This window comes from Sparus aurata, chromosome 3, assembly GCF_900880675.1.
Source record: "Sparus aurata chromosome 3, fSpaAur1.1, whole genome shotgun sequence".
In the NCBI taxonomy this organism is placed as follows: domain Eukaryota; kingdom Metazoa; phylum Chordata; class Actinopteri; order Spariformes; family Sparidae; genus Sparus; species Sparus aurata.
In genome coordinates, this window is record NC_044189.1 from 31,634,722 (window position 1) to 31,706,810 (window position 72,089).

Genomic DNA, 72,089 nt, shown 5'->3' on the forward strand with positions numbered 1-72,089 from the left:
TTCACCTTTTTAACCTCTTCCAGCCCTCTTAATCTACAGATTTTAATATTCTTGTCACCTTTTAACCTCTTCCAACCCTCTTACTCTACATCTTTTTACCTTTTCATCCTTTTCTCACCTATTTTAGCTCTTTCACCCTCAAACTTGTTCAACTTTTCATCCTTTTTTCACCTTTTTAACCTCTTCCAGCCCTCTTACTCTACAGCTTTTCATATGTTATCACCATTTTATCCTCTTCCAGCACTCTTACTCTACAACTGTTCATATTTTTTCACCTTTTAAACCTCTTACAGCCCTCTTACTCTGCAGCTTTTCATCCTTTATTCACCTTTTTAAACTCTTCCAGCCCTCTTACTTTACAGCTTTTCATATGTTTTTACCTTTTAACCTCTCCCCTTCCTCTTACTCTACAGCTTTTCATCCTTTTTCACATTTTTAAACTTTTTTGGTCCCCGTCAGCCTTTAACTTTTCACCTTTTTTGCCTTCTTTCACCTTTTTTCGCTCTTTTAGCCCCGTTACTCTACAGCTTTTTAGCCTTTTTAGATATTCATGTTTCTGCCTTTTCAACTCCTTCAAACATACAACTTCATGTTCAGCTAGAGAAACTGTTCAGCTATCAAAATGTTCAACTTTGTTAGCCCATAAAACCTATTGCTTTCAAGCCTTTCTGCCTCACCAGTTATTGGAAAATTCTGCTTTTTCTGCAAAATCCCGACCATTGGTTTTATGCATTTTTGGCAGTAAGTTCAGCAGATTTCGCTTCAGTCTTCAGCATTCACACTGTATTTTCGTAGGAAATGCAAATGTTTCTAGTTAATATTCTTCTTCCGTACGTTTTTTGGACCTTTTCAACTCCTTCAAACTTTGTCCGATTGAAACCATTCAAATATAAAAAATGTTCAGCTTTTTAAGGACATGACTGCTATTACTTTTGGCTTTTCTTACTATTATACTTTTGGAAATATTAAGCTTTTAATGCAAAATTTTTCCCATTCATCCTTATGGGGATTTTTTCAAATTTCATCCTTCTATAACTTCAGCATACCGTCAGCTATTTAAACCATTCAACTATTAAAATGTTCAGCTTTTTAAGCTCTTTCAGCCTTCTACTTTTCAGCTTTTCAACTTTTCAACTTTTTCAGCAATTCAGCTTTTTCAAAAAAATAATTAACATTGCAGCAGATGGGAAAAGCTTCAAATCCTCTTCAAAACTCATCGACTTTCAGCCTCATCGTCTCCCTCATACGTTGAGTGAGAGACACCATTCAAACTTTAAAACGGTCTCAAGACCTTGAACTATTGCCGATGTATTCAGTTTTTAAAACTTTAGTATGGTTTTGAAAATATCGCAGTTTTAGTTTTAGGAACTTTTAGCCCTTCTTCTGATTTTATAATGGGTGTGTATGGCGTCGGCTAGAGTGGGTGACATCATCGCCAGAGTGGAGAGCGGCTTGGAGGATAGAAAAAGAAAATTCTCTTCAGCTTGATTTTGGTCCCAAATCTTTTACTTGACATAAACAATATATGGATAGAAATGTAGGAAATCTTGTTAGGTGTCAGCTGGTTGTCTCATTTCAGATGTGGGACTTATGGTTTTGGATTTAGAAGCCCGAGAGCGACACGAACTAGAAAACCTGGCCCATAAGCCGCAATGTTAATTTTGAGCCCAGATTTCTGGCCGAGAGCAGACGGTACATGATTTGTCTCTCGCTGCTGTGCCCTCATTTCTCACTCGACCGAAATGAAAAGACATGAAAGCGTTCAGCCATGTCTTCTCTCACTCAACATACACAAATTTCGGCGATTACCATTACAGTTTTTTCAGAAATCGCAGGAGTTTGGGAGAGGTTCTCCCAGTCATTTCTTATGGGGACACTTTGATCTGTGTCTCTGTATTTCTCCGCGTGTGTATCTGAAGAGCCACAGTGTGTGACATCATTGCTACAGGGTAGAGCAGCTGGAAAATCTGGAGAAAGAATTCTCTTCAGCTGGATCTGGATTCCACATCTTTCACTTGACATAGGCAATATATACATAGAAATCTAGAAAATCTTGTTGGCCTGCTCCATGATTGTTCCTGATCCAGCGTATGTGCAGCCATTTTAAGCTCTTCCAGCACTCTTACTCTACATCTTTTTAACTTTTCATCCTTTTTTCACGTATTTGAGCTCTTTAGCCCTTTGACTTTTATACATTTTCATCCTTTTTTCACCTTTTTAACCTCTTCCAGCACAGTTGATCTACAACTGTTCATATTTGTTCTCCTTTTTAACCTGTTCCAGCCCTCTTACTCTACATCTTTTTACCTTTTCATCCTTATCTCACCTATTTGAGCTCTTTCACCCTTAAACTTTTTTACCTTTTCATCCCTTTTTCAACTCTTTAACCTCTTCCAGCCCTCTTACTCTACTGCTTATCATCCTTTTTTAGCCTTTTTTGACCATTTTACCCTCTTCCAGCCCTCTTTCTCTACAGCTTTTCACATGTTTTCACCTTTTTAACCTCTTCCAGACCTTCTTACTCTACAACTTTTCATGTTTTTTCACCTTCTTAACCTCTTCCACCCCTTCTTACTCTACAACTTTTCATATTGTTTCACCTTTTAACCTCTTCCAGCCCTCTTACTCTACAGCTGTTCATATGTTTTCACATTTTTAACCTCTTCCAGCCCTCTTACTCTACTGCTTGTTATCCTTTTTAGCCCCTTTTCACCATTTTAACCTCTTCCAGCCCTCTTACTCTACTGCTTGTCATCCTTTTTAGCCCCTTTTCACCATATTAACCTCTTCCAGCCCTCTTACTCTACTGCTTGTTATCCTTTTTAGCCTTTTCTAGCCCTCTTACTCTACAGCTTTTCATCCATCTTCACCTTTTTCATGCTTTTTCGGCCCTCTTACTTCATCCTTGTACACCTTCTTAAGCTTTTTTGGCCCTCTTACTCTACATCTTCTCATCCTTTTTTCACCATTTTAACCTCTTCCAGCCCTTCTTACTCTACAACTGTTCGTATGTTTTCACCATTTCAACATCTTCCAGCCCTTTTACTCTATAGCTTTTCATATGTTTTCACCTTTTTAAGCTCTTCCAGCCCTCTTACTCCACAGCTTTTCATATTTTTTCATGTTTTTAACCTCCTCCAGCCCTCTTGCCATACATATTTTCATCCCTTTCTTTGCTTTTTCACCTATTTAAGCTCTGTCATGCTACAACTTTTGACCTTTTTAGCCTTCTTTCACCATTTTAACATCTTCCTGCCCTCTTAATCTCCAGCTTTTCACCTTTCTTTCAACATTCTTAGAATTTCATGCATTTTCGGCAGCACTTTCAGCAGATTTCGGAAATCAATTCAGCTGTCAGCATTCACACTGTATTTTCGCAGGAAATACAAATTTTTCTAGTTATTTTATAATTATGTTTTTTATGGCTTTCAGCTGATACACTTTTGGCTGGATGACGGATGACGGAGCAAAACTGTACCAGGGACGGAATACAGCGGAAATGCACCAGTGGAATCAAGCTCTCCAGCAACCCCCCCATAAGCCACAATGTTAATTTTGAGCTTAAATTTCTGGAAGACAGCAGACAGCAGCAGTTTTCTAAATACTGTAATTTGCTCATTTTTGATAATACAACAACTACTTGTCACTACTCGTTCTTCTACTACTACTACACCTCTTTCTACCTTTGATGCTTTTAAATTTTAAATGTTTTTCAACCTCATTTGAGCTTCCAGCTTTTCACATTATTACACTTGACCTTCCAGCTATTCTACCAATACTTTTTCATCTCCTGCCTTGTAAAGCTAATGCAATTTGACTTCAGGGTTTTTCAGCAGTGACGTGCAATGCATTATAATTTTGTGATATTCTGGCCATTCATTTTACTTTTTTTGCATTTTCAGCAGTTTTTTTTTAATCACTTACGCTGTCAGCATTCACACTGTATGTTTGCAGGAAATACACATTTTTTTGGTTATCCTGTATTGTTTCTGCTGACAAATAAGCACTCTAAATCATAATATTTTGCCTATGAATTATATACACACAAACACACATACATATAAACACAAACACACCTATATAAATGTACACAAAAATATACATATATAAATATACTTAGACTTAGACAACTTTATTCATCCTTTTGGGAGGTTCCCTCAAGGAAATTGAATCTCCATGTCACACACAGCACTGTTACACACATAGAGAGGATCAAGAAAGAAGAGACACCAAAGTGCCCGACACCCATATAAAGATGGAAAAACAAATACAATATTTTATATATATATTTATATATATATATATATATATATATATATATATATATATATATATATATATATATATATATATATATATATATACACACTGCAATAAGTCTTTCAGTGGTATTGCCCATTTTACTTTATTTTTTAAAAGTATGTTTATTCCAATAAATCAATTTATTTTTCTTTTTTAGTTTTTTGAGTTATCTATAAGTAAAAAGTGGGAATATTTTCGTAACTCACTTTTTTATGTGACACTGTCCAATGTCCCAGGATGTGAAGACAAGTTTTCTCGCGGAGCCTAAGGAAAACGCTTTACCAAACTCATGTAAGTCACAATTTATATTTTTAAAAATCAGATTTTGCCAGAATTTAAATTTGTAAATTTGCAATTTGCAAAAGCATGGCTCTGTTTCCTAACGTTATATTTTGTTTGCTACTTGTCCTGTTGCCAGCCGCCATTTCGAATGTGCTCTTACCTCCAATAGCTCAATAACTCCAACCAAACACTGTTTATACCTGTGCAGTTTATAATTACCGTTTTCTTTGCGTGGTAGTTTAATATTTTAAAGATATAGTGACATGTACAAAAAAATATTGGTGCTTCGACGTCGTATTTGGCAGTGTATGCTGCCACACACACATACACGAAAGTACTGGCAGGCAAGGGATAATCGTTTGGTGGAGCTGAATGTGGTGTGTTTTTTATCATCTTCAGTCCTTTTCTGCCATTGTCTTTGTTAAGGGGGTTATTTACTGCAGCGCGTAGTCTTCTACTGCGCATGGAGGATAAGTAGAACATACTCGACTTTATCTTTAGCCTCTCGGCATATTTTTTTCACGGTGAAGTGCGGACCGATGTGCCGCCTTCTCAACAGCATGGCTAACACAGAATAGAGTCCTAAAGAGAGAGAGTGGCGCCACCTCCATTTACTGCAATGGTTCAGTTTTTTCACAGCAATGGCGGAGCATGGAGCCCTGCAAAAGTTCCCGGAAGTTAGCGAAAGCTAACTTCCGCCCAATGTAATTCTTATGGAGCACACGATCGGAGCAACACTTGATCAAGGTAAAATGTTCAAAGAATGACATTTTCATATCAGTAGTGCATCGGAATTAAATTGACATGAGTAATTAAGTATGTTGTCGGATTGTCCCCGTCTAGATTAGAAGATTCAGAGAATATTAACAGATAAAAGTTTAAGCTAGCACAATAGATAACGATAGCTACACATGCAAAAGGCTAAATCGTAAATTCGGTTCTCCAAATACAACTTAATCCAACGCTGTCAATTTATACTATCAGCGAGGTTAATGTGTAGGGAGTGTGATTGTAGTTAAACATCAATTTAATATCATTGAGGCTGCGCAATGACGGGTGAAGCTTATATAAGGACATTAATTATGAACTGAACTCATAATGTCTCTCACCATCGCATTGCACTGACTCAATACCATCGTCAGTATGTTTCTAGCTTCAGAGAGCTATTTTGTGAAATATTGCAGCCCATACACTTATCCAATAGCCTACTATATTAGGGCTGACAGTTTATATTTGATATTCGAATATAGGTGCAGTGATGCCATTTCACAACTTTATTTTGCATGCTGCAGGCCAGGAGTGCTGAGTAGACAATAGGGAGACTGAAAACATAATGAATGTGATGCTTTTCAAGCAGTCATACTAAACAAATGTCCCTAACAGGTGATATCATCTTGCGCATCTTTGGAGCACTTTGTTGTGGAGCGTCAGTGATGCTGCAGGCCAGGAGTACTGAGTGGACCACAGTGAGACTGGAAACATAGTAAGGTGGGTCAGGCATAATAAATCATACTAGACGGGTATCATCTTGCAATATTATCAAAGGAATAATACTAACCATAACCATTGCTATGAGTCATATTATTTGATACACCTGTGCAACGCCGTGCAGTACAACAGCTGTGCCATAAATTCTACTTATGTTCAGTTTTTGTTGACATTATCAGAAAGGTGTTCATTCTACTTTATGTTATTTGTTAAGGTCAGAGTGGGTGGTGGTGCTGGGCTGGCCTGCATTAGCTCAACAATTGTTGCTTCACTAACAAGACCACGCCAAGTTTAACGGTTGGAATAGTTTATTATGTATTGAGACGATTTGGAGAGGACGAAACGAAAAGGGGGGGGTCGAGGGGGTTGGATGAGGAAGAGGGGTCGGGGGGTTGGATGAGGAAGGGGGGGCAGGGGTGGGTGGATGAAAAGGGGTTGCCGAGCCATCATGTGGCCGAGGGGGGGGGAAACGATCGAGACTCAGAGTGGGGGTACGTCTCGATGAGCGCGCGTCCTTAACGGGCGTGGCTTCATCTTCCCCCCACCCGTGTGCTGGATGGCCCAGGTCCCTGCTCTGGTGTCTCCTTGCCGTGGAATGGTGGTGACGAGGGCTGGGCTGCCAGTGGTCCTGTGAGAAGGGTTGGTGGAGAGATAGAGGGTCTGGGGGGGAGGGTTATCAGAATGTGCGACGAACGGGAGAGAGATGGTTTGGCTTACCTTATGTAGGCTGGGATGGTGATGAGATCGAGCATGGAGGTGGTTGGGTTGATTTGGCGCGGGTGATTGGATTGGTGAGGCGCAGGTGGTTAGGTTGACGAGGTGGCTGGACCTGGGTGGCAGGTCAGCGAGTGGATTGGCGTGGTCCTGTTCCTGAACCTTAGTTATGATAACTCCATTTCACTAACAAGACCACGCCAAGTTTAACGGTTGGAATAGTTTATTATGTATTGAGACGATTTGGAGAGGACAGAACGAAAAGGGGGGGGGGGGTCGAGGGGGTTGGATGAGGAAGAGGGGTCGGGGGGTTGGATGAGGAAGGGGGGGCAGGGGTGGGTGGATGAAAAGGGGTTGCCGAGCCATCATGTGGCCGAGGGGGGGGGGAGACGATCGAGACTCAGAGTGGGGGTACGTCTCGATGAGCGCGCGTCCTTAACGGGCGTGGCTTCATCTTCCCCCAAAAGGTGCTGCTGAGATGCTGACGTGGGCTTGACGGATGTCGCTGAGGTGGCTGTGGATGTAGTTGTTGTAGGCTTGGGAGGACCAACGACCAAGGACTTTGATGGTGTGTTAGGTGATTCCTTGTCTCGAGGCGGTGGTGGCGGCTCCTATGCAGAAAGAGTGGCCAGAGTAGAGTTCGGGGGAGATTCCTGATTTGGCGATTATCTTGCGGAGATGATGGTGAAACCAGAAGCGTGTGGCGACTCTGACGTCTTCAGTGATGAAGAGTGGATCGAGCCGAGAAGAGTGGCGCGCTCCTCTCTGGTGTAGGTAAGCCAGGATTGGTTCGTAAGGGCTTAGGTAAGAGTTTAGTCGGAAGAGGAAGATGGGATGAGAGATGCCGAGCTGGTCGGTCTTGCTTCGTTTGAGGTTGAATCGGAGGGTGTCGTGGGAATGGAAGGAGATGTCGGAGAGGGTTGCGTGTTGAGAGGGGTCGTGGGTAGCAGAGGCGGAGGTGAATTCTGAGCATCTCAGGAAGCCGAAGAATGCCAGGAGGAACATGGACTCGAGGGTTGAGTCGATGAATGGCGATGAATATCCTGAGTGGAGGGTGAGGATGCAACAGGTAAGGAGGTCTACGGTTAGGGATAAGCGTTTGGGAGCGAGCTGGGGTTCTGCTTTGCGTAGGCCTTTGATCAGCATGGTGACCTGGGGATGAGAAATGGAGGGGGACGGAGACCCGGAAAGCAGTTTGGCAAAGAGGTTGATGCCGCTGAGGTATACGTGGATGGTGGATGTTCTGATTTTGAGAACCGTGTGGGTGTCGGTGATGAAGCTGGTTACCGTGACGAGGTCAAAGGAAGGAAAAGGAAGGTGGTGGAGGGCGTGGAATGACTTGAAGCGGCACCAACCCCTGTGGTACGATGACAGGGTGTTCGGTGACAGGCTGTTCAAGATAGCGTGCTGGGATGAGGCAACGAGGTGGAGGAGGTGCGGGTTTACGGGTAGATGGTTGCTGAAAATGGTGGGACTGGTGTCGGGTGGGGGTCCGAGCCTGGCGCCAAGGACTTGAACTTCTGAAAAGAGAACTGGGATAAGGAATCAGCAATGCAGTTCAAATGGCCGGGAATGTGAGCCGCGCGAATGATTAAGTGATGGTGGGCCGAAATTAGGGTGAGGCGTCGGATGAATTTTTTTTTTTTTTTTTTTTTTTTGATATACTATTATAATCCCAAATTGGGAAATTCCTTTTTCCACTAGCATTACTCACAGGTGCGAACACACAAACACACACATGCAGTGTAGAGGAGATGAGCGAAGGGGCAGCCACACATGCTACGGCGCCCAATGAGCAGTGTTAGGGGTCGGTGCCTTGCTCAGGGGCACCTCGACAATGCCCAGGATGTGAACAAGCACTCTCCAACTGCCAGTCCACATCATTCTTTCTTGGTACGGGTGGGACTTGAACCGGCAACCTTCAAGTCCCCAAGCCAGAATTGCATGATGTCTAGTGATTGTGAGCGACCTTTGTTGATGATGTCGACGGCTGTGAGGTTGTCTGAGTGGATGAGGATGACTTTTCTTGACCATTCTTGCCCCCAAAGGAGTGCTGCGATTATGACCGGGTAGAGTTCGAAGAGGGCGGAGGAAGGGGATAGTGAAGAGAGTTCTGGGGGCCAAGCGGAGGCGAACCATCGGCAGCAAATAGAGTAGCGGACGATTTGCTGCCGGGGGAGATGTATAGCGGAGCGCGGGCATGCCGGCTGCCTGGCTAGTCGTGCCGGCTGCCCGGCTGGACTTACCTGAGTGGAGACGGCCGCGGACTGGGGAGTCTCGGGGATGGCGGATCCGTCAGTAAAGAGCTCGTCGTCCGACGGGCTGAGAAAAAGCTCTTGCTCCATTGTGGTAAGAAGTACCTTTAAGTTTAGTTGTTTTCGTTTTCTCTTTCGAAGTTTTTTGGTTGTTTGTCTGGTTTGAACGGTGTCAGAACGTGCGACGAACGGGAGAGAGATGGTTTGGCTTACCTTATGTAGGCTGGGATGGTGATGAGATCGAGCGTGGAGGTGGTTGGGTTGATTGGGCGCGGGTGATTGGATTGGTGAGGCGCAGGTGGTTAGGTTGACGAGGTGGCTGGACCTGGGTGGCAGGTCAGCGAGTGGATTGGCGTGGTCCTGTTCCTGAACCTTAGTTATGATAACTCCATTTATATTTTGCCTTCAAGTATTTCAATGGAGAGGTCAAAATATCACTGATGAATATAATGCATCCAGTACAGCAGACACCTTATAGCCTGGTTCTGGTAGTTTGTGGAATCGTGATGTTTGCTGGATACAGGTAGGTGGAGGGGCAGTGATGCTGGCTTTACCCTGAAACACTTTCAGCTCTTCTGGGGTTGCCTGATGTTAAACCTAGGCCACTGTTCTTTTTCACCTTCTTGGTTTGGCTCTTGCTTCCAAGATGGTGATCTTTTAAGTGCTGTTTTTTCCTGTCTTTTTTTTTTTTTGCTTCAATCCACAACTTCAACCTAATAAATCTCCTGATGATCTTTTCTGTTACTCCACAGCATAATGGAAACCTGCTGGAGAGTGCCAGAGCTTCCTCCTCCAACACACCCTCTGCGTTTGGAAGCTCCATGAGGGAGGAACCAGTCTTTGTCCTTCGGTTCCCTTGGTTTTTGCATTGTTTTTCCTGTTCTGTGTTCTCTGTTTTTAATTTAAAAAAATCCTAAACTTCCCAGTGGTGTGGTATTTGAAAGTATGCGGAAGTGCAAATGCATTGTTTGAATATGATTAGCCCACACATTTTTTTGTTGTTTAAATCTTTGAAGGTGATTAAATTGCTACTTCTGACTTCAGCCACCCATGCTACATTCATTTCTTCGAGCATCCCCATGCAGCACAGTATACCATGGTGAAGACTGTATTTGAAGGACAACATACCAGAAAGGACACACACAGCTTGACGTGCTGATCTGTTTGACTTCTTTAGATACTGTTTTTAAGGAATTCATTGTGGTAAGTGCATTGGGAAAAACAAGACTGTGTGATTTTTATGCATCAATGAGTAGAGTAAGTTTGGATAAGTAAGAATAGTTAACAAATAGTGATAGAATTCCATTTATTTGCAATGAATTCAAATCAAAATGTATTTGCCATGGATTTCCTATTAGAACACAGTTATCTTCTGATATCATCATGTTATCATCATCACAATGCTGTTGTGAGTCCAGACTTCTTCTGCAGGCAACTGGCAAATCATTGTTAGTCACCTGTTAGTCTGCCTCACTCAAGTCTGAAAGTTTAAAAAAAAGAAAATATTATGATTTTATTGCTATCAAGGACTGTACAGGTTTAGTAAAGTTAACAGAGTTCTAAGCAATTAACACAAGTGCATATATATGCATATAATTGATAAGAATAGTTAATAAATAGTGGTAGAATTTCATTTATTTGCAATGAATTCAAATAAAAATGCAATTCATTTGCCATGGATTTCCGATTAGAACAGTTATTATCATAATGCTGCTGGGAGTCCAGACTTGTCTGTTAGACTGTTAGTCTGCCTCACTCAAGTCATAAAGTAAATAAAAAGCAGAAAATATTACGAATGTATTGCTTTACAGGTTAAGTAAACATAATGGAGTTCGAATCAATTAACACAAGCATATAAAAGTTGCAAAGCAAAGCATTTATTGACCATTATTTACCGATCGTCGTGGTTTACCTAGTGTTTTCAATTGCCCACCAAGCACTTCCGGGAACTTTTGGAGGCTACATGGACCACGTGATCCGCCAGCGTTTTGAACTTCCGTTGTCGCCACTCTCTCTCTTTAGGACTCTAACACAGAACAACTGGCGCTCACTAGGAGCGTGGTGACGTCATGTCATGTAACCCTTTCAGAATAAAGCAGTACAGCATATCAGTCTACTGTAATACAGGGAGTTACAACACAGTCCTTATGAAAAGGATCTCTAGTGTCATAAATAATTGTGTTTTTCAACTTCCACAATTAATATCTCATCGCCCATGGTGCCGAATCTCCGAGACCCTGACGTAATGTTGATGTGAAGTTGTGATTATCTATATGAACTCCGTATTGTGTTTTATGTTTTAAGGGGGCGGAAGTGTATTACGTTGATTCTGTGTCGGGTTTCCTGTCTGGTGCGATCTGCTCTGTTGAGCTTCACGCGATTTAGCAACGGCTCCATTAAAAATAGAACTGCAACTGTACAATTAGCGCGATATAGCGCATTTACTGTTTATTAGGGGTCCTGTCCATGCGCCAGTGTGTTTGTATGTAGGTGTGCATGTGTGTGTGTACGTGCGGTGCAACGCGAGAGAGTCGGCAGGTGGAGGGGCTGACTGGCAGAGATGAGAGATGGTGAAACGCTGTTTATTTATTTATTTTTTTCTGTCAGAGACTGTGGCAGGCCTAATGGGAAGCACTGAGGTTGCTGTATGATATTTTTGTAGGCCAACCCAGAAGTTGGCATTACCCTGGCTCCTTTTGACAGGAAGTCATTTGGGTTTTTACATGATGTTTTGGATATTGCCTTAGAAAACAAGCTCTGTGTGTCACATAAATCATTCTTTTATGTCTTGTTCAGCAGGATAGTCTTCACAAAAGAGTATATTAGGGTGTAAAAAACTGATCTTAAGGACTCTCATCAGGCTTATATCCAAGAAGTTAGAGATGAACCATAACTTGTCTTTTTTTTCTATCTCTCCAATGACAGATGGGATGGCCCTGTAAATTGTGCAGCACTGTTGTACCAACCAAGAATGACATTTTAAAGCATTACAGACTGCACCATGGGACCTTTGGACACAGCCATGCCTTGCCTTGCCTTGCATTCATATAAGTTGCCCATGCTCTTTTAAATGCTGGAGTTCCCTCCGCTCTCATCTGTCAAGATACCATCCAGAAGTCAAATTCCTCAACTCACCTCAAGTAAGCCCTTCATTCACCTGCCCTCTGTGTAAAAAACCTGGATTTCCTAATGAAAAGGATTTTTTTGAACACATAGGTAGGGCCCTATGATTTCCACGATCATGGAATCGCGGACGGAATCGTTGAATTGGCCGATAAAAACGGAATCTATTGTTAAACGTGGAAAATCGCGGAATTTGACATAATTTCACTGAAATGCTGTTTTCGTGTGGAAGAGGAACGTATGTCTGCGGAAAACTGCATGGGGAGAAGCAAATCTGGGTGGCACAACAAGTCCCCACCCCCGTCAAAACAATGTAAGCATGGCAAAGCGGCTGCCCACGGCTCCGTCTTCGTCGGCGAAAAAACTGAGAGACTCGACATTAACCCCTCAGTACAGAGCCGAGCAGTTCCCAAACGACTTGTATGTGTCAGGTGAACTGTTGTTTTGCAAAGAAGCAGACCTGAGAAATCATAATTAAAGGTGTAATGCGAGAGAGTTAGCCACCTGTCCGATTCATATTATCCGCATATCACCAGAGTGACTGTTAACTGCTGCTATCAGTAGCTGCTGTTAGCTAGCTAGCCCCGTTTGCCACAGCCCTCTTAGCTGACTCTGCCTGGGCTGGGAGGTCAGAGGACAGGGTTGCTGTTTTCACTGTATAATTCACAGTATAATTTCTCATTTTGTTGGTCATCTTTGCTAATTTTTTTAATATTTACAACTTAAATTTTCTGAACAATTTTGGTATGCAAACATTTACTGGATCTGCCTGAGAGCTGACCAGGTTTTTATCTTTCTATAAAAGCACGGAATCTCTGTCTGTCTGTGTGTGTATGTGTCTGTTAGTCAAATATCTCTGTGGATCAGGATCACACTGACCTGAGACTTTCAACATGGCTGCTGCGTGGTTCAGTGGTGTGCATCTAAGCATTTGCTTGGACTGCAATGATACCATGAATAAATTATTTCATAAATGCTTTACAAATTCCGCCAAGCATTGTCCACCGGAGCCACCACAGTCACGTGCGCACCAGAGCCAATCACTGCAGAGCTCAAGCCCACGACATACCTGAAGAAACAATCGGATTTATACCTGCAGCGGTGCGAGCTGGACCGGGATTTTGCCGTCGGTTCGGTCCCGTTCTGTTCTGTGCATCTAAACTGACTGTTGTGGATTAATGAGATTAAACGAGTCCGGACCGAGTCTGTTCGGGTCTGAGGAGATCTGGAGACGCGCGGACAACAAAGTGGAATTGGAATCTGTGGATGTTCGTGTGTAGCTAGCCGCTAGCTAGCGGCTAGCTACACGGCCCACATCCCGAGGCGACGGACCGGAAGCATCGGCACGTCCAAAACCGGACTTAGGGTAAATAATGTCCGCCACGCTTTTTCGCGAACATTGCCGTCACGTTTGCTTTGTGTCTGGTGCAGGAAGAAACGGTAAAAACAGGCTTTTGTCACGAAAGTGTCCAAGCAGCAAGTTTGGTTGTTGAGGAACAGGAAGTTGTGGGAGGGACCTAGGCGGATGATTGACAGGCCGAACGACGGTCGGTGTATAGACAGCGATATTGAGAGTTGAGAGATTTGTGACATTTAGCGTGTTTGGAGTGTATAGTTAGTGTGTTATGTAGTGTTTGGTGTAGTGTGTTTAGTGTGTAGTGGAGTCGGTTTTTTGTTTAATGAGTCGACACAATGAGGAGATGCTGAATGTGGAGCAGGCAGTGCAGCTCTTAATTCAGCTGGAAGGAGCTCAGGCAGACCTGAGCATTGCCTGCATTTAAATGTAAATAGTTACATATAACTTTGTAAAGTTTTTTAAATGTATGCACAAATTTAGCAAACAACAATTTATATTTGCATTGTTTGTTAAACATATTTGTGGTTTTCACAGTAAAAAAATCTAACTTTTTCTACTCGGATTTTATGTTTTTTTTTTTTGTGATTTTAGGTCTATTGTGTTAATACAGTATGTCAAAATAAGAAAATGAATGAATGAATCAAAAACGGCCAATTATACCCTGGAATATCGGATTTCACAACAAACCTAAATATCCCTTGACGTCCCACCTTCAAACACAGCCTCATTTGGCCATCCATGAAAAAGCTACTTAACCTCCCACTTTTTTATAGGAATACACTTTTCTTACGGGCACTGCACTAGTTCAATTAAACCCAAATTATACTACTGTATGAAGACATGATGAAATCAAATGTTTTTGATGCACTTTAGTGTACTCTATGGTACAGTATTGAGGAAATGTAAATTTAAGGTAATTTCTATTTAATTTGTCTACATCTTGTCATTTACATTAAAGAAACAATGTTTCAGTAGTAAAATAAGAGTAAAAGGTTAAAAAAAAATGGATTCCCAAAATTTAAATGGAAAAAACGTAATTCCCAAAAATTCAAACGGAATTTGGGAAAAATTCAAACGGAAATTGGGAAAAAATAAAACAGATTTTATAGGGCCCTACATAGGTCACACGGGTGCAAACTTGTCACCTTTTGGTGAAATTTACCATTTTGGATCCCAAATGGGTCATTTGTGTGATTTGTGTAAATCCGCAATAAAAAATGTTTTGAGGTGGGGGTGCGGCGAGGCGAGTCGAGGCAATGCACCTGTCTCTTTAAGGCGCGTGCACCTTATCTGGATGAAAACAAGTGGATGAGACAACGGCTTTGAGGCGCTCGTTTTTCCTCACCTACATCTCCTGGAAGAGACTCCACGTAAAGGTAAGAAGTGCTCATTGTAAAATGTTCTATTTGTTTATGTAAATGTAGATGGATAAATACTTTATTTACTATACTTTATCCTGAGGGAAATTCAGTTGGCAGCTGTGGTGGCAGCGCTGCTCTTCTGTCCAGCAATACACACCATGAAGCTTCACTTTTCATACAAACTAACTAACGCGACTGCCACAGTTGTTAGATTTAATCAATGAGACCAACATTAATCTGCTATAAAGAGTTTAACCAGCCAGCGGTAAACCTCTAAAAACTTGCGGATAAAGTTACTTGGCTCGTTATCGCCAGCGGGAAGACGACGGAGTCGCCCCGGGCTATCGGTTCAGTAGACCGGCTACTGCCTCTGAGACTTGCCGGTAGCATGGATGTAGCCTACTAGCCCCTGGTTGCTGCTCCCTCTCTATTTCTCCTAAAACAAACGTCGGAGCAAATTTCCTAACAGGTGATATCTGGATAAACTGACCACAGACTGGGGATTTAACAGTGACTTTCTCACATGAAAAAATATTAAACCTTTTATCAGCTAGCGGACTTTATGCCTAGTTGTGTTGTTGGCCGTGTGTGTTTTGAACGTTGTTTGAAACTATGTGCGTTTGCTTGAACATCTTTTAAATACATATTGCCGCTTAATATGTTTTATGTAGCCTATGGCATTTTTAAGCTTCATGTGTGTTATTGGACAGAAAGAGCAGCGCTGCCTCGGAGCATAGCCTACGTACAGAAAACACATTTACATCAATAAATAAATGTTTTACATTGAACCAATCAGTCTGTATTAAATTTTATTTGGTTTGAAGGCACGGCATTGAGCCTCCGTCATATTTCACCAGTTCAGGTAGCCTAATTAGCTAGCTGTCAGCAAGCTATAACTATTGTAAGCTCGCCACTCTCACTTTGTTTTCAGAATGACTGAGTTGTTGGAAGGCGTGGCTCAACTTGAGGCAGGAGTCCGATGTAAATGGAGCTGGGCCTGGCAGAAGTTGGAGGCTAAGGTGGACTTGAAAAGCAAAAGCCATGTGTTTCCATTGTCTCACTTCTTCAAAAAGTTTGATAAACCAGTGCCAGCCTACAGTCAGTGCAGCCCAGAGCAGGAGGACTTCGGTAGAGAAAGAAAGGCAAGCAAAAGTCCGGCACCTGGCTGCCCAGAAGCGCAAAAGAACTCTGGAATTACTGGTCCAGAAGAGAAGAGAAAAGCACAAGTAAGTCCAATATTTGAGCCCTTTACTCTATTCATGATTCACACCTTACATTGCTGTAATAAACATTTATGCACATTGACATATGGAACTGGCTAATGGCTGCTCATTTCTGTTTTGTTTGTTCTCCAACTCTCAGGTGCTGAGATCCTATCAATTTGGTTGTGCTTTTGTTTTGTTTTATTTTGTATTGTTTTGTGTTGCATGAAAAAAAAAAAAAGTTTGTTATATGAAAAAAATAGTTATGTTTTTGTTGCATGCACTTTATATCTTCATCTATCTCATTGTTATTGTTATTATTATCCTCTTTGAGAGTTTATTTTCAATTGCTCAATAAAATTTTTTTTAAAAGATCCTAGACCACTTTTCCTGCTTGAGTAAGACTGAGCCTGAGCTGGTACCATTGGGATGCCTCAACAATTGATTTCCAAAACCACTTTTTTGCAAGGTTCATCTGATGGACATCTAGGGACAGATTCACTTAGGTTTGCACCGCTTTTGCTCATGCTAAACCTGCATAGGCTGAGCAATCTGCCCCTCTGTTTGTCCTTGAAGACCCTCTTCACATGTTTCAAAACCAAACACAGGGAGACAGATTGTGCAGGTTTAACACGAGCAAAAGCTGTGCAAACCTGAGTAAATCTGGACCCTAGTCTCATGCTAAAATTGATTGTAAATTCACCTTTAAAATTGTTTTTCTTTTTTAATTTCCCAGGGGAGCATGCCCCCGGACCCCCCTAGGGGGTCGGTATCTTGTCACCTGTTTTACCCCTGATGAGTTTGCACCCCTTAGGTCATCATCTCCAGAATAATGACACTGTGAAATGTGTCTTTGAAGGTTGCGATCACCAAACTAATATGTATGGGACTGCAACGCACAAACACTGTAAGCATACTCCACATACGTCACAAAATTTCAAACCAGGGGTTATCTCCGAGTTACCAGAGGAAGTACTTGATTTTGAAGCCTCTGAAGAGGGTGGTGACCACAGTGGTGCTAATTATGAAGGTAGTAGCACTAATGCACACTACGAAGAGGAAGATGGAAGCAATGTCGTAGAGTATATAGCGTCCCTCTTGTTGAAATTAGAGTGTTCATAATGTTTCAGTTCGGTGCATTGATGAATTGGTTGATGATCTTCACTTCATAGCAAGTTCTGCCCCCATTTCTTTAGTTAAAAGTGTTATTGTTTCACACTTTGAGAAAAATAACCAAACCACTGATGACACTTTTGTTACATCTTTGGTGGAAGAATTGTGCAAATCCAATCCCCTAAGCGCAGCACTCAGTAGTGTTGGTCCTCTGTCCTCATCATTCATGAGACGACAGTATTATAAAGAAAAATTTGAAGTTGTTGAGCCTGTTGAGTATGTTCTTGAACTAAATGAGAAGAGAAGCTTCCAATATATCCCAATTCTTCAATCCTTGATTCAGATTTTGGGTAAAGAAAATCTTAGTGAAAAAGTAAAGAACAGAACAGGTCATCTACTAAATATGAATCATATCGAGATGGTACAATCTATAAAGAGAATTCTTTTTATTCTGAAGAACTAAGAATTACACTTGTATTGTACGTTGATGATTTCGAAATTTGCAATCCGCTCGGAACATCAAGAAAGAAGCACAAGATTACAGCCGTATACTGGGTGTTTGGCAACCTTCCACGCTCACCTCGGTCCACTCTCAGCTCTCTATATTTGGCTCTTTTATGTAAAGCAGTTGACATCAAAAGATTTGGCTATGATGAAGTGCTTGCCCCTTTGTTAAAAGACATTGCTGTCTTGGAGCGTGATGGCATCTACATTTCCTCTGTTGGACAAAATGTCAAAGGAAGTGTGCCGACAATCTTGGGGCACACTCAATTTGTGGTCTAGTGGAACATTTTTCTGGACCATTCATTTGCCGATTTTGTCTTGGACAACGATCAGAATTTCGAATAAAGGAGGTGAGGTCTGGTGTATTTTCTGCTTGCACCCAAGAAGCACATGCCGCTCATGTATTGACTGTCAAAGAAAAAAATTGATAAAATTGACTGAAAATCTGAGCTACTTCCACTGTGTCACTGGCTACCCACCTGACATATTACACAACATTTTTGAAGGGATTGTTCCCTTGGAACTGGGTCTGTGCTTCAGTGTTTTCATTTCTAAAAAATATTTCACATTTAGTGAACTTAACAGTGCTATCTCACAGTTTCCATATAAATGGGCTGACATGACTAATTGTCCTCAGCCAGTGCCTGCAACCTTCTCCTCACGAAAAAGGATTGGAGGACACGCACATGAAAATTGGGCCCTCATACGACTGTTGCCATTCATTATTGGACACAGAATACCTTTGTATGATCCAGCCTGGCTTCTGCTCATGTCTTTAAAAGACATTATTGAGCTTGTTGTTTTTTCCAGTCCATAATGAGGAAAGCATCGCATATCTTGACTCAAAAATTGCTGAACACCAACACAGATTCCAAGAAGTATTCCCTAATGAAGACTTGATCCCAAAGCACCACTTCTTAGAACACTACCCTGAATTGATAAAGGCATTTGGACCCATGATTGCTTTTTGGACAATGCGGTTTGAAGTAAAACATAGCCAGTTCAAAAGGATTGTAAGGCATACTGGCAACTTTAAGAACATACTCATGTCCCTGGCTACGAAGCACCAGCTTATGATAAGCCACGACCTGCATTCCACAACAGTTTTGCCTGCTCTCAGTGTTGTAAGAGTAACAGCAGTTCCAGTGGATTTCTTGCATGTAGAGATTCAGGAGTCAATTAGGCATCTATCTCCTTCTCAGTCTCAAGTTCAGCTGGCTGACACAGTCACCTATCAGGGAACGGGGTACTCAAAAGGCATGATTGTGGCCTATGGTTCTACTGCAGGTCTTCCTGATTTTGCAGAGATTGTTCAGATTGCACTTGTTGGGGAAGGGGGCATTTTATCGTGAGAACACAGAAAGCCTGGTACGATGAACACTATCGTGGATATTATCTGGAGAAGACGAACCAGATAACTCTTGTTGAGCAACAAAGCCTAAGTGATGTTTGTCCTCTGTCAGCCTAAATTGTTGCAGGAAAGCAAATGGTGACATTAAAGCGCCACATCTGTCTCCAGTGTTGAGTATCATTGTATTATACCTCTCCATCTTCTGTCTTCCTAGAAATGGAGCAAACTGTCAGATTCCGGGTCCTGATTGATCATGAAGTCAAGAAACTAACTCTCAGCACTGGAATACCTTCAACTGTGGACGAGTTGGTTACAGCTGTCAAAGAAAGTTTTTCCATCACCACAGATATAAGTCTTCAATACAAAGATGAAGAATTTGATGACTTCTTCACCCTGACCTCTACAAATGAACTGAAAGATAAAGACACACTTAAAGTTGTGTATGTACCCCTACACTTAACGCTGACACTTGTTCCCCAGGAAAGCACCCCTGATACTTCTGATGTCAGCTCTTTATGTGAATCTGCGAGTCTCTCTGGGGACTCACTAGATACTGTGATTCTGAGTCCCTCCACCTCTCAAAGGCAGAGCCCATGGCCTGCTGTTTTTCCCATTCAAACTTTCTCACACAACACTGAACTTGCGTTGAGACAAGGAAATTAGACTTTTTTAAGAAATGGCACCCCAATGACATCACCACGTGTCAAATCAGACATCCTAGAGCGCCTGGCTGAGGCCATGTTTTCCTACACAGCTTACCCAAATGATGCCCAGAGATCTGTGGTGGCACAGGCACTAGTAGAGAAGCATCCATGCTTGAAGGAGCCTGGATCTTTTAATGGAACTTACGGATGGCAGCAAAGCCTAAAATACAAATGTGGAAACTATCGGACAAAATAGAAAGAACTGGGAAGCCCTGAACTCCTGGTAAACTCACTGAGTCACAAGTCAGAGGGTGAGCTAAGAGCTACTAAAAATGTCAGGAAACCAAAGAGGGCAGAAGTGAATTACCTGCCCTCACACCCACATGATGAAACCGATGACACGCTTGAGAATCTGAGACTTGACCTAATTGCAGCCTGTCAGAGAAAGGACTGTGCCAGGAGCATAAATGATATGATGGCCAGAACATACAGTTGGAGAAGACAGGAAGTGGTTGCTAAGTCTCCTGGAGTGGCAGAATTTAAGGAAAGATGGCCAGCCCTCTTCGAACCATTCCAGGTAAATGATTTATCATTCTATTTTTCCTGACCAAGTTTCCGGTGTGACTTGGACATGACATACTAGACTCACTTTTTGCCTGAAAACGTATACTAAAGCCCTTAATATCTTAAGTAACAGTCAACATTTGCTGTCTTACAGATTAATGAAGAGTTCTGAAGGTGCACTGCTATTCCACTAGAATCAACATTTATGTCCCAGCTGGACAGGTACACTCCAAAGCTCCTGGAGCGCTTCAGTGCAAAAGGAGGAGTGACTGGTCAGTGCATCAAGAACTTGTTGATGGAACTGATACAGGTGGGTTAAAAGTGGTTTAAAAGGTTAAACCTGACTGTAATCATGCTCTAAAGGAATAATGGTATCACAGATTTGAAGTAAAATTCCCAACAAAATTCATTTATTTATTATTCTTCTATCAACTCTAGGACCCAAGTGCCTCTGCAGTGAAGAAGAGAGATGTGACTCTGAGATGCCTCATAGAGTACATGGGAGAGAGTGGACAGGAGCTAACCTCTGACTACTGTGTAAGTATTGTTTAAAAGCAGGTTTGGATCAGTCTGATGTACAAGCTTAAATTGGGTTGACTTTTATGTGAACTGACTGAACCAGCAGTTGTCAGGTCCTGACAACTGCTGATTCAGTTAGTTTAGCAGCTAGTTGGCAGGAGCCCTAGGATAGCCGGTTAGCACAGCACCACAGAGTGATGCCTTTCTGTCTTGTGTTTTTGTTTGCACTACAAAAACAAACAAACATTGCAAACAGAACATACCCTTAAACAAGCATTAAAACATTTTAGTGTTACTGTTTGTTTTTGTTTTAATTTCTAGTGGTTCTATTCAGGTTTTTATATGCAAATTGAAAATGCCAATAAAAAGCATGTGGCTGGAAATGCATCTATTGTATCAAGTTTAATGTACAAGATCTCAAATTGGAATTCAAAAGTTTTCAAAATGGTCTTCACAAAAGCAATCTATATTAAATATAAAATGAGATAGTTTTTTTTTTTTATTACTGTTTTTGTATCTCAAAGGGAACTGCAGAGACCACTGTTCATAAGGACCTGAAAATGAAGAATATGAGCATCTACATCTGTCGTGAGCCAGATGCAGTAGGAATCATCATTGAGGGAATACCAGTCCTTACTCATCTTGGAAACCTGGCCAAAGCATGCTGCCTACTCCTGGGGTTGACATATGCACTTAATCTTGAGTATCCATCCAAACTTTCCAAAACATGTGAGGTGTTTCAAAGACTTTTTGTGGGACTCGACACACTGCGCCCAAAACCAACCCCCAAATTCATGACTCTCAGAAACAAGCTTCTAGCCTAGGCAGTCAGCCATGACTGTCAGCTTGCACTTATTAACAGCTATTTTCTTGTGTCTGTTCAAGATCATTATACATTGTACATTGAGTGGAATTCTTCAGAATGTTGTAATGGTTTATCCTGTTCAGGTTTTATACAAAGCTGCAGGTCATCGTTTCTGGTGTGTAAATTGTTACGTTTTTTGTTTTATACACACTAAATTGCCCCACTGTGAAGCTGTAACTGGTCAAAAGGTGGGATCTGAGTTGTTTAAGTTAAGATGCTTTAATATGATGTACACAGTAAAAAACTGTACTAAAAAACTGAATGTTCTACTAAGCAGCACATAATAATCTGAGGTCATGCATTCTTGTATGCACTAAATACAGATGTTCTTGACTGTTTATATGGGGCAGCTCATTCCCACTGTTTGGATATGGCTTGTGAAGATGTTTTTATATTATGTACATGGTAAACAAACAAAAAAAACTGCTGTGAAGGCGTGCAAATGTTTTATTAATAATATGTACACAGTAAAAAATATATATATAATCTGCAGGTCTTTTTTTTTAAATGTTTTATACACACTAAATTGCCCCACTGTGAAGCTCCAGCTGGTCAGAAGGAGGGATCTGTGAGTTGTTTAAGTTAAAATGTTTCAAAATATTCCCACTAAGACACTACTGTGAAGGTGTTCTGCTTGTGAATTGTTATAGAAGTACAGATAATCTTGATGTTAAATTGTTTTAGTAGGAAACTGTACTGTGAATGTTCTAAGTAAAACTTGAAATGCTGAAGTCATGCATTCTTTTATGCACTGAATACTGATGTTCTTGACTGTTAATACTCTCCAGCTTATTGACACGGTTTGGATATGGCTTGTGAAAATGTTTTAATATTAAGTATACGGTTAAAAAAAGAACTGTACTGTGAAGGTGTTCTACACAGCACTTTAAAAAGTTGAGGTCATGCATTCTATGCACTAAATATAGATGTTGACTGTTCATACTGTCCAGCTGATTGCCACTGTTTTGATATGGTAATAATGTAATAAAGGTTGGAATTTGATATGTCTTGATTTTGTTATTATTATGCTAACTAATTATTTTAAGCCGTTTCCATTTTCAAAAGAAAGAAAGAGTGAATTGGTCAATATTAATAAAATAGAGTAAAAAATATTTTTTAATTTAAATGTTACTTATTTTAATTAAGTCTTGTGTGTTTAGTATGCTGACCTTTTTTTACATTGATTTTACTAAATTTCTTGGCTTTTTCTGTAAATGCAACTTAATCTTTTTGCATACATCAAAATGCATATTATTAAGTTCTCCTCACTCAAAAAACCAATTAGTTGACTAAACTTACAAAAATTGGTTGGGAAATGTTGCCTTATTTTTATTGAGTTAGATCTAGGCAACCGTTTTTACAGTGTATATATGCAAGAAATATACATTCATACATACATACATTTGAAATATACATGTAAATATACATATAAGTAAATAAATATAAAATAACACTGCAAGAATAGAAATATATATGTACATACACATATATACACACACGTAAAACTGTACACAAGTACACAGTATCTGTTATGATTCTGTTATTATTGCACATGGTTATTGCTCACAGACACACACACACACACAATGCATGAGTCTTCTGAAAATTGCTTTGGCAATGACATATTAGCCTTGCGAATAGGGGATATGTTCGAATGAATTGACAGAAAAGGTAAGCTTTTCCAGCCCCTGTCTGGGTGATCACTGTCTATGTCTGGATGATAACTGCGTCTGGATGATAACTGTGTCTGGGTGATCACTGTGTCTGGATGATCACCGTCTGTGTCTGGGCCAAGATCTGGGCCCTCCCCCCTCTGACCACCGTCTGCCACTGCTCCCCACCCCCAACCCGGGCAGGATGGAGAAGAGGCGGGCCCTAAAACAGAGTCAGAGATCCTGCAGATCACTCAGAAGTCTGATGCAAAGCTGGTTAAAATCGGGTCGGGTTGTAGGACAGGATGCTAAGATGATAAGGGTCCATGTTCCAAACGGGGCTCCAGGTTCGTGATGTAGGCTGTGTGCTCGGGGTGGGCGCTGACAGGCTGCTGGATCGCGTGCTCCTCTCCGCCCCTCGTCAGCCGGTTGGGGCTCCTTGACTCATGCGAAAGAGATCATTCCGGGAAGCTCCAGCAACAGAAGGTCCAATGGTTTTTGCTCCTGTAACTACACAAGACCCCAGAAACAGGGCATGGATATATGTAAGTCACTCAGCTGCATTTGCCGATTTATGTGGAGAGTTTACGGAGAGGTGAAGCCTTCGTGAAGGATGTCGGTTGTAAATGCTGCTCATGTTGCTAGTGAATAGCTGCTGGACTAACAATTGACACACTGTAGGAGCTGTAGATTTGAGTTGAGAACAGACTCTGACGCCTGTATCTGCGTGAGACCGGCCTCACTGTCTGGGATTGTGTTTGTCACTGTGATGGGTGTCTCTGTAAACTGATGTCTTCATGTGGGTTGACAAGAAATACATCCTGGCTGTTAGTGGTTAAGCTGCTGAGGGACTGACGGTATATTGCTGCAGGTTATTGGCCCTATAAGTCTGTCTGTCTGTTTGTGTGGACAGGTGGATGATGAGAAGTCCACCCTCCCCCACATCATCTCCTTCCCCCATCTGACTGCCAGACAGCACAGGCTGCAGCACAGCTGCTCATTGTAACGAGTGGGATGGCACCAGTCACAAATGGTAACATGCATGGGGAAATCTGAAGTTACAAGACATCTGAATTGTATGTTTTGCTATTCTATAAGTATAGTGAAATTTCAGAACAGATATCCATGAAAAACTTGGATGGAAGATGGGTTTTGACTCATTAACTTGGCGTGGGTCCTGATAAACATACTGATCCCACTTTCTTTAACATTGTGAGATATGGCTTGTTCCAAATTTGTGTTAGTTTCTCGAGGAATAATGTGTGGATCTTTATGCATGGGTCTGATATCTGTAACTGAGTACAATATGATGCAGAACCGAGTGAAAAATGTTTTATTTGATACTGGATTTGGCTTGACTGAATTAAAGGGGGTTGGCAGTTGGGCCTTAGTTAAAGTATGCACTGTACTTAGTGCCATTTTAGTTTATTTTGACTTTTTATTTCTCATCAGTGTAGGCAGGAGGGGGTGGGTGCTGTCTAATTGGCCCACCAGCCCTGCTACTTGTTATGTTGCATGTTAATCGTAAGGGACAGTCAGTTACCGTAAATTACCAAATAATAGCCGGGTTTCAATTAACTGCAGGGTTACTTTTAAACGCCGGGTGCAGGTGTATATTTTGATAAATAACCGCTGGTTCCAAATAAATGAAGAGTCTAATTTATTTATCTCTCCATAAAAGCAAGGAATCTCTGTCTGTCTGTCTGTGTATGTGTGCCTCAAATATCTCTGCGGATCAGGATCAGACTGACCTGAGACTTTTAACATGGCTGCTGCGTGGTTCAAGGGTGTGCGACTTCGCATTTGTTTGGACTGCAATGATACCTTTGATAAATTATTTCATGAATGCTTTACAAATTCCACGAGCATTATCCACCGGAGCCACCACAGTCACGTGTGCACCAGAGCCAATCACTGCACACCGTACCTACGTGCGCACCACGTCCAAAACCGGACTTAGGGTAAATAATGTCCGCCACGCTTTTTCGCAAACATTGACGTCATGTTTGCTTTGTATCTGGTGCAGGAAGAAACGGTAAAAACGGACTTTTGTCACGAAAGTGTCCAAGCAGCAAGTTTGGTTGTTGAGGAACAGGAAGATGTGGGTGGGACGGAGGTGGATGAATGACAGGCAACGACGGACGGTGTAGAGACAGCGTTATTGAGAGTTGAGAGATTTGGGAAATTTAGCGTGTTTGGAGTGTATAGTTAGTGTGTTATGTAGTGTTTGGTGTAGTGTGTTTAGTGTGTAGTGGAGTCGTTTTTTTTGTTTAATGAGTCAAAACAATGAGGAGACTGCTGAATGAGCATTGCCTGCATTTAAATGTAAATAGTTACATATAACTTCGTAAATTTTTGAAATGTATGCACATATTTAGCAAACAACAATTTATATTTGCATTGTAAGTAATAAAAAATGGTTTGTTAAACATATTTGTGGGTTTCGCAGTAAAAAAATCTAACTTTTTCTACTCGGACTTTATGTTTTTTTGTGATTTTAGGTCTATTGTGTTAATACAGTATGTGAAAATAAAAAAATAACTGCACAGTCACACATGTGAGGTTGTGCTGAAAATAATGACACCAAGTAAATAGTTTTTAAGGTGAAATATAATGGCAAAATCAAAAATAGTCAAAAACGGCCAATTATACCCTGGAATATTGGATTTCACGACAAACCTAAATATCCCTGACGTCCCACCTTCAAACACAGCCTCATTTGGCCATCCATGAAAAAGCTACTTAACCTCCCACTTTTCTATAGGAATACATTTTTCTTACGGGCACTGCACTAGTTTTTTTTAAATCAAGGAAGAAGATGTGACCACTGACAATGCACGTTTTTCTTCTTTGCCTTTTTCACGTACTGTGCTTGCTTTCTGTCAGTCAATATCACATTGATGATCGCCATGGCTCTGGTGCAGCAAAAAAATAAAAAGTATGACTTGAAATTTCTGTCGTAAAATATGCAGAGGCAAACTCTGGAGAAGCAGCCGCTAGACAGCCGCTCTGTCGACCCCAAAAGAGTGAGAGATTGGCAAAAAAATAAAACTGAGCTTCAGCGTCTGTCCAAGGAGGACAGCAAAAGGGCCAGGCTGCCTGGTGGAGGGAGAAAGAAGGTTAGCAAGGAGCTTGAGATAAACATGTGGTAATGGGTTATCAGCAAACCAGCACGCCATGAGAGAGTGTCCCGCAAAATGATCAGGGCGATGGCGAAACAAATGTATGCCACCGTGAGTGACAGCAGAGATAAGGAGTTTGCCACGAGTGCTGGTTGGCTGAATCGTTTCCTCCGCCGCAACAACTTCACTTGCAGAAGACGCACAACTATTGAATTAAATGCCTGTCCCAAATTGCCGCCTGGTCCCAAATAAACACCTGGTCTGTTAAGTGATTGAAACAAATAAACGCCCCGGCTATTATTTGGTATTTCACGGTAAATGGAGTGAATGCTGTGCAGGAGACAGTAGCCCTTTTTAGATAGAAAAGGCGGCACATTTGCTCCAAGGTGCCGCCTTTTCTTTCTAAAAGAGAGACGTAATATTCCATCTTTTTCAAAACTCGCCACCGGGGTAGGTGTAAACATGTGGCGTGACGTGAAGCACGAAGTTGGGCAGTGAACAGTAACAACGAATATGTCTTCAAAATAAGAACTTTACATTGCACCCCATTGGAGTTTAGAACTGGGTTCTTAGCGGCGGGCTTTTAATTTGAAAGTAGTGACCGTTTGTAGCTTGCCGCTACAACAACAAGCGGACAATGAAGACAGCTACAAAGACTGCGGAAACGCTAGCATCTCCTGAATTTCAGCGGCTGTCAAGTTGCTCATCTTGACGTCCGCGGATGAAGTCATGGAATCAGTAATCAGCTGTTTCCTGGTTTTAAAACTCCCCGGCTTTTGTAAGCACAACAGTGCAGGTCATCAACACCTCCACCCATCTCAAGCAATTGCAGGCACATTGACGCGTCGGATTTAGATAGCAGTTGAGGCGAAAATAAGTGTACCCTCCGAGGCGGCAAATTGCCAACCAAAACAGACTCCCAATTTACCGCCCTCTGTCTAAATTCGCGGACCTAGCTGCAAAAAAGACAGCCAAATTGGCGGCTTGCTGCCCAGTATAAAAACGGCTAGTGGTAGGCCTTTGTTCACAATATGGATATCAAACATGAACAAACTCTCCATGTTTTCCATGTGTTTTCTTTTCCATTTTTCATTGCCTTGCTCAAACCACAAATAAAACCAACTCAACTCAACTTTATTTATAAAGCGCTTTAAGCAGCCATAGCTGGGACAAAGTGCTGTACATTAAAAGAAATAGAACATGAAACATAAAACATAGGAAACAAAGAATAAAAATAAAAACAATAAAACAATAAAAATGTTAAAACAATAAAAACAAAAAACAATAAAACACTAAAACAAGAGCAGAGTCTCATGCTGGGTTGAAAGCTGAGGAATAAAAATGTGTTTTAAGATGCATTTTAAAAATGGACAGTGAGGGGGCTTGTCTTATATGGAGCGGGAGGGCGTTCCAAAGTGTGGGACCGGCAATGGAAAAAACTCTTTCCCCTCTGAGCTTCTGCTTAGATCTCTGTCCCTCCAGGAGCAGCTGGTCAGCTGACCTGAGGCACCAGGCAGGAGCGTAGGGATGGAGGAGCTCAGAGAGGTAAGGCGGGGCGAGACCATTTAAAGATTTAAAAAGAAATAAAAGAATCTTAAAATGAACTCTAAAATGCACAGGCAGCCAGTGGAGGGAGGCCAGAATGGGAGTAATGTGCTCCCTCTTACGTGCTTTAGTTAAGAGGCGAGCAGCAGCGTTCTGGACTAACTGGAGACGTGTGAGGGAGGACTGGCTGACTCCAAAATAAAGTGCATTGCAGTAATCCAGCCGAGATGTAATGAAGGCATGGATTACTGTTTCAAAGTGCTTTAAACCAGACTTGTAACTTTAATTTATAAATAGGTGTAATCAATATTAATGATAAAGACAAAAAGCTTTAATTCATCTCAGACTTTAGAAGCCATATTTACTTCAGGTTTTGTTGTGGTTGCACCTGTTCACATAAATAAATTGCAGACATATTTGTGCTTGTTATTTCCAGCGTTATCTCCAAATCTCGAAAATAATGTTGATAAATGAAAGAATACTTTCATATTTTTGAGTCTATATCAATACAACATTCACATTTTAAATGTATGTTGAAAAGTTATTGATCTCTGTTATCATTCCTGCACCATACTGTGTAAACATTTTATCCAGTTTGTTCTGACCTAACATTACAATGCACAAAACAAGGACTATGGATTTTACCCCGATATTTTACAGGACAAATTATTACACCACCAATTTTTTCTTGCATATGACAAGTGAATACGTTATGAAAGCTAGGGTTGGTAAATTATTTTAGAAGCTTCATGTCTTTTATTTGTAATCTCAAATCTCAAATGCTTTGAGAATATCCAATCCAATCCAATCCACTTTATTTATATAGCACGAGTTTAAACAAACACAAGGTTTCCAAAGTGCTGCACAAAAGGATAAAACAGATTAAATAAATAAATAAATAAGTACATTAAAAAAATAAAATATGCATGTGCACACATAAAACAAATAAAATCACATAAAAAAACACATAAAATCAACACTCTACGTGGTGTTAAAAGCCAAAGAAAAGAGGTGGGTTTTAAGAAGAGTTCTAAAATGAGACAGAGAGGAGGCCTGTCTTATGTGCAGCAGCAGACCATTCCAAAGCTTTGGAGCTGCTATGGCAAATGCTCGGTCCCCTCTGAGCTTAAGCCTAGCTTTAAGCACTGTCAGGAGCAGCTGGTCAGCTGACCTGAGCGATCGGCTGGGCATGTAGGGGTGCAGCAGCTCAGAGAGGTACAGTGGGGCAAGGCCATTCAAGGCTTTAAAAGCAAATAAAAGAATTTTAAAATTAATCCTAAAATGGACGGGCAGCCAGTGGAGTGAAGCTAAAGTAGGTGAGATGTGCTCATACTTGCTTGTGCCAGTTAAAAGACGTGCAGCAGCGTTTTGTACCAGTTGAAGACGCGCAATGGAGGACACGCTAACCCCGATATATAGTGCATTACAGTAATCCAGCCTAGTGGTCACAAAGGCGTGGATTACTGTCTCAAATTGCTGTCTCTGAAGGACTGGTTTGATTTTTGCCAGCTGCCTTAACTAGAAAAAGCTAGATTTCACCACAGCTTTAATCTGGCTGTCAAATTTAAGGTCTGAGTCCATTTTTACACCCAGATTGTTCACAATTGGCTTGTGATACTGTGCCAGAGAAAACAGATCAACTTGGGGGAGGGTCACAGAAGTGCCACCAAAGACCATGACTTCTGTCTTTTCTTCATTAAAATTCAGAAAATTTAAAGACATCCAAGCTTTAATGTCATGTAAACACTTTAGCAGTGGTTTAACGGAGTAGGAATCAGCCTTTTTGAGGGGGACATAAATATGGCTGTCATCCGCATAGCAATGAAAAGAAATGCCATGTTTCCTGAGAATGGAACCAAGTGGTAAAAGATAGAGAGAAAATAAAAGAGGGCCAAGCACAGAGCCCTGTGGGACCCCACATGAAAGAGGAGCAGTGGAGGACACAATATAGGTAAAAACATCAGATGACTGTGGCTGTTGCAGATGGTCATTTCATTTGGATCAAATGCACATTTCCTATTCTCAAGATGTAAAACGTGTGTTTGGTACAGACCCCAACAAACGTCACATCATTATGATTTTAATGTGTGTGTTTTTTCAGTAGAAATACAGTGAAGAAAATAAGTATTTGAACACCCTGCTATTTTGCAAGTTCTCCCACTTAGAAATCATGGAGGGGTCTGAAGTTTTCATGGTAGGTGCATGTCCACTGTGTGAGAGATAATCTAAAAAGAAAAATCCAGAAATCACAATCTATGATTTTCTAACAATTTATTCGTGTGATACAGCTGAAAATAAGTATTTGAACACCAACGTTAATATTTGGTAGAGTAGCCTTTGTTTGCAATTACAGAGGTCAAACGTTTCCTGTAGTTCTTCACCAGGTTTGCACAGACTGCAGGAGGGATTTTGGCCCACTCCTCCACACAGATCTTCTCTAGATCAGTCAGGTTTCTGGGCTGTCGCTGAGAAACACGGAGTTTCAGCTCCCTCCAAAGATTTTCAATTGGATTTAGGTCTGGAGACTGGCTAGGCCACTCCAGAACCTTGATATGCTTCTTACGAAGCAACTCCTTGGTTTTCCTGGCTGTGTGCTTTGGGTCATTTTCATGTTGGAAGATCCAGCCACGACTCATCTTCAATGATCTGACTGAGGGAAAGAGGTTGTTCCCCAAAATCTCACAATACATGGCTGCAGTCATCCTCTCCTTAATACAGTACAGTCGTCCTGTCCCATGAGCAGAAAAACACCCCCAAAGCATGATGCTACCACCCCCATGCTTCACAGTAGGGATGGTGTTCTTGGGATGGTACGCATCATTCTTCTTCCTCCAAACACGCTTAGTGGAATTATGACCAAAAAGGTCCATTTTGGTCTCATCTGACCACAAAACTTTCTCCCATGACTCCTCTGGATCATCCAAATGGTCATTGGCAAACTTAAGACGGGCCTTAACATGTGCTGGTTTAAGCAGGGGAACCTTCCGTGCCATGCATGATTTCAAACCATGACGTCTTAGTGTATTACCAACAGTGACCATGGAAACGGTGGTCCCAGCTCTTTTCAGGTCATTGACCAAGTCCTGCCGTGTAGTTCTGGGCTGATTCCTCACCTTTCTTAGCATCATTGAGACCCCACGAGGTGATATCTTGCATGGGGCTCCACTCCGATTGAGATTGACCGTCATGTTTAGCTTCTTCCATTTTCTAATGATTGCTCCAACAGTGGACCTTTCTTCACCAAGCTGCTTGGCAATTTCTCCGTAGCCCTTTCCAGCCTTGTGGAGTTGTACAATTTTGTCTCTGGTGTCTTTGGACAGCTCTTTGCTCTTAGCCATGCTGAATGTTTGGGTCTTACTGATTGTATGGGGTGGACAGGTGTCTTTATGCAGCTAACGACCTCACACAGGTGCATCTGATTCAGGATAATACAGTGGAGTGGAGGAGGACTTTTAAAGGCGGACTAACAGGTCTTTGAGGGTCAAAATTCTAGCTGATAGACAGGTGTTCAAATACTTATTTTCAGCTGTATCACACGAATAAATTGTTAAAAAATCATAGATTGTGATTTCTGGATTTTTCTTTTTAGATTATCTCTCACACAGTGGACATGCACCTACCATGAAAATTTCAGACCCCTCCATGATTTCTAAGTGGGAGAACTTGCAAAATAGCAGGGTGTTCAAATACTTGTTTTCTTCACTGTAACACTTTTTTTTTGCCAGAATGATCTATTCAACTACACATGAATCATCAAGCGGAATATCTGTCTGTGTATTTGCAATATGATTTTTTTTCTACAAAAACATACAGAATAGGCCAGTGGTAGCCATCAAAAGTTAAGAAAAAACAATTATACAAAAGAACGTTTTGTCACTGTTAGGCCTGATATTGGCATGTTGTTGGGTTATAGAGTAAGATATGTATGTGATAAAAACAAACATTGATTTTGACCTAATGGGGATTTAAAGATTTTAATATTTGTCTTGCGGGATGAGATCTCTCTGGAGCACTCTCACTATCACCTGCAGTTTAGATTTCATGTTTAGCAGCTGTGTGCATCATTTCCATTTCTGTTGTGTATTGTTTTGTTGAACAGTGGCATACCTCAAACAAAAAAAATCAAAGTTTTTGACAGTTTTTGTAGAACAATGATATTGTTTTTGGGGTCCTGGATACCCTGGGCACCATTTAACAACTCAGAACACATTTGATTTTGATACTTTTCCCTAGTTTTATAAGAAATGCTTATAAAAATGGCTTTAAGATATTTCAAGGTCCTTTAAAAGCTATATTTACTAGGGATTGGGATCGGGGCCGATATGGGCATTTTTTTCACTGATCGGGATCAGAAATTTTGAACGTGGACCCAAGCCCATTTTTTTTTTTTTTTTTTTTTTTAAGCCAGAGCACAATTTGCGACAGAACACAGATGTACGGGTAACGTTAAAGCAAACCCGTGGATAAAATGTCTGCAGTGTGGAAATGTTTTATATTTAGAAAGAGAAAGCAGTCCAACAGCGACATGTAACATCTGCAATACAACCGTTTCGCGAGGGGGTAACAAAAATGCCACATTTAACACTACGCATTTCGCATGATAAGACATTACAGAGAAGGTAATTAAATTAATCGCTCTGGATAACTAGCTCATCTGCGTGGTAAATCTGGGTTTTCTTGGTCACCTGGAGTTTTTGAATTTGTATTACATTGACTCCACTTTCGAGTTACAACATGCCCGTATGCACGCAAGTTTTGTGGGTCTCATACAGCAGAACACGTAAAACAGGCAATCTAGGAGATGCTGAACGCATGTGAAATAGACAAGCGATTGGGCGATGTCATTTTACGTGACAACTCATGGAATATGAAAAAAGCAATGGATGATATGGAGGTAACAAGCGTGGGCTGCGTTGCGCTGACACTTGAACAAGAAACTTGAAAGAGCCAGTGCCATAGAGAGAAAGAGTTGTTACACTCTATGATGTCGCCGCTGGGGCAGTCACGTGGTCGTAAGCCCCAATAGTTCCAAAACACAGGCTAGCTGTCATGTTCTTCTATGGGACAGACAGCAGCGATTGCATTATTGAACAGTAAATATAAAAAAAAAAAAACACACACAAGTACAAGTACTTTTTCGGCTGTTATTGCATTATTGCATTTTTGTTAATGTCAGTGTGGCATTTTGAGAGGCAGGGTGACAAAGAAAAGCTGTGTATACTTAGATAACTTTTACATTTTTGGAGGGAAAAGCTTAGTGTTCATGTTTAACTTTTCTTTTCCATATAATTCATCTGATGATGGATGTCTCATTTTAGTGCAGCTGGGCTGTAGTATTGATTCCCGTGATTTGGCTTATAAATTCCGATTCAGCCATCACCTTTGTGGTAGCAGAGGTCTGACGTCGTCCATTCAGCATCCACCTAGCAGCTAGCTCACTTCTTCTGATGAAAGTGGCCACCCCCAGGACCACAACGTGAAACATGGTCATGTTAATACTAAGAATATTTAAGATTAAGCCATACACATATTATCAAAACTATTACAGAATAAAAACTAATTTACGCTAGTATGCTTGGGTCTATAGGTAAGTGCAGAGCTATTAAGATTTTTCTCTGTGGTTCTGGGTTGGTGCACAGAGTAACAGTAAGGGTAGCTGTAACTCAACCCAACTAACTTAAGCATTTAACTATTATAACAAAACACTTGTAACTCCTGTTACAGTTATTGAGACATCAGTGTAAGGATGGCTGATACAAATGAAGGTTTTCAAAGAAAGTATTTTTGATTAAAAAATGACAGACAAGAATGTGTGCGTGTGTGTGTGAACAAGAAAAACAAAAACCAGGGGCAGGTGATCCATGACATCGCAACCATGAAGAACCAAAAAAAAAACTCAGGAGAAGGACCAAATTAGCAGCCAAGCAGCAGCCAGCGTGACCACCGGCAGCAGCCACGTAAAATAAAGCACAGTAGCCTACATGAAAGAGAGTAACCATGTTAAACTGAACACCGAACAGTACAAAAGATTAAGTGCAGCCAACAACACATCACATAATGAAAAGTTAGTAATGTCCTAAATTTCGATGAAAAATTAAATGAAATATTTATCACAAACGCCCCCTTATTTCTACTAGTGCTAGCATCTAGAACGAGTCTTATATCACACACATAACCAACTAACGATGGCTGACATGGTCAGGTTCAGCAAATAAAAGCCAAAATAAATTAAACCCGTTGATAATACATGTAAATCCTGCTTGTTAGTTACCAAACATCATTAATATAAAAGTTGCTAGCGCACAGCTGGCGAAGTCGCGCTAACTAACTAGCTAGCAGACAATGCTTGAAAATTGGTTGTAACAACCAAGATAAAATATAGATAATTACGCTGTGAATATACAAATGAAGACCAGTATAAGCATCACAAAGGGCCTCTGATACAATATAGACTGTTGACAATTCAAAAGAGGTCGATATTTAAGCAACTTACCTCTGGAAATATATTTGAAGTGAATGAGGTCCAGTGCCCAAATGACAGTGTTTGGAACTAATCCGAGCTCCATAACCCATAAAAAGCATCACCATTTTTTACAAGGTCTATGGTAGTGTCGCCACTCTGTTTACTCTAGCACTCTGGAAAGAGCCATATGAAAGTATACTTTGTTTCAACAAAATAAAAAAAATAGATTAAGGAAGCGATTGGATGCAGGTACTTTTTTTCTTAATGCAGCTGTACTATGCAGGAAAATATTAGTTAAGGCTAAGTACTGGATCAGGACTCGGTATTGGCAGATACTAAATATTAAAGGACTCGGATCGGGGTAAAAAAAACCTTATCGGGACATGCTCAGTATTTACTGTCATATAAGTATTTGTGCTATTCTTTCTGCAGCACAGTCACTGCCAAAACAGTAGAGAATTGCGACAGCACCGGCATCAGCAAGCATAACCTGTTGACCGACATTGACCTGCGTTTATGCTTATTGTACTGTATATTATCTAAACTAGTGTTGCACGGTAAACCGATATTAGAAAGGTACCGCGATACCCAGCCGTTAAAAACAATACTGTAACGTTCCACTGAAACGTCTGAGACAAGGAATAACTCTGAAGGAGATGCTTTATTTAGCCTCAGGAACATGAAATACACGATCACGTTCTCAGCTCTCAGCAACACACAACTTCCCTTACTCTTTCTCACAGACTCTCAGGCTGACAGCCAATAGATTTTAACCATGGACGCTACAATACTTTTTCGCGTTTTAGTAGTATCGGGACTTTATGAACTTTGTGTGAAAGCGGGGCAGCGTGTCTGTGTGCAGCTTCTCCTTGGTCCTTGGACCCAAATTTTTTTTTTCCCTAACTCTAGGAAGGTCCGGGTAGATTACCGGACCCTCCAGTGAGACCAGGGCGCATTCTAGCCCTCTCTAGAAGGTGTGGTCTCACTCTTAACTACTTCCCCCACTCAGGGGACCAACAAAGTCTCTGAACCGGTTGGGAGCTCTCTTCTGCCTTCTTGGCTGAGCTGCTTGGAGAGCTGGGTATACAGGAACTGGTGCCACTGCCACTGGGGAAGGGGGAAAAGGAGCCTGGTGTGAGCGAATGGAAACAGGCTGCTCAGGTGAGGAAGTGCCCCCTCTATAAAGAGCCAGTCTGTCTCTATGAAGTGCCACCTTTCTTCCCTTAGCAGGCAACTGCACCCTGTAGACAACTTCCCCCAGCCGCTCCAGCACTCGACATGGGCCCACCCACTGGCTGTCCAGCTTAGGACACCGGCCCTTCTGACGCTGAGAGCTGTACACCCAAACCAGCTCTCCAAGCAGAAAGTGTCTCCCTTTAGCCCTCACATCATAGTTCCGTTTTTGTCTCACACCAGCACTCTGCTGCTGCTCCCGTGCAAAACTGTGTGCTGACTCCAGGCGGTCCTGAAGCTTCCTGGCATACTCAGGACCAGAGGGTGTGTCCAGAAAATCTGGGGGCCGGCCAAACGCCACCACTGCCGGGGTGTGGAGCTCTCTCCCCAGCAAGAGGAGAGCAGGGGTGCAGGATGTGGTCTCTTGAACTGCAGAACGACACGCCATGAGCACCAGGGGCAGATGGTCATCCCAGTCCCGCTGGTGTTGTGCAGTGAGAATAGCCAGTTGCTGTCCCAAGGTGCGGTGAAATCTCTCCACCAACCCGTCACCTCTCTCTTCTTGCAGTAGCAACACCCGTCCGCTGCACATGGCCGGCGCGAGAGAGCATCTGCATTTGCGTGGGGTGCCCCAGCCCGGTGCTCATCGTTGAAGTTGAAAGCCTGGAGTTCCTCTAACCACCGGGCCACTTGTCCCTCTGGCTCCTTGAATGTCATGAGCCACTGAAGAGCAGAATGGTCAGTCCGCACCTTGAACAACAAACCACACAGGTAATATTTGAAGTGTCTGATTGACAGTACCACCGCCAAGAGCTCCCTGCGGGTGACGCAGTATCGCCTCTCATGCTTGGTGAATGCTCGGCTGAAGTAAGCGACCACCCGCTCTCCTTCCTGCCCCACCTGGGATAGCACACCTCCCACACCGACGCCGCTCGCGTCTGTATCCAGGATGAAAGGCAAGGTGGGGTCAGGTGGGGCCAACACTGGAGCCTCGCTCAGGCTACTGAACGCCTCCTGACATTTCTCAGTCCATACAAAGTCTCTGTCTTTTTGCAGGAGCTGGAACAGGGGTGCGGTAGTGCAGGCAAAACCCCGTACAAACCTCCGATAGTAAGAAGCCAAGCCCAAGAAACTTTTCAGCTGCTTCTGGTTGATGGGGTTGGGCCAATCAGTGACAGCCTGCACCTTTTCCTTCATGGTGCCGATGCCCTCCCCTCCCACCTTGTGCCCCAGAAAGTACATCTCCCGTTGCATGAAGTGACACTTACCTGGGTGCAGCCTCAGGCCAGCTGCTCTGATTTTTGTCAACACCAGCTGCAGGAAACCCAGGGCAGCCTCAAAGGAGCTGCCATGCACCAGTATGTCATCAAGATAGACCAGGCACTGCTGACGGGGTACACCAGCCAGCACCTTATCCATCAACCTAGCAAAGGTGGCAGGAGCATTACACAGTCCAAAACAGAGAACCTTGAACTGCCACAGCCCCCGCCCGGTGCAGAAGGCGGTCTTGGGCCTGGACTCAGCTGCGAGGGGTACCTGGTAATATCCGCTGCGGAGGTCCAGGGATGAGAACCAGGAGGACCCTGAGACCAGGTCCAGTGACTTATCAATGCGAGGCAGGGGGTATGAATCCTTCTTGGTTACTTCATTCACTGGTCTGTAATCCGAGCAGAGCCGCCAGCCAACTTTCTTAGGGACCATGACAACGGCTGCTGCCCACGGACTATCTGAAGGCTCAATGAGGTCTGCCTGCAGCATTTTTTCCACTGCTTCATCACAAGCCTGCTGGTGAGCCAGGGGGAGGCGTCGAGGGCGACACTTGATAGGCTGTGCATCCCCTGTGTCGACCTCGTGCTGCAAAAGATGAGTTCTCCCCACCTCTTCATCACTAGAGCAAAACAGTCTCGAAACTCCAGCAGCACCTGTAACAGCTGTTCCTGCTGCTGTGGGTCCAGGCTGCTACAGTTCCTCTCCCATATCTCTCTCACTGCAGCCAACAGGGGGGAAGTGGTGCCTGGCTCCCCCGGCTGTGATGTTGGGCACCTTCCGACTGTGGTGCGGGGTGTGGCAGCCGTGTTACAGATGGGGCTGATGTTTGGGTCCGCATACCCCCCACTCTATGCGGGCCCTGAGCCGTTTCCCTGAGCCTGGCGTGAGTTGGGGCACTCTCTGACCAAATGTCCCGGTTGGCCACACCCCCAACAGACCCTTGGCCCTGGGCGTGTTCTGCGTGCCGTCTGTAGTGACACAGCCCTTAGCAGTCCCGTTACTTCATCAACCCACGCCGGCCTCTCTTCTGCTTGGGGGGCTCCCCACTGCAGCCCTTACAGCAGGTGAGTTCTTCTCTTGACAGCTTGCCCCAGCCACACCCCACACATTCTCCCTCTCCACAGCCATCTCCAAGGCTGCCTGCAAGGTCTGGGGTGCTGTAGCTGCACCTGGACACGCAACTCAGTGGGGAAGAGGGCCCTGATAAACTGATCCCGTGCCAGCTCACTCTGTACTCCTGGGGGCATATGAGCATACGCCCGCCGCGTCAGGCTCTCTATGTCGTTGGCCAACACCCGCAGCGGCTCCCCAGTCTTTCTGCCCCGGTTATTCAGTTCATTTCGCAGGAGCTCAGGCTGTAAACACTGTCCAAACCGCCTCTGTAAAGCTCCCACTAAAGCACCATAGTCTTATCTATCCTTGGGGCTCAGCAGCAGAAGACAGGACAGTGCATCATCCGTTAGGCACAGAGCCAGCTGCAGCGCCTTATTGTCCATTGACCATCCTTCTGCATGTGCTAACAATTCAAACTGGGCCAGGAAAGCCTCCCAATCTGATTTACTGGAGTACTTGGGGGTCTTGACGGCTGAGACCACAACTGGGTGTAGAGCACCATCACGTCTGCTGCCAACCTATGCCCGTTGGTCACTTCCGGTGCGGTGAGGAGTGGCGCGAATCGCCGATGAAGGGGTCAGGCCGGCCTCGTTAGCCATTTTCACCACGGCACCTCTCAGCCGATCCCTTGCTGCGTGAGCTTTATTTAGCCTCAGGAACACGAACACGTTCTCAGCTCTCAGCAACACACAACTTTCCTTACTCTTTCTCACAGACTCTCAGACTGACGCCCCCCTTCCCCCTCTCCACCTACCACCGTCCCGCACGTTGAACTTTACCATAACATGCGCTGGTGTTCACAAGTATGCTGATCAGCAACACCACTTATAAATTATCTATTTTAAGTCAATCAGTACTAGTAATATAATCATAGCATGTACATTTTTGTCAATAATTTATAATATATATTGTAATTTATGTTATTAGAAAATGGTCTGATTAGAGCACAGACCTCCACCAGGTCTGGGTCATTTGTGTTGTACTTTAGTGCACTAATGTAGTTTGAAGGCTAATAATAGGGTTTGAATTTTATCAACATGAAATGCAAATTGCAAATTTCCCCTTTGTGGGACGAATAAAGTATTGTCTCATTTTATGAATTGCCAGACTTACAGTTAATGTCATTTACGTTCATTATTTTTATACTAAATAAAATTGTAGTTAATGTGCTGTTAATTTTTTTCTACTACAAGCACTGAGCTTTTAATGGAAAATCAGGTTATTTAGTAATCTCTGAGAGCAAACAAGACAAATGAACAAAACAAGAAGACTCTTGTCCTCTTGGATACAGATACAGAAGCTATAAAGCTCAGCAGCTTTTACAAAAATATATATATAATAAAAAGATATAAATAATTTTAAGTACCACATTCTGTCATCTAAAATTTTTGCCATTACTTTTGATAATGTTCTAGTTTTCCGCCGTGGTATTGTTTCAGTATCGGTATCGAGATATTTTAGGCAGGTATTGTACCAAAGTCATAATTTTGGTATCATGACAACACTAATCTAAACAATAAAAAGTACACCATTTTTATAGTGTTATTCATTTACATGTGTTCCAAAAGATTCAATAAATTACCTTTCAGTTGTTATTATTAGTGCATCATGGAAAGTGTAAGAATTGTATTAGGATGGTTGTTCATGCTGGAAATTTAACGAAAAGGCATTTATCATTTTCAAACAAGTTAGGGATAATGCAAAACAAGGAAAAGGTTCAGCACTTGATGTGATTGTTCCAAATGTAGTCCTTGAATTCTAGCCTGTAAAGCAATATATGAGCAACATAATTAGATATTTTTATGGAACAGAGCTCGACTGTTCTCAGCATACTGTGAACACATTTTTGACATTCCTGTACAAAACTGTACAGATGTTTTCATTTTATCTATTCATGCTTGTGACTTCAAGTACCAGCCCTTTATTTTTCTTTACATTTTCTACTAGCTGTGTTTATTGTCATGCACCAAAACACAAATTCATATGGTGAAAAACTACTTGTCATGAAATGTGATACTTATTAAGGCATGTGTGTGTCCAAGTTTCTGGTCAATATACTGTACAAACACAAATAGTTGTAGGTGGTGTTGATCAGAAAAAAGCACCAGTAATGTGGTATACTTCAGATACCTGCTTGTAGCCCTTTCCCAGGCTACCGTGAGTTCTTTATGCATGAACCACCTGCCTACACACACGCACACATACACCGTGCTGGGGCTTCGGGTTCTTTTATTACTTTCACCCACACAATTACACAGTTACGGGCCGAACGTGGCTCGTGCATCTCGGCTCTTCCTCCTGCTCTCCTCAGCCGTACTGCTGTCAGGCTGCTCTCCAGCGCGTCTCCCACTCCTCTGCCATCCGAGGTCCAGCCGCTACTGCATTTAAAGGGAGTGAGTGATTAGTAGCTGGGTGCCAGCTCTGTCAATCACTCACCTGGCTCTGCTCTCCTGAGCACTCTCCACCTCTCTCTCCTCCTGCAGCCGTGCCCCGACCACGCTCACCTCCACACTGCTCATTTGCAATCCTTTGAGCTTGAAGATCTTCTACCTGACTCATGAGTATCTGCTCCTAACTTGTCGCCCTCCCACGTCCACTGTCTCTGCATGGGGAAGTCATGCTATGCGAGGTCGAGGTAAAATCTCGTTCCACCACTGAGGTGCCAGAACAGAGTAGAGTCGCGACTTCGCTGAGCGACCTTTGTTTGCTTTCCATTTTACCAACCTCAGCTCTAAAGTGGTTTATATATATTTTGGGTTTCCTCATGCATTTTACATTCTTTGTGCCAGTGAACCATGCCAAGTGGAGCTGTTGTGAGCCTATTGTTTTCTGATGTTTACAGCTGATCGTGTTTCAAAACCAACACTACTAGTGATGTTAATGATTAATGACTAATCGATTAATCGCCATTAAGAATTTCACTGATTAATAATGTCTTTGTCAACAATAAGAATACAAATACATCAAAGAAAGATGACAGATGACAGATACTTGTTTTTCAAGTATCCTGTATCCTTAATCGATAGTCAAGCAGTTGACTATTGATTAAGGATATTATTTAACATTTGAATACCTAAACACTAAGGACCCAAATGAGTTGAAGAGGAACACAATTTCAGCCTCTGAGCATCACAGAGTTAGGATGAAAGGAAAGGAAACTAAATGTTTACCCCTTTACCAGCATACCTTATTATTAAAAAGTAATATATTCAGGCCACTAGGCCTTTGGGAGCTGATCTAAATTTAGGTGTGCTGTATTAAGACACTTAGTCAAGGGAAGACTGTGAGCTTTAATAGAAGACTGGAGCTGAATGTAAAAGACAAATCAGTCAATCGATTTGACCTGACATCCTGTCCCTGGATGTTTCTGATAGAGTCCAGATGATACTTGACCTTTTGGGCTGCTACCAATATTGGAGAGTATAAAAGTCAGATATAGTCAAAATATCAATATCATTGAGTAGGCATATCAAATATGCCTACTCAATCCTTTTGTTGTTATCAAATTTTGTGATAACAATATATAATGGAGGCAGGAGATTTAACAGTTGAATAAGCAATTTAATTGTCTAGAATGAGATTAGGGTGAGCAGAACAGAAATCATCTAGGCTATGTGTTTTGGTTGTTTTTCTTTCCACTAGTATGAAAGAAGATGTGTTATGCTACATAATAGCCCAAAATCTCAAAGATGACCAGTGCATGAAAAAAAATTGTTTTCCTCTGTAGTGTCCCTGGATTGGAAGCAACACAATATGGGATGAACTGATTAAAAGTCTTGGGGAAGTGTTAGGAGGAGGGTCAGGTTTGGCTTACCTCTTGTGCCAGTTGATGAGGTTACATAGAAATAAGTGAAAACTATCTTTCCTCTAATTTCACGTGTCTCTCTCCATCTCTGTGTATCTGCAGCTGAACTGGATATTGTTCAGATAGTAATAATCCTGTTGGTGATGACCTTCATGATAGTCGTCATCATCTGCCTACTCAACCACTATCGGCTGCCAGCCCTAGCCTTCCTCAGTCGGCTCAGCCACACCCAGAGAGACCAGGCCACACAAATGGTAGGTGACAGTAACACCACAATAAGATGGGCTGGGATTATTGGGAGTTTGTTTCAATGGTCAGCTCATCCCAAGAAAATAGATACCAAACTCAAAAATCATAGTTGATTGGATTATTATGCTCTATGTTCACAGTTCAATCCAGTTTTAGTATCAGAACTCTTATTTCATATTTGAATAATTTGAACTATGTTGCTATACATTCTGTTGCAATATCTGAACATTATCTTTAAATGTTATTTTTCCTCATATTGGTGGCTAGTCAGCCGCTCCCAAATGTCTGCCCTCTGGGATGCACTGCCCTGCTCAGATTGACAAATAAAAAAGACAAATCACAGCCTGTGATAATGTACAATGACCTCCAGTCAGAGTTTAGTAATATATTACTTCCCTGTTTGATCACTCCGAAATAGCTATTCATTTCAACATGTGTAATAAACACACTTAATGTAACTGGACTCCATCCTTTCTTTCTTTCTTTCTTTCTTTCTTTCTTTCTTTCTTTCTTTCTTTCTTTCTTTCTTTCTCTCTCTCTCTCTCTCTCTCTCTCTCTCTCTCTCTCTCTGCCTGCCTATCTGTCTGCCTGCCTGCCTGCCTGTCTGTCTGTCTGTCTGTCTGTCTGTCTGTCTGCCTGCCTGCCTGTCTCTCTGTCTCTGTCTGCCTCTCAGGATGGCATTGAGTGGATGGACAGTGTGCTGACTCAGCAGAGACATGGTCAGGTCACTAATGCCTGTTGAGCATGATGTCACATTTCATGTGCTCAGTAAAGAGTGTTGGATTAAATGTAAAGGTAATGCTAGATAGGCGCAGATAGTCTGGTGACTGTCTGGTGTTTAAAACCAGAACTGAGTGCTTCATCATTCCTCAAATAAATGTATTGCACAGTGTAAAACAGGTTAGGCTCCCTCTGCTGGATCATGAGAGGAATGCACTTTGGTGATGTCATTTATTCTCTCAAATAAATGTCAAGCACCTTTCTTTTATGTCCACTCAGACAGCAGAATTTCATCATATGTATGATTTATTTTTATGCATTATTCATATGCTATCCAACACATTTGTGAAATCCTCAGAAGAGGAGACTTATACTTCTGAGTTCATGAGTTTCTCTCATTTGATTCCTTAGTTCTTGGAAAGTTACGCATGCCCCGTAGACCAAGAAGCCCTTATTGTGACCAACCTAAATCACCTTTGTTCAGTTATTTAAATAGCTTTCTTTGCTCTGTGTGTTTGACTGTACTCAGGTCATGTGTGGCCACCTGAACAGTAGCCTGCCACCATTCATACAGCAGCAGCAACTGTGTCGCCTCCAGCACACCTATCCTGACCTACAGCAGGAGATCATCAACCTTCCCCCCATCATCTGCCTGTCAGACGGGGAGGAGCTGCTGCCTTACAAGGGTCACTGCAGCTTACAGCTCCGCCACCCAGAGCAGCAGCTGGAGCTTGTACGAGCTGCTGTGCATGCTCCCCCGAACCGGACTGTCTTCGATGGTGACTTCATAGATGTTTATATACACAGTAAGAGTTTGAAGGCCCCCAGCAGTAACTCTGGAACTAATGACAGCAATGTCAGGACAGAGGAACCCCCACCCTCTTACACTGAGGTGATGGGGGACTACCCTGGGCCAAACAGCAATAATGCCCTACCCACAGACAATGGCTCATGACATGGCAGCTCACACAGTGGGTTTGGTGCAGCCAGCAGTGAAAGCACAACAACCTCTACTGATTTAAACAGGAGCAGCTGACAGAATAATCCAGTATGGTCAAAGAACAAGGAGAGCTGACATGTCCTTTCTTTCACCTGAGGAAAAGGCAGTCTGTCTACCTTTGCTCTGCTCCCTTACAGAACTGAACTCTTTTTAGGTACTATTAAGCTGCAAGATCTTTTATTATGTGCTAAAAATTTCCTTATTGCATGGAAGTTTTTACAGTGTTGATTTTCCTGAAAAACTTCTAAATTCATGGGACCTTTAAAATTCTATAGTTGGACTCATTTACATTTTAGGGCATTTAGCAGACACTTTTTTCCAAAGCGACTTACAGTAATTCATGCATACGAATGCATGCATACACTGATAGCGGTGGCTGTAATGCAAGATGCAAACCAGCACGAGCAGTTTGGGGTTCAGTATCTTGCCCAAGGACACCTAAATAAGTGTTTGGAGTATAGCTATAGTATTTGACAAGGTCCTATGAAACTAATGGAGTTTTTCAAGAAAATCCATGAGGGGAGCTGAGAGGGTATTGGTGATTTGACATAGAACGACCCATTTGAAGTTGCACTAACATGTTTGTCAAACGTTGCTCCAGTGAGACAGATTGTCACAAATTAAATTGTGAGCCTTTTTTCTAATTTCACTTTGACATGAACGACAAAATCCAGCTTTGTTTTGGTTGATCAAATGAAACTGGACAAACCCTATTTCAATGCTTTTGAGTCCTAACGATATGGAGCCATGGTTATGTGGGATATGCTTTTGGATGAAAACATGTTTTTTTTTTTTTTTTTATATGATAATGCAGCTTGAGGAAATGTGAAGCAGAGCGTATATATATATATATATATATATATATATATATATATATGTATATATATATATATATATATATATATATATATATATATATATATGTATATGTATATATATATATATATATATATATATATATATATATATATATGTATATGTATATATATATATATATGTATATATGTATATATATATATATATATATACATATATATGTCAATATTTAAGAAGAATTTACGCAGGATAAAACATATCACCTAAAAGCACTAAAGGAGCTCCATGAAAATGTTAAGTAAAAATATTGAAAGTTGATAGTCTCTGTGTTTGTTGTGCTCTTGTCATTCCCAGTTTACATTGTTTCTGGACTTGTTTTCAGGAAGGGTTTGCATGTAACATAGATATGAACTAACTCTGTGCCTGATGTTGATATTGCATCGGCCACAGTAAACACTTGCACTTAAAGACCCCACCTCCGCTGTGCCTCACTTCCAATGGTGCTTTTAGCAGTCTGACTCTTAAGTCTTGATCTGTACAGTACTGTATATAACTTAATATATTATGCACATGCCCTGCCCAGTGGGTAGAACAGCCACAAATGACCATTGATATGGTTAAAATGTATACATTAAAGAAATCTTAAGGGTGAATGGTTGTGTTGTGTCTTTCTTTTAAGTGGAAACAGAAAACACTGACAAAGCAGTGACTTTTTCAGCACCGGTTTGATAGTGGTGGTCTTGAAATATGAAGCGATGACTGCAAAGCTCAGGGAAATGCTGAGGATGTTGGTGAACAGATCTATACAGCACATTAGGTTAGGTCCAGCTGCCTTACATTGGTTCACTCTAGCTAGGGATCACCTGACATCTTCTCTCGGCAGCACCGGGAATATGATTTTCATAGTCGAATAACAGTCTCAGAAAATATCACAGTATAAAACAGATATCACTGCCATTATTATCAGTTCAAAGGACACCAAACACTGTTAAAACCTGGGTTTTTTGGTTGAACAAATGCCTTGTTATAATTTCGTGAAATATGATCTCCTGACATTGAACTTGATAGAAACTTAAGATAATATTTTGGAGGTCATGTTGCTTGTGCACCACTTGACGATGCCAGCCTCCTCAGTCATCCTCCTGGATCCGCACACTACATATATAATTTGTATCAGATGTATGTCCGTCTGAGAGAGATCCTCCTTTGTGGCTCTTCCTGACTCTCTATTGATTTGATTTGATTTGCTCTGGGGTTGATTCAGTTGGTCAGGTCTAGGTTCAGCAACATTATGTGCCCAAATGAGGTCACCTGACTACCTAAATATACTGAAGGACCAGGTTTTTCAATCAATGTATTATTTCAGGTTGTCCATGACGTGCATGTGCCATATGAGGGCTGCCTTCATGGCACAAAGACCCACCCACTCTGTGAAGCATTTGAGTGCTGCCAGTGCAAACCAATCAGAGGCACCGTTGGCTTAGCATGTCATGGCATGTTTCATGCCTTTTTACAATGAAAAATTAAATACAATTTATATTATATAGGTCTTTTTTTTAATAAAAAAATATTTTATGTTTTTGGCGAAAATTGTAGTTTGTAAATTGAGTAGTTAAACTACAAAAAATGACCCAAAAAGTAGTTGAAATACTTGATGCATCACACAATATGAATGTAGTTCTACTACCAGCAAGTTACAGTAAATTGTAACTATGTAATTCAACTAAATGTAGTTTAAGTCTGATCACTGATCACAACATATTATACCAATCAATCAATCAATCAATCAATCAATCTTTGTTTTTATTGTACTTTTAATACAGAAAGTAGCACAAAGTGCCTCACAGAGATTAAAAACCACAACAGAGATTAAAAACAACAAAGAAAATCAAGAAAAGAAAATCATAGGAACCCAACCCTCCCACCCCCACAGATATACACAGAGAGATACCCAAATACATACACACTCATTCTCCGACACATACGCACACACACACAGACCCACACACTCACACCCACACATACACTAGCTGTCACTAAAGACACATGGCCGGGCACCGTCCATGGGACAGCACCTCCAGCGGCAGACAACTCCCAGTCTGGCAGGCCTCCATGAGGAAACACTGGAGCTAAATACAGACAGGATTAAAACAGTAAAATAGGGCTGTGGTATGGTTAAAATGCCAGTGCCTGAGGACCTCAGGGACCGTGGGGGCCAGTAGGATAAAAGCAGGTCAGATAAGTAGGAAAGCCCAAGACCGTTAAGACACTTAAAGACTAGTAAAAGAACCTTAAAATCAATCCTGAAACGCAAGGGGGGCCAATGCAGCGATTTTAAAACCGGTGTAATGTGCTCCCGCCCTCTGGTCCTTGTCAGCACTCGTGCGGCTGAGTTTTGTAGTAATTTTAGATTCTAAATGCTCTTTTTGGGAAGGCCAGAGAGCAGGGCATTACAGTAATCTAAACGACAAGAGATAAAAAGCATGCATCAGCACCTCCGTGATGGCCTGAGAGAGAAATGTGCGGACTCTGGCTATATTCTTAAGATGGTAAAAACCTGTCTTTGTTATATTTTTGATGTGTGGAATAAAACTAAGCTCAGAGTCAAAAATCACACCATGATTTTTTACAGATTGTGATGGTTTAAAATCCTTTAACTTTGGTAAAAGTTTCTCTTTCTAGCCTTCAGGACCAATGACTAAAACCTCTGTTTTGTCCTGGTTGAGCTGTAGGAAATTTGCGGCCATCCATGTCTTGATATCTAAAATGCAGTTAAAAAGGGCAACAATAGGCCCTGTGTCATCAGGAGACACGGCGATGTACAGTTGCATATCGTCGGCATAACTATGAAAGCTGATGCCGTACCTCCTGTTGACATCCCCAAGGGGAAGCATGTAAAGATTAAAAAGAGTTGGACCTAAAATTGACCCTCGGGGAACCCCACACTTATCTTGTGGGTTCTTGAGGAACATGTATCCATACTTACAAAGAAGTGTCGATCTGTGAGGTAAGAAACGAAGCAGTCAAGAACAGTACCAGAGAGGCCGACCAGGTTCCTCAGTCTATTTAACAAAACGTGATGGTATACTGTATCGAAGGCTAGATCCAAAGGTTAGATCCAGTAGTACCAAGACTGTGAGTTAATGGTTATCTAAGTTGCACCTGATGTCGTTTAAAATCTTTAAAAGGTATTGTGGTTCATCCTAAAACCAGACTAACACCTCTCTAAAATGTTGTTTGCGATTAAAAAGTCATTTACTTGATTAGAAACAAGTTTTTCCAAGATTGTACTTAGAAATGGTAAGTTGGATACAGGCCGATAATTATCTTCAACAATTTTTATTGATTTTTCCATTAGTTCCATGTATTCATTTGCAGCATGTATTGAAAATAAAAATATCCACATGAATAGGGAAGCTGCATCATTCAACTGATTAGAATTGTAAACGGTACCCAGTCCACCCCCCTCCCGAACTCTCCCAACCATCCCCACTTGTCCCCTTAGAGTCCAAATCTGTGTAAGAATGAATGTCCATTCGGGTCCAACCCAGGATGCCAGAAGGATTGCAATATAGTACAATGATAATGCAAAATCACACAATGATAATGAAAGGAGAATATATATACACATACATAATAATACATAAAATGAATAAATAAATACATGAAAAATAATTAAATAAAAATGAGAAATTAAAAAAATGAAAAAATAGAAAAAATAAAAATAAAAGAAGGGGGGGGGGGGGGCCTCACTCTAATACTGGTATTTTATTCCTCATTTAATAGTATTTGTAAGCTCTTATAATACTCCAGAAAAGGGGTCCAAATCTTCATAAAGTTTTGCAGGGAGCCTTTAGGGGTGTATCCGATTTTCTCAAGTTTCAGAAAATGCATAGTATCTCTAATCCATCTTGGAAACTTGGGAGGTGTTTCCTCCCTCCAGGAAAGAAGAATGTCTTGCAATCAGGGACATGAATGCTCTAACTACACAAGCTTTGCCTTTAAGGGAGTGAGTTTGAGGGGTGAATCCAAATAATGGCCGTTTGGGGTTGGGAGTGTTATATTTTTGAAACATTTTACTGTAGGCACTAAAGATGCTGGCCCAAAATGTGCTGAGTTTGGGGCAGGACCAGAGCATGTGTATATAATCTGCTGGTTGGCCTTTACAGCAAGGACATAAAGGATTCACATTGGGGAACATTTTCGCCAGTCTTGCTTTGGTCAAATGTGCCCTCAAGACACTTTGAGTTGTATCAGGCTATGTCGAGCACAAGGGGAAGAGGAGTGTATTAGCTTAAGTACTGTCTCCCATTGATCATCTGTCATTTCCTCTCCAAGGTCATTCTCCCATAATTTCCTAACATCTTGCAGTGAGTGAGGAATGATATCACATATATTGTTATAAAGAGTGGAAATCAAACCCTTGCTATCTGGGGACAATGAGAGAATATGATCGATCATATTATCCGTCGGAAGGTCTGGAAAGGAAGTAATACTTTTCTGGACAAAGTGCCTAAGTTGGAGATATCTAAAAAAGTGACATTTTGGTAAGTTAAATAGTTCGGAGAGTTGTGCGAATGATCCAAATTGCCCTCCACGTATAAGTTAGAGATGGATTTAATGCCCTTTGAGCACCAAACTCCAAAGGTAGAATCAGAGAGAGAGGGTTGAATAATAATAATGAATAATATAATTATTCATAATGGGAGAGTACAGAAGTTGTCTGCAATTTAAAATGTCTTCTAAATTGTGTCTAGATCCTGATTGAGTGATGGACCACAGGGTTAGAGTAAAATTGGTTTTGGGGAGGGGGCATTGGGGCACATAATACAGAACTTAGGTTAAGCGGACTACAGGTTTTTTCATTTGCACCCAGGCCTCACATCTACCAGCCTGGTCTCTTTCCATCCAATGTAGCAAGTTAAGTAAGTAAAATTAGTTAGGGCCAGGCCAGCAAGCTTTTTAGGCCTTTGAAGGGCACTTCTTTTAATTCTATGTGGTTTACCGTTCCAGATAAACGATAATATGCTACTGTGCAATAAGCCGAAAAAAATCTTTTTTATCAAAATTGGAATGTTTCGAAAAAGGTAAATGAATTTGGTAGCACAATCATTTTGATGAGATTTAGTCGGCCAGTTATGGACAGGGGGAGATTCATCCAACTGGCCATGTCTTTCTTACATTGGCATCAAATAAAATGCCAAAGTTCTTGGTGAAAAGTGAGGAGAAAGCAGGTGTGATCTCGACCTCAATAAGCCTTTTCTGACTATTCTAAATGGGAAATGTGATGCAGGAATTAATGTGGCAGTCTGGTTAAGAGGAAACATTTCACTTTTTTCAAAATTGATTTTGTATCCTGAAAATTTCCCAAACTGAATCAGGGTGCTAAGAATGGTAGGAACAGATTTTAATGGGTCTGAGACATACAAAATAATGTCATCAGCATATAGGGACAAGTTGTGTGTAAGGTCCCCTCGTTCTATGCCCAAGAAAGTCATTGGATTGTCTGAGAGCGATGGCTAGAGGCTCAATGGCAATAGTGAAAAGTAAAGGGGATAAACTGCAGCCCTGGCGTGTGCCTCTGCCAAGGGAGAAGTATTCAGATTGCCGTCCATTAGTAATTACTGAGGCTAGAGGGTCAGAATAGAGGAGTTTTATCCAAGAGATGAAAGAATCCTCAAATCCTAATTTTTTTAAGGCTAAAAATTAATATTGCCACTCAACTCGATCAAACGCTTTTCCAGCGTCGAGTGATATGACCATTTCTGGGACAGAGATGTGTAAACAATATTAAAAAGTCTTCTAAGACTTGAACTAGAGTGCCGATTTAAAATGAAGCCGGTTTGGTCCGGTGATATTATTTGTGAGATAACCTTCTCCAGTCTTGCTGCTAGAATTTTGGATCAAATTTTGTAGTCTGTATTCAGTAAAGAAATTGGGCGATAGGAAGCGCACTGGAGTGGATATTTACCCCCTTTAGGTAAGAGTGTTATTGCAGCCTGTCGAAAAGTTGGTGGAAGACATCCGGATGACAGGGACTCATTAAACATGGCTTGAAGCAGAGGGCATAGTTCAAGTGTAAATTTTTTTATAAAATTCGGAAGTGTACCTATCTGGACCAGATGTTTTGTTGCATTTTAAGCAATGGTGTAGCCACAGGTGTGCCAGGGTGTGCCGGGTGTGGCCGACACAGGCTAGTGAGGCTACACACACCATGGGGAATGATGCAGCTAACGTTACAGTGCCAGACGACCCCAATACAACTACCTCGGGGATCACAGATCTTACCACAGTGGACGAGCCTGCATGCCAGCCCAAACTGCAAGCTTTCCCAGCCCAGGAAGCTGTCAGTGGAAAGAGGAGGACTTTTTCTGCTAAATGCCCAGCAAACATTTTCTCGACCTGCGTCGAGATGAAGACGTCCAATCGACGTCGCGTCACGTCGTGACTTTAATTCGACTGTTTTTCAACATGATAAAATAATATCAGGGCAAATATGACCTATATAAATATGCATTTTAGAGGGGTTTAACTGAATAAATACTGCCAGAAAACATTTTCTCGACCTGCGTCTAGATGAAGACGTCCAATCGACGTCGCGTCACGTCGTGACTTTAATTCGACTGTTTTTCGACATGATAACATTAGGGGGAATACGATCTCAAAGAATACATATTTAACTGAAAAAACACTGTCAATAATAATTTCCTTTACCTACTGCTGTGTCGAGATGAAGATATCCAGTCATGTCGGGACGTTTATTTCACGTCTGATTAACGTCGGGCAGGCAGGTTGATTTGATGTCTATCTGAGGGGCTGAAATGACCAACATCATTTACACAGCTCTTAGACGGCATCAATTATTTTGTTTCAACGTTGTTTAGATGACATATCAACGCACATGAATGTTAAAGACTATTTGAAATGATGGAAATATGTTTGTGAATTAAAGAAAACAATGTAGTATCATGTATATTGGCAATGTGGGCTGAAATGTTTGTGATTCTAGCATCCATCTAGGAACTATTTTTCCTTGCGTAGTTAGCGCACCTAGCGGTTTCCGACGCATGCGCAAGAAGGAGAACTTGGCAGTGGCAGTTGACGAGGAGAGGCTGAGACCGACATGTGTGAAAGGTGAGTTACGAAATGTACTCTAATTTAAAATGAAACTGTGTTTGGTAAGACATTATACGTTTATCAATTGCATGTTAAACTTTTGGTTTTGTTGCTGCATCGTGTACTGTTACAGATAGCCGGTTTTTGCTTTTGTTCGTAACCGAGCGGCGGCTAGCAGCCGAAATGGCTGCAATGTGAAACAGCCGTGTGTCCAAAAGCCTTTTCCCCTGTATTGTGCAGTGACCTTTTGGAATATATGTTGTACCCGGTCTTCTGTTTTTTAGTATTTCAGGCTTTGAGAGCGACAGGGATGATAGCTTCGAGCTAAATGGACTAGCCGAGAGTTGGCTCACAGGCTACGTGAGGCAAGGACAAACAATGTCCGACTAGGCCCCGTACTGTTTTCAATCCCTTAACCCTCTAGATATGCACCATATCTGGTCCAATATGAACTCAGTATGCAACATGAAGACATAATATTGTATTGGGATACGAGCAACATTTTACATTTTGTCATGTATGTGTTCTTTATATGACATTAGGTCATATCTGATAACAATATTTTTCTAGAATACTGTCTATGGCATTTCGGGATGTGATGTAGCCTATATTTATTGCATATATCCCTAAAAGCCATATCTTGACTCTGGAACCGCTAGATAATACAGACAATTTCCAATGCATATTTAAGGTTTTGTTAACATGAACCATATCTAATCAAATATGGATGAAGTATACATCTTCTTGTCATATACAAAGTATGAATATGACGCAATGCAGAATATAGGAAATTAATGACACCCTTCTTTGAGTAGAATAATGCCAATATCTGTAGCATATATCATCACCTTTTCTCATATAAAACATATTTATTACAGATTTTGCCGTCAGGCCTGTTTTAGGTGAGATATTTAACTGATATTGATAGGTCATGACAATGGATGGTATCTGGTGATTTATACTGGGCAAAAAGTGCCAGAATCCCAGAATATCTCATTTGATATGTCACTGAATTTTCTGTACAATACAGAACATTTCTGATCTATAACCTGAGTTTATTGATATCCCATATTTGGTAAAATATGACCCCAATATACATCATGGGGACATATCTTGTATTAGGATACCAGCAACATCTTATTTGTGTAGTGTGTGTGTTCCAAGTATCACATCATATCATATCTGGACATATCTGACTGATCACAACATTTTTTTCTGGAATATGGATCAAATCTATGGCATATCTGAATGTGTTATATATACAGTCTATATTAAGTTGATATATCACTTAAAGCCATATATTAACTCTGGAACCGCTATAGATTAGAGACTATTTCCAATGCATATTTAAGGTTTTGTTGACATGAACCATATCTAATCAAATATGGATGAAGTATACATCTCCTTGTCTTATATACAAAGTATGAATATGAAGCAATTCAGAATATAGGAATATAATGACATCCTATTTTGAGTAGAATAATTGCAATATCTGTAGCATATCATCACCTTTCTGTGTACTGTGTGTACTGTGTATGTGTGTCTGTGTGTGTGCACTGAAACAAGTCAATCTAAGAATATATAATTGTAACATAATTAAGCCTGTGATGATAACAATACAAAACAAAGTTTGTCTCTAGACATCATGTTGTGAATTAGTCTGCATTTGTTCAAAACACAAGTCATTTTGATTGTTTTCCCTAACAAGCTGTATGTAAGTGGCTCAACAAATCTTCTTATGCAGATCCACACACGCGCACACACACACGCGCACACACGGACAATGTCAACTTTCTAATTCACATCAGTTCTGGTCTCCATAAATCGGTTCCGTTTGGCTTATACATAGCCTATTTAAACTTTACAGTAGGCTAATCTCAGCACACGTAGAGGGCAAGAGTAGTTACTTCAGAAAGGGAAATCATGGCAGCTCTGTGGTAAACGATGGTAGATGTCAGTGTTAGCAGTAACTAGCTAACATGAAATTCGCGGGTTTGGTAAACATTTCCATGGTAACAGCGAGCTCCACCAATCAGAGACGTCGCTGTTGCACTATAGGATTGTGGGTAGTACTTATCCATGACATTGCAAATAAAACATGTTTTTCTCAAAACAAGATTGATATCATACGGACTTGTGGCTTCTACAGGATCATATATCATCGTTTGACAATCTGATAGCTTGTGGTGAGTCTATTTTGGATGGTTACGACATTATGGCCAATAATCAAAATCTATATTCATAATATGAATGGCATTTTCACTTCCGGAACCTCACTGTTGAGCTCTATTGAGGTAACAAATAAACAAATATGTAGGGGGGTGTCCTTTTAAGCCACTGTCCCACAGTAGCTGTTAATAGTTATACTCGAGATGTGCTGCCCTCTATTTGTTTTGAGCACAGGTAGTCTGCCAATTCTAACATGTTGCACCTTTCATCTTAAAAATTCTGAGTGTGACAACGTACTTTGTAGACGACGTACTTTGGTGACGACGTGTGTTTCAGGCGTATATTTTGTTAGTAATTCTAACATACGCCGTCGTCACGTCGCCGTCGATACGCGTTCTTTCAATGCACTCACCGTGAAGTCGCCGCCGGTGTCTCATCTGCTGTCCCATTCACTCCCATTCAAAAATCCACACGGTCAGGCGGTGACGGAAGGGGAGGTTGCTCCTTCTCCGTCTCCTAGTAATCCTTGCATTGGCACTATCCACCCGCCATACTCTAACAGCTAACCGTTAACGGCTAACACCGTTAGCGAGGCATTCGCTGTTAGCGAGAAGCGCCGGGTGCCGCGAACACCACTCGCTAACGGCTAACCCAACCCCCCATACGGGGCTACCTCTCGCTGACAAGTATGGATAACTGCAGGCAAAGATGGCGCTGGAGGATGGGCGTGGTAAAACCAATGGGCGTGACAAAACCCAGTGACATCACAAGTGGGCGTGTTGAAACCAGCCGCTCCTACAAACTCCGCCGTGTGTGTCCACGCATAGTGCGGCCTCCCCGGGCTTGGAAGACCACAACCAGTCGGTCAAAATCATGGTTCTCTGACACGTTCGGATTTGTAGCGGGGATCTTCTGGACGTGTGTGCCCGTACATAGTGCTGCCTTCCCCTGGCCACAGAGAGCGACACCACCCGGTCCACATCAATGATTAATATTTTTATTTTTTTTAATGATATGATAGGTCAGGATAAGTTGGAATCAAACCGCGAGTGTGTGCGTCCGCATCCCGCTCCTGTAACACACTTTCACAGTATACATTTTAATAGGTTTAATTACACATTTATCAATATTATATTATTAAATTTATCAGTTTTCTCTATTAAGCCTCTATCTAATCTTGTGTAAATATACAATAATTACGGTTTCCTATTTGCTATGATATGAATAATGATACATGTATAATTAAATGTATTAAAATGTACACTTAGTTCGTTTTTTTTTTTTAAATATGACACAATTAATGCATTCCTCACTCAATTGGGTATTTACATTAGAGATTATAGAGTTTAAATCCAGCGGTCCAAATGACCGCTTACGGCAGTTCTAGTAGTGTTGAATTCTGGCCCTTCTGAAGTCCAACTGACACTTTGGTCACAGGGGGATCCATTGTGTGACAGCGGAGAGTCAGCAGCTGGATTTTGCACCCACGGTCAATCAGTAGTATTAGTAGGTGTATGTGTGGCCGGGCCCGACCGCCAGTTCAGGGCCCTGTCTAAGATTGGTCAAATTTACATTAAAAACCGACAACGCCATCTAGGTATAAGAGCCTAGGACTCTTTTTAAAAATACACAGGTTCTTTAAAATCAGAGCAGAGTTAAAAGACCACCAGGAGGGTAATATTCGTATGATTTATTAAACTAAAAGATGGTACCATTTTAAAATACTAAAACTTAAAAGAAAAGTCACTGATGTGGTGATGCCTGATCAGTCTATTGTCCATAACATACGGCATCCCTGGTGTCCCGGTCCCCGCTGCCCTCGGCGTCCCCGGCGCTACCATTCTCGGTCCGCTGTCCCAGCGTTGACGTCCTCGGTATCCTGGCGCCCACCGTCTCGGGCGTCCCCGACACCCACCGCCGTCTGTCGTCCTAGCGTTGAAGTCCTCGGGATCACGGCGCCCGGCGCCCGCCTACTTGACGTCCTCTCCTATCCGACCCATCTCTCCGATGCCGCCTGTTGCCAGTCCCTTTTGTCCGTATCCGCTGCACACCTGCCGCTCATCTGGTTAATGGGCTACGCTGCATTGGGGGCGTGACTCTCCACAAAATAGTCCATAAACAATAAACTTCATGCAAAATATGAAAGAAAAAACATATATAAAAGCATGCAGATTAAAACACCACAAATGAGCGTGCATGAAAACAACATCTCAAAACAACGCGCACTGGACTATTTCTGACCCTGTCACATCCGAGCAAACAAACAACAACCACCACAACCATTATTAGGGCCCGAGCAGGTCATCGACCTGTGAGGCCCCTATTGTAATTGTAAAAATGATTCTTCTTATTAGGGGCCGAGCAGGTCATCGACCTGTGAGGTCCCTATTGTAATTGGAAGGACTAGTGTACCGCTTTAACTGCAATTTTGGAGGCCTGAACATACCCAAAAACTCACCAAATTTGGAATATAAGTCACATCTAGTGAAAAATTTGATAATTTAATGCCATTGGGCGAGGTCGTGACCTGCGGGCTCTGTAGCGCCCCCTAATGTTCTTCCCTGCCTTCCACATGCGCGTAGACGAACGAAATTCGGTACGCAGATTCATCGTGAGCAGACGCACAAAAAAGTCTGGGGGAACATACTGTCACTTCAACAGGAAGTCAGCCATGTAGATGTGTGGCGCCGTTTTTGTCCAAATCATGCCTACTTTGACAACGAACTTAAACACCACTGTCTTTAAATTAACTCAGTCATTTTCTTCATGCCTTGAAGAACAAAAGTTATTAAAATCTTTCAGCTGCGACATACTTTAGTGGGCGGGGCGTTGGAAACCATTTTTTGCCCTCGCGGTCAAACATCAAGGCTTTATAACTTCAACATAAAATTTCCTATCCACACCAAACTGCTAGTAACTGTAGAGGCTGTCTCCCCGAACAAATCTCAGTATCAATACTTAGTCTGCCATTTTGCTGTGGCCGCCATTTTGAATTATGCCAGTCTTTGTACTTAAATTATCTCCTCCTACAGATGTAACACCACCGACTTCAAAGTCACTCAGTAGCATCCTCTGACCTTGAAGATGAAAAGTTATGGAAATCTTTACTCCAGGTCATACCTGCTGGCAGTTGCGGAGCTCGCCATAACAATCCTTCGTCATGAAGCATCAAGTCCCGATATCTCCTTCCTAGCTCGGCCAAATCTAGAGGGAATCTAGAGGGAGTCGCCCTGAATAGACCTGTGCATCAATGCTGTGTCATATCCATAGCGCCACCCACTGGAAACATGAAGTAAGCTTTATCTCAGGCAAATCTGGTGTCCTACATGCATGTACATGAATGAAATTTGGCACGCATGTGTGTCATGACAAGACGCACAAATGACTCATTTACACCCACACTCTCAGTCCAACAGGAAGTGGTCTATATTGCTTAGAAGCACATGAATTGATGCTGTACGTTTATGGTGTACGTGATACAAGTCGCCACCAGATGGCACTGTTGTCTTTCAAGGCACATGTATCCTATCTAGATAACCTCTGAATGATTCCATTCAATTCCAGCAAGTCGGCCGCATATTCATCAGATTTTATTGAAACTTCAAAAGGTGGCAGCACGCACTTCTTGGAATACTAACTGGCAAACAAAGCAGAACTTAGATCAAAAGCTTGACACTGATAGACAGCCATAAATACATTTTTGAAAGAAGGCAAGTGAAGCATTATTCTACACTCATTTATGTGCAGTGATGACAAACATAGTCAGATGTACATGGCATTTGCAGGTAGTTTTGTCATAAAGTTTTGCACATAACAATATGGCATAACAGGAGGGTCATGTTTAGGGCCACATAATTGATAAGTCAGCGGTAGTAAGCCACAGCACACAATTTTTAAATAGGCCAGTTTGAAAAGAATGCCATTTGTGTGTTGGGTCTGCCCTGTCAATGTGGCACACAACACGATGTGTGTAGTTGTGATTTTGCCCAACTTTTTCGCGATGAACGAAGTGGCTTCCCCTGCGATTTGAAACAACTGAGTGAGCTCTTTGGTTAAACACAGCTACTGCAGGACCACTGGCCCCCCCAGTGCTCCCACCAATTTCCCTGACTGACTAAGGTGCTGGCTCAATAGGGAACTGTAATTTAAATCTCCATCTGCAGGGGTGCTTACGTGCTGAAAGGTGTGCTGTCTGACGGGAAGTCAGCGCAAGAAGCTGAAGAAGAAACAACAAGATTTTTGTATTTGTCTGAAATGTTTGTGTGTTTCTCAAACTTGAGGTAAATGTGTTGGATGCATATTGTCTTTAATGAAAAAGAGTCCAGGGGAATGCAATACGCAGCCACTGACTGGAGCTGAATCTGAGTTGCCACAAGAAGGACCATTTTGGTGTGCCACCCTAAGATTTTCACTGGCCCCATCTGCCTCCCCCCCAATGAAACTGTTCTGGGGCGCCACTGTGCAGGACGCTGGTCAAACCTGGTCACTTGACCGCTGTCCCTTTACAAAAGGAAGAATCACATCTGGCTGCACTCCACTACCTATCTAAATCTGTGGCATTCCACTTCCATCCTCCCCTATGATGCGCTGCCTTCCTGCCTTCACGGTGAGAACAGACAGCAGTGTCTTAGCTGCGCCGGCGGTCGAGTGGTTGGAGTGCGTGGCACATACGCAGTGGACCCTGGTTCGAATTTAGGGCGGAGGAGGTTTACTGCAAGCCACAACCCCCCCCTCTCTGTCCCACTTCCAATCTATTCCCTGCAAAAACACAGGTGTCAATGCCTGAATTCCAGACAAAGGCAAAGAGAAGGCCGTAACACTTAACCACAACGTAACGGTGCAGAATTGATTGTCAAAACGTACCCGATTATTAAATGTTTTAGAAATCATTCGCCTGTAGTCCCTTTGGATTTCTGTGGATTGCAGGAAGTCGTTCTGACTTCACCTGAAAGCGCTTAATACTGGCAGGGGCAACCCACCGTGTGACAAACACACGTTGGGAGAAGAGGCTGATATTTACCCCCGGCGTGCACCGTCCCAAACGCAGGCGGTTGCTGCCTCCGTGAACAACGACCGAGCACCGGGGCTTAAGCCGCGGCACGTTTAGACGGCAGCACGCCGCGACACTCGCGCGGACTGCGAGGGCCCGTTCATCACTGCTTGCAGTTTTAATGATTATTATTATTCTTTTTTTTTTCCTTTGTCGAAAATGATCGCATTTTTCACTGCCTGAACATACCCAAAAACTCACCAAACTTGGAATATAAGTCACACCTGGCGAAAATGTTTATAATCTATTGTCGTCCTGAATTTCCAATACTAGGTGGCGCTGTTATTAAGGGAAGCGCGTTTTGGCTAATAACTCCCACATACTTTGTCGCACATTCAAAAACCATATATCCACGCGTTCAGTGAATTGTGCTGAATCTCGTGGTATAGGCCACGCCCATTTCCGCCTACCGCTTTTTTTCCCGCTACATCGCAAAATGTCGAAAACCTACTTTTTCGTACTCCTCCCAGGCGATTTCACCGATTTGCACAAAACTTGACACACAGCATCTGTGGACCCTCCTGACAAAAAGTTATTAAAAGAATTTTGATAGGCCACACAATACTCAAGTTATTAAATAACAACTTCCTGCAGATTTGGTTACAAACAGGAAGTGTTGCATATCTCCACAGTGGTGTGGTCTAATGACATGAAACTCAGGATACTCCTTCCGGATGAGCCCCTGAGGCCCTGTGCAAAATTTTATGCGATGACCACAAGGTGGCGCTCTTTAAATTGATGTATTTTATATCTCCACAACGGTTCATCAGAATTAGACGAAACTTGGTACATTTATTGTCAGTGCCCTCCTGAGGACATCTGACGAAGGGTTTACCGATCCGCCACTAGGAGGCGCTCTGGTGTCACTTTAATTGTATATTTGGCCCTGTGCCCACACCATAACACTTATGGAAATGAAATTCATAGAGGTGCTATAGAATGGCCTCTGTGACTCACACACCAAAAATGACCAGCAGGTGGCGCTATTTTCAACGCAAAAGACTTTTTCACTCATAACTCCCACTTAATATGTTCCACATTATTAATCCTCATATCTATGTATTCCCTGAATTTAGCTGAATTGTTTGGTGTAGGCCACGCCCACTTTCGCGCTATCTTTCCATTTGCAAAATCGCGACAAATGAAAAACCTACTTTTTCGAACTCCTCCTAGGCAATTTCAGTGATTTGCACTAAACTTTGCATGAAGCATCTGTGGACACTCCTGACAGAAAGTTATCAAAAGAATTTTGATAGTCCATAAGACGCCTGAAATATAAAATGTCATATTCCTGCATATTGTGTTGAAAACAGTCAATCTTGCATATCTTTACAAAATGCTGTATGATTATCACATGAATGTTCATCATTATGTGGTATGGCCTGATGAGGATTTGTGTAAAATTTGGTGCAAATCGGCCAATAGATGGCGCTCTGGTCGCAGTCTAATTAGTTTCAATGGGATTAAATGGGGAAATCTTCAAGTCCACTTCAAAACTCATCGACCTTCAACCTCTCCTTGTCCCTCATACTTTGAGCTAGACACACCATTCTAACTTTTAAAGACTCAGAAAACCTCAAACTATTTGTTATGTATTCAGTTTTTAAAAATCTTGTACGGTTTTCAAATCATCACAGTTTTAGTTTGAAAGACTTTTAGGCCGGCTTCTGATTTTATAATGGGTGTGTATTGCGTGAGCTAGAGTGCATGACATCATCGCTAGAGTGGAACTGGAGAGAAAATTCTCTTCAGCTTGATTTTGATCCCAGGTCTTTTACTTCCCATAGACAATATATACATGGAAAGGTAGGGAATCTTGTTGGCTTTCAGGTGATGATCTTATTTCAGATGTAAGACTTACAGTTTTGGCTATGGGAGCCCTGGAGCGAAAAGCACTCTCTATGGGAGGCGTTTTCCAATTAATTCTTATGGAGACATTTTCAACTTTAGCTCTGCTACTGCTCCAGCATGTGCAGCCAGAGAAACTGTTCACTTTTTTAAGCTCTTTCAGCCCTCTTACTTTTAGGAAGTGTGCAACACTTTTACATTTTTTCAAATTTAATATTCAATATTTTAATTATTCTTTTTTGAATTTGTTGAAAATGTTGTTGTGTTGCAAAGAATAATGGTTGAGATGTGCACTCATGTTGAAATATATCCATATTGTGCAGCAACCATTACTTGCACTGAATTGGGATTATTTTAGAAAAAATACACAGAATTACAAGGCTTTGGAGAGCAGGGCTTAACATGTTATAATTACATTATTTTAATATAATAGGTTGTGATCTAAAGTGGGCCGGTCTGAGGCATGAAACTCCAGGGCTGAAAATGAGTCCCACTCCGGCTCTGTTTCCATCTTATGGTGCTGTGCTCATGCCTGTTGGATGATGGTTCTGATTTCACTCAGAAGGATAAGTTGAGCGTGTTGTCTTTTATTTGTATCATTTGATTGCACTAAGTAAAATGAATTACCTTTTTGCACTAGGCACTAGGTTCACCTTTGACTATAATATCTTTTTAAAAATGTGATGATCAAAATCAACAAAGCTTCTGACCTTCTCGCAGCTACATTTGTCAAAGAATTTGGAGATCTTCACAGCTACAATCTGATCGGTGTCCCTTTTACCACATTTCACCACCTTTCCAAAGAAGCTCTCCTCCAGAACTTCCAGGAACTCATATTTGCTAGGGACTTCTGAGGCGATCATCTTGCAAGATGAAATGCATTTATAAAATGTCTTTTTTTTCTCTCAGAATGGTGAAACACAGTGGATAAAAACAAGAAAAAGGATACGTTATTTTCATTCCCATTGAAGGAACATAACAATCTTTCAGATATTTTGCTACAGATAGTGTATACTTATTTTTGCTGCCATTCAGTGATTCCTACTCTGTCAACTATTAGATTACGCAAACATGTTAAACCACTGCTTTAGAACTTTTATATAAACAATCACGTATTTATTATATATTCCACATTTCAGTGATGAACTGATTGTTTGAGGTCCTATCAAAATTATGTGCATTTCCTTTCAGACTAGGCAGATCTTAATGTTGTTCATTCCTCAGCTACATCAGCAAAGAAAGGAGTGACCTACCTGTATCGCAGTGGTTGATAATTGTTCCACCTCTCTGAATCATTTGTAAGATGTATTTTTTAAACTTGAGGGTAGTTAAGTATACAGTCATTTAGAACTGTTCTCTCTGCAACCACAGTTTAAATATAAACATCATACACTGAGGTAGGTAATCTGAGGTACATTTAGCAGAAACATTTCTAAAATGAATAGAGTTGTGAAAAATTACACAGATAAGTTGGGTGTTGATGGTGAGTCAGTGCTGCATGTGGAGATACTGTCATTCTCTTCAATAAAGTCAGTAGTGTGTGGCCACAAGTTTCAGGTGATCAGGACTAAAATTTAAACGATTATCCTGACAAACAAAGTATTTGTAATTGATAAGTCACTAGCCTGTGAGACATTGAGGCTTCTGCAGTCAGCTGTGAAGCAGCTCTGATGTAGAAAGTCATCCATGCATGTGCACACATAGACCTCATGGGGGGCTGGAGCAACTGCAGTTTTGACCTTGGAGGAATAAAGGGCCATTCTTCAGGTATCCTTTTTTCTTTTTGTAAAGTAACACAAGAAGTAAGTAACAGCTTGTTAAACTTTTTCAATTTCAAGCACTATTTTTTCAGGTTTAATGTTAACTGTTGAGCCAATTAAAAACAAAAACTAAATATAAAAAAACAGTGTCTTCTATGTTTATTTTCTAAAAAAGACCAATTTTTTCTAGTTTTTGCCTAATTTAATACAAATTATGGATTATTACATTTTATAAGTGTATTTAGCTTTTAACTATCTTTGTTAACTATCTAATAAAGACCACATTATTTCTATGCCACGTAATTTTTTTGCCAAATTTGATACAAATGATGGCTTATTTCATCTTTATTATTATTATTTCTAGTACGGCTTATTTAATTTATTAGTGTACGCTAAAATAAAATCCAATCACAGATTGTTCTCAGTGCACCACGCTGCAAGATTGTTGATTTCCTCCCGATATGTAACGCTCATCTTTGTTGAGTTCTCCTGATGTCTGGGAGTGCAGTCATGGGTGTACAGTGTGGACAGGAGGGGGTTTAGCACACAGCCTGGGTGGCTCCCGTTTTGAGCATGAATGTATATAGGTGTGACTGCCAACTAATCTCACTTGGAAATGTTTGTGACGAAGTCCGATATCCAGTTGCGGAGTGTTGTACTCAATACATATAATGCCATCACAATAACATGGCTAACGTGTGGATATTGAGCAGACAGACTGCAGTTCTGACCTTGTGATGGTGCTAGATGAATACCAAAGTCAGTATTACTTTTGAATGCACTCATTGTGAATAATATATATCTGTTTCATGTTTGACAGTGTGTGTCAAGACTACGATTGGCACTGTGTCATTATATTTCCTGCCACACTGTGGTCCTCTTCCCTTATCACAAGGTTAGTCCAAACAAACCAAGGCATGCTTACACACACACAAGCAGTTGAGGTGTCTAATCTCAGTAGCCAAGTCGTAACCAGTGGCAACACTGGTTGAGACCATAGAAAGGATGAGCTTTCTGGTAATGTCGAACAAGCCCCACTGGCAATCCCTGAATAATCAGAATAATGACTAATAATCATCTTCTTTCCAAACCTCCCCTGTGAATAGCTTGTACAGCAGCTCCAATGAATCTGCATGGTGATGACCTGACACTTGATCTAAAAGGATGCATTACCCCTAATATTTTGACTGTACAACAACATAAAACTCACTCACTTATCAGGGAAGTCATGTTTCATGTTTCGGCTTTCTTATCAGATAAAGGAGCTACATACTTTCTGACGCTTGTGTTTCAGTTTGAGATTCTGTTATTATTACAGTACATCAGACCCATGCTCTTAAACATAAATGTAATAAATGTACCATGAATGTTTTGATAATCTGACAAGACAATACACATATTTCACTTTTTTCTTCTTCTCACTGGTCTTTGTGAATAGCTACTGTTGAATGTGAGCATTAAATAAATGGTTTAATATTGGGATGTAGCAAAGAGAAAATAATAGTCTATACCAAGCATTCACAGACAGCTGAATGCTATGTATTCCTGTGTGTGTGTGTCTGTGTGTGTATGTGTGTGAGTGAGGGGGCGGTGATGATTCAGAAGTCAGATTTCTCACAGGAACAGCCACTTCACTAGAAGCAGAAGCACATTGCAGTTGGCCAGTGAGGAAATATTTTTTTAGTTTTTTCCTCTTCGGTAGGGTTGTGAGGGCTCCACAGAGAAGTGTACAAACGTTAATATTGGATATTTCATTTTCTGACTTGCCGTTTGAATCTGTCATTGTGAGATAATACAGCTGTCACAATGTCCAGAGTTACCAATCTGTCGAAGCTGCGGCAAGAGAGGATGAGGGAGATCAGCCTGCGGGTGAGTTGGCACTATGTTCATGATTGAGACTGACAAAGACATAACACCCGACACTGGCTTCAGCTTCTGATAAACCACACAGTTTTTAAATAGGAAACCACCACCACTTTCGTACAATTTAGTAACTTGATAGATTAAAGGAAAGGGTTAACCTCCTGACTATACAATACTGTTACAAAAAAAGTAGAGATCACTGCTAAAACGTTCGTTGTTTTGTCTTTGTCACTTCCTCCTCTTTCTATATGTGAGTCACTCCCTGTTTTTGTACTTTCAGTGATGAAGCATTTCCTCTTTTGTACTGGGGCATAGACCTGTCAGACCATGGGCCCGATATAGCTGCACAAGTCCTCATCAGTTCTAATCTAGAAATACAGATGTCTTTTTATATTTGTGAATGTAGGTGATGCTGGTGATGTATGTTTTCTAGTATGGAGTGTGCTGCTCACTGGATATTTGACTATAGCAACTGTTGCCATAGAAATGGCAGTGGGTGTGTGTGATGGTACTGCTTTCTTAGAATGTTGTAGGCCTCAAAAATGAATGTGTATGAATAAATATACAAAGCACTCCAGGCTAGATTTACTTAGGCTTTTGCAGCAGATGTAAAGTATCTTCAATCGCAGGGTGTGCATCCAACAGGGTCACACAAATAGGTGGGGACTAAGGTCACTCTATTTACAGTTCTAGTAAGCCATCATCTGCCATTGGTTTCACCTGTGACTGAAACATGGCATGTACAACAGCTGATCAGCAATCATGTCAAACAGACCAGATCCCTCTGGTGCCCACGGAAGAAAAAGAAGAAGAGAAGATGTGGAAAACGGGAAAGAAGGAGGTAATGTGATGGATGCATGTAGTTACTGTTGGAATATAGTGTATTTAATAGAAAGCTAGCGTTTGTTGTCAGTTACTCCACCCTATAGTCATTAGGGCATGTTGAAAAGACTATTAAGGTCTTTGGGGAATAACCTACAAAATATTTTTGTGAAATACACCTTTCCTTTTAAGTGTGACGCACAAACCATTCACTGTCTGCCTCAAGAAACCAGGCAGACATGTTCTGTTGGCATCTCAGTTGTGTTAGCTAGTGTTAGCCCTGCTTAGTCAATTAAAGGGATAGTTCGTGTTTTTTGAAGTGGGGTCATATAAAGTACATATCTATAGTCGATCTGTTCCCTACCGTCATCACCGATCAGCGCAGCCTTAGTTTGGAGAAGTAGAGAGCCGCTCCAGCCCAGATGCTCAGCTTTGTACTGCACTCCGTATCCCTACACATTAGCACAACTGGGCAACAGGTGATCTGCAAGCGGCGAAATACAGTGTGAGGCCTAGCTGCTGGACGAGAGGTTCGCCGTCAGACCGGCCTTTCTTTTGGCACTATATTTTCCCTACGCATTTTCGCTAATGCGTAGGGATACGGAGGTTCAACGGTCTGTTATGTTTAGTTTTTATCAAAAGTAAACCTCTCATCCAGCAGCTGGGCCTCACACTGTATTTTGCCGCTTGCAGATCACCTGTTACCCAGTTGCGCTAATGTGTAGGGATACGGAGGTTCTACGGTTGAGAAAATGTAGTGCCAAAAGAAAGGGCGGTCTGACGGCGATGTAAAGCGGTGTGAATTCTCTCTATACAACATATAGGCCTACTTGAACTGTTATAGATTTTTTTAGGTGAGCCTTGTTTTAGGTGGTTAAATTTAGCTTTTTCCCTGGACCACGTTCACTGCAGTACAAAGCTGAGCGTCTGGGCTGGAGCGGCTCTCTACTTCTCCAAACTGAGGCTGCGCTGATTGGTGTTTACGGTAAGGAACAGATCGAATATGTACTTTAGATGACCCCACTTCATAAAACACGAACTATCCCTTTAAATAGCTCTCCAATTTCCATCACGTTTGGTTAATAGTTTCAAACCATTGCAATTCTTTATTGAATACATGTTTTGTTTAAGAATGCAGGTGTTAAACTCTTACCATTTAGAATGTTTACTGTTATCACTGGTGGAAAGTAACTAAGTAAGCTACATTTACTTAGAAAGCTACAAGTACTATTATTATTAGTAATCTTATTATGTCATATATAATCGTATGCAGAGGGACCAAATCAGTACTTTTACTATAATTCTTTAACTGCATTTTGCTACTGATACTTTGGTGTTTTTACTTAAGTAAATATCTGAATACTTCTCCCACCACTGGCTATAATGTGGCTTAGGTGCTGTTACCCATTTCACTATCAGCAGTTTTATATATCAGTTTAATGTAACAACCAGTGGTCAAATTTACTCCTCTCATTTTGCTCCCACATGAAGATCCTCGGCAACCTGCTGACACCTCAACCCCAGCACCTTCCAGCAATGCAGCAGCAAGTGCCCCTGCATGGTTCGAATTACGGGGGAGCTAAGGGGAGCTCGGCTCCCCTGAAAAGGACCTGAGCTCCCCTGAAAGCGTACTTAGAGACATTTAGGGGGAACTCTAAAAACCTGTTCCTTTTTGTGTCACATACAGATTTTGATTTTCTGTAGGTTAAGTTTCCTGAAATAAATAATAATAGTAAAACCTATTGTTTTAAATGGCCGAACATGTACCAGAAGCGTTATGACGCTGAGATAAAAGCAGGTTAAAACCGTTAAGTCCGGCGGGGAGGATCGGAGCCTCCGCCTCAGCTCCACCGCTCCTCAGCTGTTGATCCTCGGTGTGACTGCTGCTGCTGTCCCCCCCGCCACGGCCGGGCTCAGTTACGCTCTGACCGACCGGGGGCCGCTCCGTGAGTCGGTGTCCGACTCATGGAGCCTGCTATATAAACCTAACAACAGCGATTAATTAACATAGTGTAGAGTTGTGATTAGCTGTGCTTTATGTGACTTTCACCCAGCTGGAAGAAAACATAGAAGATGAAATGAGATGGCTGGTCTGCTGTGGCTTTACTGGTGTTCTACTGAGGAAAGTAGCAGCACCCAACAGTTGCCCTCCTGCCTTCTGTAACTTTATAGGCTTATAGAGAGAGCGAGCGGCAAGGTCCTCCCATGTAAAAACAACTGTCTGAGTGAAATCATTCTGATTCAAGAACTCTTCTCATTAGTTAACATTCACAAAGATCAGATGATAATGTTGATACCTGATACCAGCAGGGCTCTGTAAAACCCATAAAAGTCTTAAACAGCGCAGCACCATGCGCGGGTGAGCTCTCATAGACACATTTTTTCCCCTAAGAGTTGGGAGAGAAATTAATCTCAGTTCTGAGTGAAGAATTGTGCTTCTGCATATGTCCTGTTCGTGTTTTCCAAATACAATTGTTAAAGCTGTACTCATTCATTTTGATTTTGATCAGCAATGGAACTAATAATAATACACGCACAAGAAGTCTCTTTTTTTCCAAAATGTCTTAAGTTTGCTATACAATGTTTGACAAATGTTCAGCTTTATTGTTTTACCACATGTGATTCTTGAAGGAGTGTGTATGACAAGCAGAACAACTCTGACTGTGTCCCCCTGCTGTGTGATTTTTTACTTATTTAATTAATTTTTTTGCTCTGATTAATAAATGTATTCTCTGATTTTGAAACAGTAGCCTTATAATGTTGTTGTTGTAATGCTGCCTCTCTGAAATGTTATTAACAGTATTAACTGTCTGTAGTAGTAACAGTAGAATGTTTTTTGAAGTTACCCTGCAATTGATTGCTTTGCCGCGCATTTCCATGTATGTGTGTGTGACATGTTTAGTAGCGGAGCGCACTGGAAAATTGGGCTCCCCCGAAAGCCACTGTGTAATTCGAACCGTGTGCCCCTGTCCCTCCCACCTCAGAATAGCCTAGCGATGTAGCATCAGTTCTCCCCTCTATGTCAGCACAGCTAGGTTCAAACTCATTAAAACCTACCTGAGATCTTCTATGGGACAAGAGCATCTCAGTGAACATCGTTAGAGTAAATAATGTGGTCTCCCAACAGATATCTACATTATGCATTTTGCACTGAGGTTTCTGTAATAATATTTGTGTGCAATTATTGAAATATTGTACTTGTAAATCTGCACTGAGTTCTTTGATACTATATTTTTGTGCAATATCTCATTTATATTGTATACATATTTCACTTTATCCAATTATTTCTATAATACTGTGTTATTTCTAAAATAAAGAAAATTGATTTAAAGCAATACAGTGTCTTTGTGAATGTATGAATGTCATTGCTGTGTGATGGCAATGTCTAACATGCAAGGGGCACCAGCTGAAATCTTGCCTGGGGCACGAAATTGGTCAAGACTGGCTCTGGTCGGAGTGGTGTTTTTAAACTTGAGTAGGCTTATTTCCAGTTTTGTTTCTTACAATAAATGTACTCTTTCAAATAAAGCTGTATATTTGTCTTTTTAAGGAAAAGGACAACTAGCTTAATCGAAAAACCACAAATCATCTAACATTTTTATATACAGATACATAACATTAGCCATTGGTTGGCTCAATAAATGTAGGCTAACAGCTTTCAATCAGTTCAATCAAATCAAAACAATTAGCAAATCAACACATTCTGTTGCATTTATATTTCACACAGCATCCCAGCTGTCTTAGATAGATAGATAGATAGAATTACTTTAATGATCCCAGACTGGGAAATTATTTTGTTACAGCAGCAGTGGGTCCGCAAATAAAACACTTCGTACATAACATAAATAGAATCCAATATATACATAGTGTATATATACAGTGCACAGTGTGCTATAAACAATAAACAGTAATAATATATACAACAAAACAAAATATGCAAAATATACTATAACAATAATAATATATACAACAGAACAGTAGAGAGACCAGAGTTCTCTGTCAGGCAGAGGTGAGAGAGTTATTGTATAAAGTGATGGCTTGTGGCAGGAAAGATTTCCTGTATCTGTTGCTACGACAGCGAAGCTGAAGCAGCCTTCCGGAGAAGGTGCTCCGCTGTCTGACCAGTGTGAGTTGGAGAGGGTGGAGAGGATTATCCATGATGGATAACAGTTTTTTCAGTGTCCTCCTCTCCACCACAGCCCCCAGAGTGTCCTGTTTGCAGCCAATCACAGAGCCAGCCTTCCTGATCAGTTTGTTGAGTCTGTTGGTGTCGCTGGCTCCGATGCTGCTTCCCCAACAAACCACAGCAAAGAAAAGTACACTGGCCACCACAGACTGATAAAAGATCTCCAACATCTTGCTGCACACGTTGAAGGATCTCAGCTTCCTCAGGAAGTAAAGTCTGCTCATCCCCTTCTTGTACACAGCTTCCGTGTTAGATCTCCAGTCCAGTCTGTGGTTGATGGTAACACCCAGGTATTTGTAATCCTCCACTGCCTCCACATCCCTTCCCAGAATGCACAGAGGTTGGAAAGCCGTCTTCCTCTTCTTCCTGAAATCTATCACCATCTCTCTGGTCTTGCTGATGTTCAGCCGCAGGTGATTCTGTCCAGTCCACTCCACAAAGTTGTCTACCAGTGCCCTGTACTCCTCCTCCTGTCCCTCACTTATACACCCAACAACAGCCGAGTCGTCAGAAAACTTTTGCAGGTGACACGACCCGGTGTTGTACTGAAAGTCAGTGGTGTATAAGGTGAACAGGAAAGGAGACAGTACAGTCCCCTGTGGAGCTCCTGTATCAATAACCACCACATCAGACAGAACACTGCCCATACGGACAAACTGTGGCCTGCCTGTCAGGTAGTCAGTAATCCAGGAGATCATTGTGTCGTCTACACCCATCACCCGCAGCTTCTCCCCCAGTAGCAGTGGCTGAATGGTGTTAAAAGCACTAGAGAAATCAAAGAATGTGATTCTCACAGTGCCTCCTCCACCATCCAGGTGCGAATGGGCTCGTTGCAGCAGGTAGATGACAGCGTCATCAACTCCCAAGTGGGGCTGGTAAGCAAATTGCAGAGGGTCTAGCAGGGCTCTCACCTGCGGCCTCAGGTTGGCCAAAACCAGTCTCTCAAGCACCTTCATGATGTAAGATGTGAGGGACACTGGTCGATAGTCATTGAGGTCTGATGGTGTCGACTTCTTTGGAACAGGAACCAGGCAGGAAGTCTTCCAAAGCACTGGTATTCTCTCCTGACCCAGGCTCAGGTTGTAGAGGTGTTGTAGGACAGGAGACAGCTGGCTGGCACATGTCTTCAGGATCCTGGGGCTGATACCGTCAGGGCCTGCAGCCTTCTGCTGGTGGAGTCTCTCCAGCTGTCTCCTAACCTGGCCTGCAATCACAGTCATGCGGGGGAGGCTGCCGGTGTCTTCAGTGGAGGACGAGGAGGTGGAGGAGGAGGTGAAGGTGGAGGAGGTGGAGGAGGAAGAGGTGGAGGAGGAGGAGAGGTGCTGCACAGGAGAGCTCACAGCAGGGGAGTGAGGGGGGAGAGGAGGAAGCATTTGGGGCAGTGAGGGTGTGTGGGGGTCTGGAGGTGTCATGGAGACGACAGAAGGCTGTGAGCTGAACCTATTGAAGAATCTGTTCAGCTCGTTTGCCCTCTCAAGGCTGCCCGATGACTGTCTGCCGCTCACCTTACACCCAGTGATCTGCTTCATACCAGTCCACACATCCCTCACATTGTTCTGCTGGAGTTTGGCCTCCAGCTTCCTCCTGTAGGCATCTTTACAGGCCCTAATCAGGGTTATATTTCCTTCATCCTGTAAGTCTTCGGATTTATCATTATACAACACAGGATTATACATCAAAAACAAAATGGGGCACTGTGGAGAGTGTGAATCGGCTCATCACAGCAAAACATCAGTTTGAACACATTTGACACAGTGATCAAATTGGGTCTAGATGTCCTTTGATTAACTAGTTGGTGTTATTCAAATGTGTAACGGCAGGGGGATAGGAGACAGAACCATTTTAGGTCTGGAAGTCAAAGGGCTTCTCCTGGATCTCACTCCAAATGTGTGTTTTCTTTCAAGAGCCAGAACAGAGGTGAGACAGAGGTGACTGCGTCTTGGGTGCCGGAGTAAGTGAGGAGTTAAGAAGCATATTTCTAGATTTACCAAAGATTATTGAAGACTCCTCCAATGGTTGGGTGTGATGAGGATGTTTTTCAGCCATATTTCATTCAGTGAAATCCGGATTGAAATAACCTATATAACCTGTAACCTTTGTCTTATTTGCCTATATACATAAAACCTACAAATATGAAAGTGTTTCTATTTTCGTCATTTTTGGACCCCAACAACTATAATATTTCACACCGCAAATGCTGAACTACAACATGTCATCATAATTTCTTTCTGTGTTTTACAGCAGAAACGTCACATTTCCTCCCAGGACTAGTCCTTCTGCCCACTGTAAAGTAAGTGGGGGAGGCAGGAGGTAGGAGTATTTATAGTCCTAGTCTCTCAGAGCTATTCTGCACCACTTGATATGCTGAGAATATGGGAACAGAGCTCTGAGATGAGCCTTATCACAAGTCATCACTTTCACACCAACAATCAGTGCGTTTACATGCACAGCTTAGTCAGATTACAGCCATAGTTCGACTATGCTGCTCAATCGGACAACTGCAATTATCCGAGTATATATGCCGGTGAGAAAATCGAATTACTGCCGAAAGCATGTCATACCCCGGTACGCTAGGTGGCGCTGTGCCCATTTCAACTAGTGTTAACGGGGCCACCAAAGAGCGAAACGAAGCTACATCTTTGTACACTTCGTATATGGTGTACATGATAATTACACAAACTAGATGCACAATGGCGCTCTTTCT

General features: G+C 41.8%; 1 protein-coding gene and 1 long non-coding RNA gene across 5 annotated transcripts; both read left to right on the forward strand.

Annotated features, from left to right (window-relative positions):
* The first annotated feature begins 23,211 nt into the window (after nt 1-23,211).
* Nucleotides 23,212-45,224, forward strand: LOC115579442 (low-density lipoprotein receptor class A domain-containing protein 4-like). Of its 4 annotated transcripts, XM_030412979.1 has the most exons (4): nt 23,719-23,841; nt 24,210-24,329; nt 41,889-42,040; nt 43,285-45,224. In XM_030412979.1, the coding sequence occupies exons 2-4, from the start codon at nt 24,311-24,313 to the stop codon at nt 43,708-43,710; spliced, it is 597 nt and encodes a 198-aa protein (XP_030268839.1). In that variant the 5' UTR covers nt 23,719-23,841; nt 24,210-24,310; the 3' UTR covers nt 43,711-45,224. The 4 variants fall into 4 exon arrangements, with proteins under 4 accessions (XP_030268841.1, XP_030268842.1, XP_030268840.1 ...); XM_030412981.1 differs by lacking the exons at nt 23,719-23,841; nt 24,210-24,329 and adding an exon at nt 23,212-23,315; XM_030412980.1 differs by lacking the exon at nt 24,210-24,329 and having other exon boundaries at nt 23,368-23,841.
* An 18,889-nt stretch (nt 45,225-64,113) lies between these two features.
* Nucleotides 64,114-68,530, forward strand: LOC115578390 (uncharacterized). Its single transcript, XR_003983436.1, has 3 exons — nt 64,114-64,383; nt 65,065-65,218; nt 66,691-68,530. It is a non-coding gene; the product is annotated as an uncharacterized LOC115578390 (long non-coding RNA).
* The last annotated feature ends 3,559 nt before the right edge of the window (nt 68,531-72,089 follow it).

Bases quoted from the DNA above. Each gene is read 5' to 3' on its own strand.
- LOC115579442 (XM_030412979.1), top strand. The intron at 42,041-43,284 runs GTAGGTGACAGT...GACTGTACTCAG, and splicing joins GAGACCAGGCCACACAAATG to GTCATGTGTGGCCACCTGAA.